This window comes from Paramormyrops kingsleyae, chromosome 1 (assembly GCF_048594095.1).
Source record: "Paramormyrops kingsleyae isolate MSU_618 chromosome 1, PKINGS_0.4, whole genome shotgun sequence".
Classification (NCBI taxonomy): Eukaryota; Metazoa; Chordata; class Actinopteri; order Osteoglossiformes; family Mormyridae; genus Paramormyrops; species Paramormyrops kingsleyae.
In genome coordinates this window covers 5758678-5830766 of record NC_132797.1, presented here as the reverse complement: position 1 = coordinate 5830766, position 72089 = coordinate 5758678, and the positions used below count along the sequence as shown (strand labels likewise).

At 43.7% G+C, this 72089-nt stretch overlaps 2 protein-coding genes and 1 long non-coding RNA gene across 3 annotated transcripts; 2 read left to right on the top strand and 1 right to left on the bottom strand.

Annotated features, from left to right (window-relative positions):
* The first annotated feature begins 15150 nt into the window (after positions 1–15150).
* On the top strand, positions 15151–22083 carry LOC140579042 (uncharacterized). The gene is made up of 2 exons (XR_011983286.1): positions 15151–15337; positions 16804–22083. It is a non-coding gene; the product is annotated as an uncharacterized lncRNA (long non-coding RNA).
* Positions 22084–29587: 7504 nt separating this feature from the next.
* lepa (leptin a) lies at positions 29588–38293 on the top strand. Its single transcript, XM_072700095.1, has 5 exons — positions 29588–29645; positions 29781–29826; positions 37211–37324; positions 37619–37781; positions 37943–38293. Exons 3-5 carry the CDS (start codon positions 37296–37298, stop codon positions 38291–38293), a joined length of 543 nt encoding a protein of 180 aa, XP_072556196.1. The 5' UTR covers positions 29588–29645; positions 29781–29826; positions 37211–37295.
* A 13986-nt stretch (positions 38294–52279) lies between these two features.
* rbm28 (RNA binding motif protein 28) lies at positions 52280–69653 on the bottom strand. The gene is made up of 19 exons (XM_023791467.2): positions 69284–69653; positions 69002–69148; positions 68718–68812; positions 68554–68629; positions 68281–68373; positions 67541–67609; positions 67217–67295; positions 65447–65649; positions 65084–65147; positions 64848–64957; positions 64495–64568; positions 64248–64386; positions 63710–63774; positions 63089–63247; positions 62039–62188; positions 61472–61546; positions 60657–61096; positions 60351–60468; positions 52280–54441 (listed from the first exon to the last, which is right to left on the bottom strand). The coding sequence occupies exons 1-19, from the start codon at positions 69399–69401 to the stop codon at positions 54319–54321; spliced, it is 2397 nt and encodes a 798-aa protein (XP_023647235.2). The 5' UTR covers positions 69402–69653; the 3' UTR covers positions 52280–54318.
* Positions 69654–72089: the final 2436 nt, after the last annotated feature.

Genomic DNA, 72089 nt, shown 5'->3' with positions numbered 1-72089 from the left:
GAAAAAAATGACAAGATACCCATTGGCAGCTATTTCTGATGTATATAAAACTATAAAAGATCTAAATTATTTCCATCCATCATCCAATTGTTTTCCCAGTCAGAAGGAGCCTGGGGTCTATCTGACATAGCAGAGGGCACAAGAACTGCATTTCAGTCCATTTCAGGGCCCGTACTCACAGCCAGCACAGGTGCTTCAGGGAGGCCATACAAGCTGATCATCTGTCTGTAGGAGGAAATGAGAGTTTACAAAGGAAAGCTGCATTACCCAATTACCCATGGGAAACATGCAAACATCATGCACACACACACACACACGTGCGTGCACCCACACACACACACACACACAGACGCATACGTACACACACACACACACACACACACACACACACACGCATGTGCGATTTGAACCCCACGCCCTGTAGCTGTCAGACATCAGTATTACCTACTGAGTTGTCCACTGACGGTATAGTTTTGCTTAATTTTTCTTAGTATTTTTTCTTCAGTTATTTAATTGTTCTGGATGATTAATAAATTACTGATTAATCAAAACAATGAACTCCATGATTTGTTTTAAAGTCAAATGTACTCTTAGCGTTCCATTTACTGTATTCCACACAATTATAAATATACGGCAGCCTCTAGCTATATAGTTATACAGCCGTCTTTCTTGCTGCAGTCCAGATCACGTGGTCTTGGTGGCGCTGTGGCTCTCAGCGCCAGCGTGTGACCACGTGCGAGTGTCGCTCTCCCATTCGCTGTGCTTGTGCTTCCCAGGCTCCCACCCTGCACTAGACACCTGTATATATGAAAAATAGATGGACCGATGAATAGACGGTGGTTTTGTATTATTTTGCCATTTATCATCATTTACATCACTCTTCGGTTTAGCTTCTCATGGCTCAGCGGATCACATATTTCTCTGGTTGGGGTGATTTGAATCTCACTCTGCTAAATAAACGTAATGTTCTGCGTGTGTTGTGTGGGTTTTTTTCCATGCTCTCAGTTCAAAAACATGTCCCTTAATAAACTGGTGTCTCCAAATCGCCCCTAGAGGGTGTGTGTGCCCCGCCACCTCCCCGCGCCGCCCGGGACAGGCTCCCCGCGACGCCGTCCGCCTAGGCAGCTGGAAGATGGATGAAGGGCTTGGTTTCATTTTCCCTTCCCCAGCCTGTAATTTTACGCGTCTTTACATTTTTGCAGTGCAATACAGCCGCCATAAAAGTGGCGTTAACCATGTGACCCCCACCAACTGGCAGCCCGATGATGGATGGTTCGGCTAGAGCCGTTGACGCCCCCCACCCCCGTCAGTGAGCTGTGATTTGAGGGACCGCCCGCCCCAACACAGACCACCCCCGGCACCATCATCTCCGATCGGCAGGACGCCCATCAGTGGCCCCTGCTACCTGGTTGCGGTGTTTATTCTGCTCGGGTGCATGTAGACCCGGAAAAAGCAATCGGCTGCCTAATGACCCCTCTTCTGCCCCCTGGTGTTTATTTCTTATTGTGCTTCTCCGCTGGAGCGGAGCTGATTTCGGCTCTGGCCGCCGGTCCCTTAAAGGCGGGTCCTGTTTGGTAGGCAGAGAACATTTCGGCTCCTGGGACTCGTATCATGACCAGAAACTCGAACGTGCCCCTCACACACCTTCGGTTTCCTATTTCTCTAGAGTCTTTTGAATTTAAAAAGGCATGCTCACTTTAATTACTTTACTTCCATTCAGTCGATCTATCCTAAAGCTGTCTTTTAGAGAAAAGAGAATATTATCATTTTGAAAGTGAAACATAATGGCACGCAGCGAAGGAAATTATCCTAATGACATGAATGACAGAGTTTCATAATACATAAAATGTACTTAAAATATTTATAAATATATGGAATTTGGATAAAGGACGGAGTGCTGCAGGGGACGCGGCAGAACGTATCCCTGTACTTCTTCTGATTCTCCATTAGATGGCGGCAAAGAGCAACGTTCCCAAATTCACGCTTAGATCCTTACTCGAGACCCGCAGAGATCCTCGCTGGTCCGCCGTTGCAAGAACTCGTCACCCGCTCCCCCCATTTCAGTGCCTGTGAAATGCAGACCAGGATGCCCCCCCCCCACCCACCCCGAGTGTTGTCAGCTGATCTGTCTGTTGCTATGACATGTACTAAGCAGAATCAGAAGGAGACAGGCTTGGCGAATCGATGACTGTCGTCATATCAGCGACATTGATTATTGGTACTGAAAAAAGGATATTGATTTAAATGTAAGAAAAATTACACATCACCCTCTACCCGGATATCATCCAAAGTGTACTCAATTAATTTTTCATAATACCTTAACTGCCCCTCTTCTGCAGATATGTGACGCTTGAGAGTAGTGACCCACCTGCTTGTTTGCAGAGTCTGAGGGGACCCTTCAGGTGAAGAGGTTATTTCAAACTGTTCCATGGACTACATGCCTTTTTTAACAGCATTGATGAAATGTTGGTATATCAGCAAAAGTGTAAACGAAGAAAGTCGGAGGGGGAAGTGGCAATTAAGAACATATAAGAAAAGGTGGCTGTTTCATATTGGAGAAAATTGTGCGAATATTAGTTAATCTGGGTGGCTCAGGTCGCTGTTGTCTTTGGGTGGGGTAAGCTTTCCCCGGATTTGTGGGGGGTTCTTTTGGGGCCCCAAAGTGATTTTTTTCAGTGGGGTCCCAGAGACATCCATCCATCCATTTTCTGAAACTGCTTGTCCTATTCAGGGTCACGGGGGATCTGGAGTCTATCCCAGAGGTCACAGGCACGGGGGGCAACCCAAGATGGGGCATCAACCCATTGCAGGCCCCAAAAACAACAAACCCATTATTTTTCTATTAGATAAGTAGTAGAAAGTGATGTGTGCTTTATAATGTTACACTGAATGTACATGAAACTTGAATCGCACCCATAGGTTCACATAGACAGCCTGTGCACTGCCTTTATTTCCCCTTTTTAAATAGTATTTCGGGTTGTTTCCCTCCAAAAGAATAACTAATCCTTACTCCATATGGCTGAAGAAAATCATCACAACCCAGCACGCGTCCACATCCCAGGTGTTTCTCAAACACAATTAAAATGAAGCATTTGTGAGTATGCAAAACTTATCAGGAAAATGATTTTCTTATTCAAATTAAACTTTAATTTTCCCCTCAGAGATAGCGCTAGATTGGCTGCAATTCATTCCAGCCACGTCGGTGCCGTATCTGGACTTCACAGGTGTTTGCGTTCGGGCTCTATATGCCTCTATAAGCACAAAGCCTCAGTGTGTAGCCACACGCTTACAGAGCCGGGGGTCTGAACGTTTTATTCAAAGATTTATTGCCACGCGTTCAGAGGAACGCAGTGTAATTCTTATACCACAGTTGTGGGGTGGAGGGGGGGGGGGACGACAGGTGCTGGGAGCGTAGTACTGAGAGAGGACAGTGCAATATAAGAATAAGTGAACAATGAATGAGATACAGCGGGGATAAGGATGTGCAAGGATGTGCAAATAGAGCACAGTATGTAAATAACTGATAAAGTGCAGAGGTGGCATACTAATAATGTGCAGTACAGTGCAGCAGGGACATGCAGGTCACTGGTTGTTTGGCGATCTGATGGCTTGCGGGTGGTGCAGGTGACTCGTGGAGTTTCTGTGGGTTTCCACCAGTTACTCTGGTTTTTCTCCTGCAGTCCAAAGGTACCACCTGCCCAGTTCATCCTGGGAAGTGATCCAGGCTCTGGCAGGTCTTCCAACTGCAGTAAAAGACCTAGGACCCATGACCAAACTAGACCAAAACAAGCATAGGTCACAATGCTACTCAAGGAACTCTTTATTCTTTACACTAATATGTTATTTTACATATAGAACAGACACTTTTGTCCAATGCAACATGCACACTGCAAACACACATTATGTCAATGAGTTAACTAGGCATAGGGGCAGCTAGGCTGAGCTTCCAGCGAATGCCCAGGTCTGAGTGTCAGCAGTAATGAAACAACTTCTAACAAAGCAAGAGCCTAATTAGACTAATCAAGAACCAGAAGTACAACATAAGAATATTCAGGGAACGTAAAGAGGTATCAGGTTAGTAGAGGTGTTCCTGGAACAGATGGGTCTTGAGGTGCTTCTTGAAGGTAGAGAGGGGGTCTGATGACGTGGTTCTGCAGCTCTTTCCACCATCAGGGAACCGCACGTGAGAACCCTCTGGAATGATGCTTCTCGTGTGGCGGAGGTGGTCCCAAGCAGCGTTGGTTTGCTGACCAAAGGACAGCATCAAACAGCACATGAAGATACTGCAGCACATCATTTATGTATCATATACATTTATAATTATTTAATACTGAAATGCATATCATGTGTTTTAATTTGTGCGCTTCTGGGATGAGCTCCAGGTTCCCCAGCTATGGATAATGGGTGGATTTAATGTGAACATGAACCTCAAACACCCCAAGTGGGGGCATTTTCTAATTTTTCATTAATCACTTTATTTCTGTTTTCGCAGGCAAGGTAAACAATAGATAAAGCTTTAAATACAATGTGCATGGCCAAGGATGAAAGTAATGCACTGATACTTAACAACAGGAGGATTGTTAAAGCAGCTATTCTACCGATGATCCACGACCCAAATTTGGGTTGCGGCAAGTTCTGATAGGGTCATGAGGCAGAGCTGGCAATGTAAGCATTTTAAAACCAGCAAGCTCCTATGCTGATCCATGATCAGATTTCCCAGCCCCAGTCCTAGAATTAACCTATATAAATGGGTCTTGGGTCTGCAAGTGCTTAGCGCAAAACTATTGAACACTCAACCAATCCAAGAAGCCAAACCACAGATGCTTAATTTAAAATTCACTGGCACATCCAATCAGATCTGGAGGCATTGATCTTGAAGGTGATGCATTGCAGAGTGCACCGTGTGATTGATCATAGTGTTCATTTAAATTTATACTTGATATAAGGTCGCGACTGAGCTGGCATGGTAAAAATTGGGTCGCGGTGCAAGAAAGGTTCAGAACCACTGAGTTAAAGGATATTTAGAGAGACACACATGCAGCTCCAGCATGTCTGACATTCCTGAGTCATTTTTCCTACGACAGCTGAGGCTGTGAATGCGGCCGTTTCCCGAGAGCCTCATCATCCATCCTTCCCGCCAGTTACCATTTCACTCCATTTTTGACATCCGACAGCTTCAGATGCATTTTTCAGCAAAAGCCCATTACAGCAGGACTCTGATACGTGTTACTATCTGGTCACAGTACTGAAGGCTAGCAGGATCTCGTCAGCATTGCTATTGGATAAGTGTTACTACAGAAACATTGAACCTCTACCAGATTTTTTTGTCGTCTAAATGTTCTGTGTGACAATGACAGAACCACACACCAGCTTACTAAAGCATCCAGCCGTTACCCAAGGCTGCATATCCAGTACTGTGTCACAGGGAAACTATCCCAGCAAACAGAGGTCAGGGAACACCTTGGGTGGGATCCCAGTTCATCACTGGAGACAGTGGAGAGGTTATACTGAATCACCAATTCACTGACATCTGTTTTTTTGGAGCATGAGGAAGCCCAGCCAAGGAGATGGAGAACTGAAGCTCTCCAGTGGTACAGATGGGCTATGCCGCCCTGCACTGGTCCTCCACATCACCTACAGGCCCACTGTGCATTCCTAAACCAGTGCAAATTAAATACAAATAAAATGTTGACTGTGTGCTATCTTTTAAGGCGATAAATTATCTACCATATGTGCATCCAATACAAAATATATTGGTTGATTTTTTTTTCCTGCCGTTTGTGTTAGGGGTCTGTGCCTGTTTTCCGGAATGTCACTGGTTCGAATGTCACGGCTGGTTAAGTATATATACTATTGCTCAACCCTTAAGCCCAGAAACTAAACTGCTTCAAGGGTGATGGGAAAATGGTCGACGCCGCACTCTAATCCCGTCTCGTGTATGTGTATGCGTATGGGAGTGTGTGTCTCGTAGGAAGATACGTGAAAACTAAAGAATTCCTGTTTTCCATCATATAAATAATGGTGAATTAAGCATCACCCAATAAAGGCTAGTAGTATTTGTAGGTTGACTAGTAACCTACACCATGCATCTTCGAAGCCTGCAGCACCATGGCTAATACTGTTAATTCACCTGGCGTCACGTTCGAGTAACATTTAGCGTGTTGGAATCAGTGACGCATACTGTCAGCCAATCATTGCATAGGAAGAAGCTTCCGGAAGACCATCACCACACACGAACGCTCCTGCTACAGCAAGGGATCGGCAGCATCCGGAGTGAAGCACGGCTCACTCTAGACGACGATCCTGTACTTAGGATGCAGGAGCCAAGAAAATAAGACATGGGGACTTGCTCCAAAAATAGAAGACAAGGAAAAATGTGATGAGCTGACAGTGCGCACCTTCAGCATCCAGCTGCACACACCCGCATGACCTGGAGCTTTCGTACAAAGCAACATACAGTTTTGAGAAAGCAAGGTCATCCATCCCAGGAGCAATGGGATTTGAACTGACAACCTTCCAAGCACGAGGACAGCGTCCAGACCCGCTGAACCGCACATCACCCCAACACTTTACCTTTTCGCTTTCATCCAATAAAATCACTGTAAAGTAAGATCAATTCCACTGGAGATTTTATATGTCTAATGAATTAGTAGGCTGTCTGAGCTGATCCTGGGCTGCATTTGGAAAATAGGGAGAATTCTTCAGCTGGGGGCCATTTTTCTGTCTTCTGGGGCCACAGCGATTGTGGACAGATGATAATTACGGATGGAAGTCACAGCAGCCAGTGGCTGTTATGGGAACTGCGATGGAAAAAAAAAAAAAAAGATCTCAAAGGACCGGGGCAGCAGCAACGCTGCGCCTAGCAACGTCACCGACAGCTGCGCGCGCCATCTGTGCCGCTCCTAGCAACGTCAGCAACCGTGCACCAAGACTGCGCCTAGCAACACCATCAGCAACCGTGCCCCCATCATGCCTTTCAGAAAACTGCTGGCAGCAGCGACGGGGAAAGCTAAGAGTTCACAGCATTTCCTGGAGAGTGTCCTGTATCCGTCAGGGTGTTCACCCTTTACAAACGTGGCAAATGCCGCAAAGACAATAGTGACGGCCAAACTTTAGAGGTATTTGCGCTTGTGATAACAAGCTGATGGAAGGTGTGGTCGGGCTGACAGGCTTCTGGGAAGCGGAGCTCATCACCTGCACGTTCTGCAGGTCCTGCTTCCCTGTAGGGTGTTACTTTATAGGCACATTAAACAAAACCGAAAAGACACTGTAAGACTCCCTTAATGTGCCTAATCCTACGATGGATTCCTGTGTCACTGCAGGGCAGGTTAGATCTGTGTGCGTTTATACACTGCACTTACGGAAGACGAGTCATTTTGATTATTTTAAATAATCTGTCTGCGTATTCCGTTTTTTTAGGATTATTCAGTCAATCTGATTAAGGTTCCTCAAAAGTAGCCGTGTTTTTGCTCTTAATCCCGACATTTAATCAGAGGCGCAGCCCATGCGGCGATGACCCAGTGAACGAGCGAATGAATGAACGCGCTGCTCACCGCGGCCACTGCAAAAATACATCGCAGCGCACCGCCGATTATGCTAGTTAATTATTCATTACGCATGTGATACGTTTTCAGAAAACTCGCAATTAAATGCCTCAGGAAGTATTTAGACTAGAAATCTTGTGAAAATGTTATAAAGACGAAAAGGTGGATGGCCCTGTTTGTGGTTTCCATTACATGGTAGGGATTCCGCGCACTGTGCTTTTCTGTTAGCCATTTACAGGATCCCCTTCTGACAGCTGACTGTTAGGCGCTTTCTATTTTTATCCCAGTGGCGCTGTTTCTCATTTTACCACCATTTTTGATTGCAGGCAGGAATAAAACAAACCAAGGGGCAATCTCTCCCCCCCCCCCCCCCTCTCTCTCCCTTTTTTTTCTAAACCATCGCACTTCTTAAAATAGCCGAGCGAGTCGTGATCAGCTCGTCCTTGATAGCAGTATATTGCAGAAATAAGGATGAGGGATTATAGATTGATTCAAATAGTCACTCGCACCAGCCCCGCTCGGGCTGAATTAATGTGTTACTATTTTGGGATGGCCAGTGTTTCCAGGGGAAACCTAATGACGCAATGACGTCAATGCAGGTCAATAGCAGACTGGAGGAATTGAGTGCTTCCATTAGATTTTGCAGTATTTTCAGTATCGAGGAAAGGATAAAATGGATGTGTTTAAAATGCGGGGGGAAATGAAAGCATAACAAAAAAGTCACCATCCGCGTTCAGTTGTTTATCCAAAACAACAGCAAACAATATGTCCAAAAGGATGCGTTGCTCATTTTCCCATGGATATTGTAAATACCTCTGTATCCCGGATCATTGGTTTCAGGGTGAGATATTTCTTATTTTCTTTCATTAACTTGCTGTAGATGGAGCGAGAAAGCAGAGTCTGCCCCGAGCAGCTCCTTCATACTGCTTTTTTTCCGAGGTGCTGGCGGTGTGGCATAGCTATTGAGAATTTCTCATATTAAACAGTATAGCGTTTGTGGGTGTTGGAGATTGTTTCCACGCATGGACAGCTTTTTTAACAGTGGGCTTTCCTGCAACATTTGCACAAACATTGAAAAAAGGTAACAAAATATTTTATTGTAAGGACGTGTTCGCGCGGGACGTAATATGTACGTGCACGTGTCTTCCTTTAATATTTAGTTTTTTATTGGAAAAAAATGTATTTAATTATGTATCGAATGTAATAACCGTACAATACAGCGGTTTAACGCCGTGGGTACAAGCGCGGGTCAGTTCTTGAATTGACCAAATAATGACATTTCGTCGCCTGATCTTCTGGCTTTTGTGGCAAAAACAATTTATGCAACAGTTATCTGCAACTAAAAGTATTATAATGCTGCGAGCGCCGTTGATTATTTATTAAGTTACGGGGATTACTGAATATGCAGACATATTTATCCATTATCTGTAAAAATTACACATTTCTTTATTTTTTGTTAATTTTTTAGGGAGGAAACGAAAAGATATGGTCGGGATTTGCAAGCGTCCAGGAAAAGAGTAAAATAATTATATAAATATATAAATATATTTATAAAAAGCTCCAATTTCGTTGTGAATACACTAGGTTTTGATTGACGCCTCCAGTAGTCAAAATTGCGTACACCTCATCACCACGCAGAATCCTATTAATAAACAGATGCATATACGTAAGTAAAAGACACGCACCGTCCACCTACACACATTCATACACACACGAGCATTTGTGTGTAAATGCTGCCAAGCTATTAAACGCAAAGGATGAACACATGTAACTAGATACACGAAAGATTAAGCGAAAATCAACATTAATGAACGTAAATGAACTGTTTTCATTCTCTCAGCCTTAATTTGCCGTCTAGGGCGTTTACCACCGCGTTTGAGTTTGGTTTCAGGACCAAGAACAGCTCCCATCAATTTGCCTCCCCAGTTTAAAAAGTTGCATTTCAAATAATTTGCGGAGAACACAAAGATGAAATATCTTAATGTCTGCTACAATTAATTGTTTGCGAATAAATAGCTTTTTGTCACATAACCAGAACAGAACATCTGAGACGTAGACTGACGAAGTGACGGTATAAGGAACCACAAACTAGGATCTTATTTTTATTAAACCTACCTGTATTATTTTATTGCTGAAAATGAAACCATTCATATTATTTTTTCGTAATTTGTACGATCTAGTAAAATAGGGCATGGCTTTCTGGTGCAAATAAAAAAGGGGGACGGATTGTGTCATAACTTAACGTATGACGCATTTGCTGAGGTGACTCTGTTGGGAGCACACATCTTAGAATGACCTAGTCTGCTTGTCTCTGGCTGTCATTTGGCTGGGAACACATGCTGTAGAAATTCAGGTTTAAGGTTATTGGATTAAAAGTTTTCTTTACAGTTTTTGTTAATTACAAGGCCTTAACTGAAGTGTGTAAACTTAACAATTTGTTTGAACAAATGAGGCTTTAGTTATATCCTTAAGGGTAACGTTATACACAAAAATTTGTACAAATTATTTTTTTATGCCAGTATAGTAGCATTTTTATTTGGCTCTTTATGAGGTAGCCTGTTCCGGAACCTGGTGGAAGAATCCAACGTGTCAAACTGAGGCTGAATATGGACAATTATCTCATTCTGACTGATGCAGATCACAGCTGCTAGTCTGCTGGTCAGCGGTGTGGCCGGCTACCCCCCCCCCCCCTTCCCGCCCTGCTTGGGGCCGCAGATTACAGCGTTTGTTCTGGCCTTTATCAGACCTGCCTCTGGACTGGAGGATGGCTCTGTTAGGCCCCCAACAAACAAAACAAATAATCAGGCAAATGCCTGAGATATGGGGGCAGACCGCTCCTCCGCCTGAGATATGGGGGCAGACAGCTCCTCTGCCTGAGATATGGGGGCAGACCGCTCCTCTGCCTGAGATATGGGGGCAGACCGCTCCTCCGCCTGAGATATGGGGGCAGACCACTCCTCCGCCTGAGATATGGGGGCAGACCACTCCTCCGCCTGAGATATGGGGGCAGACCGCTCCTCTGCCTGAGATATGGGGGCAGACCCTGAGATATGGGGGCAGACCGCTCCTCCGCCTGAGATATGGGGGCAGACCACTCCTCTGCCTGAGATATGGGGGCAGACCGCTCCTCTGCCTGAGATATGGGGGCAGACCCTGAGATATGGGGGCAGACCGCTCCTCCGCCTGAGATATGGGGGCAGACCACTCCTCCGCCTGAGATATGGGGGCAGACCGCTCCTCCGCCTGAGATATGGGGGCAGACCACTCCTCCGCCTGAGATATGGGGGCAGACCGCTCCTCTGCCTGAGATATGGGGGCAGACCCTGAGATATGGGGGCAGACCGCTCCTCCGCCTGAGATATGGGGGCAGACCACTCCTCTGCCTGAGATATGGGGGCAGACCGCTCCTCCGCCTGAGATATGGGGGCAGACCCTGAGATATGGGGGCAGACCGCTCCTCCGCCTGAGATATGGGGGCAGACCACTCCTCCGCCTGAGATATGGGGGCAGACCGCTCCTCTGCCTGAGATATGGGGGCAGACCCTGAGATATGGGGGCAGACCGCTCCTCCGCCTGAGATATGGGGGCAGACCACTCCTCTGCCTGAGATATGGGGGCAGACCGCTCCTCTGCCTGAGATATGGGGGCAGACCCTGAGATATGGGGGCAGACCGCTCCTCTGCCTGAGATATGGGGGCAGACCGCTCCTCCGCCTGAGATATGGGGGCAGACCCTGAGATATGGGGGCAGACCACTCCTCTGCCTGAGATATGGGGGCAGACCACTCCTCCGCCTGAGATATGGGGGCAGACCGCTCCTCCGCCTGAGATATGGGGGCAGACCACTCCTCCGCCTGAGATATGGGGGCAGACCGCTCCTCCGCCTGAGATATGGGGGCAGACCACTCCTCCGCCTGAGATATGGGGGCAGACGGCTCCTCCTGGGGCCACAAACACATCACCTATTACTTCTTATGCGTTTCTCCATCACTGCAGCACTGCTGCTTTCATTATACGCATTAGATAACGCACTAGATAACGCACTAGATAACGCACTAGATAACGCACTAGATAACGCACTAGATAACTCACCAGATAACCCGCAACAAAGTTAATGATGTTTATTTCCACTTGTGCAGATATGTGTAACACCACTACACTTATCATATATACATATATGATATATACATACATAAATTTGCATGCACAGCATTGTCGGCTAAAGAGTGTACAACATAATTAAATAGCCCTAATTTAAAAATAAAATGCATTTAAAAAAAGTCATTTACACATCAATATACTAATAACTGAATCATAATTTACATTTGTTAATCATAATTGAAAAGTGTGATGTTTTGACTGTAGCTCGCTTTGGTAATTTTAGGCAAAATGATATTTAATAATCCACTTGAGTTATCAGTCTGATACACTTGTAGGTGATCGTCATCTTAATTCTACATTGAGAGGAATTAAAGCTGTTTTTTCCCCCCAGAGGAGATGGAATACAGCATGTTAGTATAGTCTGTAGTCCAGACAAGCACGGAGAAGACGGGGATTCCCAAAGGTAAAACAGCCGCTATTTCTCTGATTTCCTTCTTTTAACTGTTACTATTTTGCACCAAAGCAGGTATATGTAACAACGTATATATAGATCAATTTGATCATTATCATATATGACAGGAAACAAATCCGTTAATATGTTTATACATTAGTGAGTAGATCATCCTCAACCTGCATGTTACGCTGGAGGGTGGTTTGGGATGTGAATCAATCGCTCGTGGTGAGACCCCATTTAAGAGGCTGCGGCCAGCCGGGAGTTTCTCAGATGAAAAGGGCTTCCCAGGATAGGTGATATGCACTGTCAGAAAAATAATACCAATTTGTACCATTGCTTGTCACTGAGGTTGTACCCTCAAGGGTAATTGTACCTTTTATGATACAGAAATGGACTCTGAGGAACATTTTTGTACCATTGGGGGTACATTAATGTTGTTTGTACCTTGGGGATGTTCCTCAGAGTTCAGTTCTGTACCTTAAATTAGACTGAAAGGTACATTTGCGTACAGCTAAGGGTACAATTGGCAGACCCTTGAGGGTACAGCCCCAGTGGCAAGCAAAGGTACAAACTGGTACTTTTTTCCGAGAGTGTGCGGGAGTGACCTGGAGGTCTGCTACGAGCATGGGGTGGGGGTGCTCAATAATAACATGACCCCCCTCAGAATGAAGGGCTATCTCCAAAAGTTACCTCTGCCTGGGTATTTTTTTGGACATTGTTAAGAATGCAGTGATGAACAATCATGAAAATATTACCGACAAATACACAAACTGGCAAAACTGCATTAATAAAAGCCTGGATCGTTCGTACTTCAGCAAAGTCTGTTTCAGTGAATATGCCCCCCCCCACCACAGCAGGAGTTTATTTAGCAATTACTTCACTGATCGTAAAGGCCCTTTTAAGGAAAAGAACTCAAACCTTTAACATTCAAAGCAACATAGGAAATTCTAAACCGAAGCAGCCTAGCTGTGAAGGAGCTTCTCTCCATACACCCTCTTCACTTCTTTCCTTCTCTCCATACACCCTCTTCGCTTCCTTCCATCTCTCCATACACCCTCTTCGCTTCCTTCCATCTCTCCATACACCCTCGTCGCTTCCTTCCATCTCTCCATACACCCTCATCTCTCCATACACCCTCTTCTCTCCATACACCCTCTTCGCTTCCTTCCATCTCTCCATTACACCCTCTTCACTTCTTTCCTTCTCTCCATACACCCTCTTCACTTCCTTCCATCTCTCCATACAGCCTCATCTCTCCATACACCCTCTTCGCTTCCTTCCATCTCTCCATACACCCTCATCTCTCCACACACCCTCTTCTCTCCATACACCCTCTTCACTTCTTTCCATCTCTCCATACACCCTCTTCACTTCTTTCCATCTCTCCATACACCCTCTTCACTTCTTTCCTTCTCTCCATACACCCTCTTCGCTTCCTTCCATCTCTCCATACACCCTCATCTCTCCATACACCCTCTTCACTTCTTTCCATCTCTCCATACACCCTCTTCACTTCTTTCCTTCTCTCCATACACCCTCTTCGCTTCTTTCCTTCTGTCCATACACCCTCTTCACTTCTTTCCATCTCTCCATACACCCTCTTCACTTCTTTCCTTCTCTCCATACACCCTCTTCTCTTCTGTCCTTCTCTCCATACACCCTCTTCACTTCTTTCCATCTCTCCATACACCCTCTTCACTTCTTTCCATCTCTCCATACACCCTCTTCACTTCTTTCCTTCTCTCCATACACCCTCTTCGCTTCTTTCCTTCTGTCCATACACCCTCTTCACTTCTTTCCATCTCTCCATACACCCTCTTCACTTCTTTCCTTCTCTCCATACACCCTCTTCTCTTCTGTCCTTCTCTCCATACACCCTCTTCACTTCTTTCCATCTCTCCATACACCCTCTTCACTTCATTCCATCTCTCCATACACCCTCTTCACTTCTTTCCTTCTCTCCATACACCCTCTTCACTTCTTTCCTTCTCTCCATACACCCTCTTCACTTCTTTCCTTCTCTCCATACACCCTCTTCTCTCCATACACCCTCTTCACTTCTTTCCATCTCTCCATACACCCTCTTCACTTCTTTCCATCTCTCCATACACCCTCTTCACTTCTTTCCTTCTCTCGATACACCCTCTTCACTTCTTTCCTTCTCTCCATACACCCTCTTCGCTTCCTTCCATCTCTCCATACACCCTCATCTCTCCATACACCCTCTTCACTTCTTTCCTTCTCTCCATACACCCTCATCTCTCCATACACCCTCTTCACTTCTTTCCTTCTCTCCATACACCCTCTTCTCTCCATACACCCTCTTCGCTTCTTTCCTTCTCTCCATACACCCTCTTCTCTCCATACACCCTCTTCGCTTCCTTCCATCTCTCCATACACCCTCATCTCTCCATACACCCTCTTCACTTCTTTCCTTCTCTCCATACACCCTCTTCACTTCTTTACTTCCCAGGTCTGCACCCCCACAAAAACGCCATGAAACCAGCATAATTCCCCGTTTGACCCGGTATGTTTCAACACTTGATCAGCATTTCCGGCAGAAACGCACGATTTAATAAACTTGACGCAATATTCATTTAACTTGGCACGTCTTAATTCCTTTACTTGTCACCATTAGGTCCATTTGGCAATATTTGTTACGGGTGATAAATATTTATGAAACACTATGTATGTATCACGGAAACTATACTGTATTTATTGCTGTTATTTATTATATACTGCAGTCACGTGTGCTCTCTTCCTGTCAGTGTAAAATTGAATGAACTGACTAGTCATTTCACACAGAGGACACTGGAATAAAACGAACACTGTCCGTGTTGAACGCTGGCATTTTCGAATGGATGGCTGATCACACTCACGATCTTTCGGACACTAATGAAAGGGGCAGTATGATGTTCACGTCTCTCCAGCATGGATCTCAGCGTGACTGTAAGCTTGTCTGCCAGGAGAGACCCCACTTCCTGACGTTAAAAGTTCTCATTTCATCACGCTTTTACCTTGGGTGTTTTAGATGTGCGGATGAACGCAGAGGACCCAAGACGCGTGTTTTGTCCTTTTCGGGTCTTTTTGCGGTCTGGGCTTGCTGTTCCTCGAACCTGTAGCCAGGAAGCCCTTACCCCAAAAAGTATCTGCGAAGGACCACTTCTCCAGAGACCTCCATCACTGCTGAGCCCAGAGTAAATGACAGTCTCCACCGATCCTGTGCTCACCCACAGACAGTAAGACTTTGATTATAGTCAAACTATTCAATCGTTTCATATTAACGTGGCTATCATTTCAGCAATAAAACTTCCCATGACTCAAATATTGAGATAATTTCTTTTAATTCTGCAATTTCTGTCCAGTTAACAGTCCTTGAATATGTAAATAAACACAAAAATCTGTGAGCATGGGAGAACAACAAAGCTTGCCTGTAGTAGGTTGTTGTTTGTATGTTTGTGATCCAACTTCTGAGAATGCTTTGAGAAGGTTGATGTGAGATGTTTCTCCAAACAGCATAACAACATGAGTGGTATTCACAAAGAGCATACTCAAAGCAGGAGCGTCACTAGAGATGTATGACCAGGAGGTCTAAACCTCTGCTATGCTGTAAATGGCCCACATTATTTAAACTAATTAATACACATTTATTTGGTGGGGGCAGAGCCAAAACAGCCCTAGCGACACCCCTGCCTCAGAGTACTGCAGTATCATGGCTAAAGCCCCCCTAAGACCACCCTAGCGACACCCCTGCCTCAGAGTACTGTAGTATCATGGCTAAAGCCCCCCTAAAACAGCCCTAGCGACACCCTTGCCTCAGAGTACTGTAGTATCATGGCTAAAGCCCCCCTAAAACAGCCCTAGCGACACCCTTGCCTCAGAGTACTGTAGTATCATGGCTAAAGCCCCCCTAAGACCGCCCTAGCGACACCCCTGCCTCAGAGTACTGTAGTATCATGGCTAAAGCCCCCCTAAAATAGCCCTAGCGACACCCTTGCCTCAGAGTACTGTAGTATCATGACTAAACCCCCCTAAAACAGCCGTAGCGACACCTCTGCCTCAGAGTACTGTAGTATCATGGCTAAAGCCCCCCTAAAACAGCCCTAGCGACACCCTTGCCTCAGAGTACTGTAGTATCATGACTAAACCCCCCTAAAACAGCCCTAGCGACACCCATGCCTCAGAGTACTGTAGTATCATGGCTAAAGCCCCCCTAAGACCGCCCTAGCGACACCCTTGCCTGAGTACTGTAGTATCATGGCTAAAGCCCCCCTAAAACAGCCCTAGTGCAGCCCCTGCCTCAGAGTATTGTAGTATTGTGGCTAGCGTTAATGCTCACCCAACAATGACAAGAACACTCTAAAAATAACTGTATTTATTCAATTTTCCCTTCTGTTAGAATTCAACTATTTGTGTACTGTTAAGCTACACAATTTACACTGTACATCAAGGCTAAAGTACCCAACGGGTACCCGCAGATAGTTGCTGAAACGGGCGGATTTTAATGTTCTGGAATTTTATGGGCGGGTAATTCATTACACACGGGCGGGTAGCAGGTCAATCAAAACAGTATTGTAGCCTGCAAAAAATAACATATAAGTGAAAATATATATGTATTAGACTATCATGTACAAATTGTCATCATCACAGTTGTGTTCAGTACGTCGGGGGTACCTTATTGTGCTTTCGATTATTTCTCTCCAAGTCGGCACTCGGATGGAAACGTCACGAAAAACGTCACTTCCCGTCGGAAACACGCCTCTTTTACGACGTTGATGTCGGACAAGATTTTGTTGTCCGAGTTTCCCCTGTGACATAATTTCAACATGGCGGCTTATACACTCAACAGTAATTCTATTTTATGAATCTTTAAAAATGTTTATTTTGTTAAATGTATTAATAGTTATAAATGTAACTGTAAGTGTTCGATTTAGAGAATACCATATCATGACCGTAAACAGTATCCTATCATGCAATATCAGATTTTTACCAGACTTGTTAGTGTCTTTGGTTTGTTTGTAGTTTGTTTGCCTCTCGAAAAAAAATGTATTGCTATGAATGTGCTAAAATATTTTATAAAGCTTTTAATATGGTCTGACTAGTTCGTGTTTGTTGTTTGTTTGTCTCTCGGAAAAACTAATCTCACTCCAAATCTGCTAAAATATAAAGCAACAACACACAGCAGCGTGTTCATGGAGGCAGCCATGTTTGTTCCGAGATGTGGTAGCTCGAACAGGAGATTGTCGGACGTGATGTCACTCAACTCGGAATTTCCGAGTTCCTAGAGAAAAACGAACGTACCATTAGATAACCGCCTCGACAAACATCACGTACACGTCTGAATCCTTGCTGAAGCATGTCGTCGTGTTCTCTCTTTCACGCTCGTCACAGTATGGATAGCTTAGATCTATCTGATTTGATTTTGTGTTAAACTGACTTTTTCGTTTCAATTCAAAATTTATGTAGGCCTAGCGCTTGTCACGTTGAGAGGTGCATAGAAAAAATAATTGTGTGTAATTTATCACGGTAACGGGCGGAATGTTAACGGGCCTGGGCGGGTGCGGATTTAACTGAAATAATCACGGGTGCACGGGCGGGTGTGGTGCTGTACTGCGCGGGTGCGGGTCTCCAAAAGTGGACCCGTGCAGGACTCTGCACTACAGTGTTAGAATTAGCATTTAGCTTCTGTTAGCCGAGTGCTGATAATGTCATGTCTTTGAAAGCACAAATCAAACAAATCCTCCTTATTATTAGCGACCCCTCTGCACAGCACTTATGCAGTGCAGGGTCATGGCTGTCTGCCCAGTCATCACGGGGCACACAGCTGGGAAATCCTCTGGACAGCAGGGCCAGTCCATCTCAACACAACAGACATTCTTGTAATACGGGAAATTTAGAGACGTGAATCTTTCGATTGGAGGAAAACCCACTGTACCTAGAGGAAATCTGTATGGCTGGGATTCGTACCCACAACCCTGGAGGTGTGAGGCCATGGTGCTGCACACCGCGTGAGCGTGTACGTTCACGTAATCACGTGAGCACGTGTTTGCGTGTTAGCGCTTGTGCCGAGGGTTAAACACGCGAGTGAAAATTTCCTTTATTTCAGGAATGTTTAAAAAATACATGATGCACCAGCATTGAAACACAAATATAAGTTTATTAAAATGTGAGTCTAACTTTTGAACACTTAACCAAATGTTGATGTATGTAACCTCTGTGTGAGTCTCTAAAAGGCAGCATTTTCAGTAGCCTTTAAAACGCTGTAACTGGCTCTCTTTGGAATAGTACTAGAGCATCAAATAACAGTTTTTCCATAACTTAACCATTTTTGTATAAATGATAGCCTTCCACCCCACAGTTGAGATGTCAGTTTATGGTAAAAGGCAGCTATTCGCAAATTGCTGTGTTTCTGGACATTTCTCCTGAAACAATCATTTTAATCTCTCTTTAGAACCTTAAAACAGTTTATCGCTTTCTTTTAACACTTGTGGGATTCAATAGAACTATAAAGAACATACAATGAATAGAGGAAAAGGAGAATATAGCTTAAAGCAGGGCATGATGAAAGGAGGGGGTTGATTCTAAAATAGTGCAGCTAACAGAAATCAGGAACTGACAGTGTGCGAGCAGGGCAGGGTGACCTCGTCCCAGACAGCTGGAAAACAGGAACACATCCTATAAGCGAGTTAGAGCTTCCTACTGTACATGCTGAATGTATGTCAGAGTGTGGCTCCCAGATCGATCTGAATAAACTGTTGACGTGCAACTATTCCTCGTCTCTGGTGTGGATCCCTTCTCATAACGGACCCGGAGGGTGGCTGAACCCAACAATTTGAGGGTTCGTCCGGGATGAGCAGGAGATTCGTAAGATTCGGCTAAGTGTGACGCTGCCTACTTGGACACAGAGAACTGCGGGCCCGACTAGAAGACGTGAGCAGAGATTGTTATATCGAAATCTGCATATTCGTTATGTCAAATTGAGCAGTTTGAAGTGTCCAGTGGGCATCAGTAAAATTAACACGAGGGAGGATTTGCACGTACCGTGTTCGTATCTCATATATGTGCTGTATCTATCTGTTGTGCATGTATTGTATCCAGGGATTGTGTGCAGGCATTGTGTGTGAGGAATTAGGATTTAAGGAACGGAGGGTACGGGACCCCCGTGGTAAGGTAGGACCTTCAGGAGTGGAGGGTACAGGACCCCCGCATTGTCCTTGGTGTGGCAACCCCACTACTTGCTGACGAGCGGTAGAAAAGCTGGGTTAGAGGCCCGGGGAATTCAGGACCCCCAAATTCTATTTTGGTAAGAGGGAAAAGGTCCCCCTCTCTAAAACGGGTTGGAGTCCCGAGGTGAATAGTCCTCAAAGTACCGGGTTGGAGGCCCAGGGTTAAAATCCCAAAAGTACCGGGTTGGAGTCCCTGGGTTAAGATCCCAAAAGTACCGGGTTGGAGTCCCTGGGTTAAAATCCCAAAAGTACCAGGTTAGAATCCCGAGACTAGGAGTCTCAAACTACTACTTTATTGTGCTGATTTGTGTGTGAACAACGCTGTGGGCTCTTTCTGTCCTGGGTGCTTATCCGGTTTGGCTGGGATTGAGCTGGTGGGACGTGCGCTTTTCAGGGGGAAACACAGTCGGGAGTTATGCCTGGATACAGTCATATTCTGTTTAAAGTTGTTGTTTTATGTTTTGGTGGTGTTTGTTAGTACACCTCTTAATTGTAGTGGAATGTCCTACTAAGTGTGGGTGGGTGAACCCACATCCGGAGGCAGGACCGTTGCTAGATAAGGGGTCAAAACAATTAGGGCAAACTAGAAATGGATCACGAATTTGATTGGGAAATAGATGACGGGGGATGGGCGCCCCCTAAAAATGCGGTATGGAAGCCGTTAGCCAAACAGATGCAGGTGGTAAAGGCAGCTGTAGAAAAAGCAGTCAAGGAGAAAAATAGGGACAAGGAGGTAGCCGACGCCTGGGAGCGCATGAGTAGAGTGGTCCGGTGCGCCGGACATCAAGTGGAAGACAGGCGGTCATTGGGAGAGTTACTGTGGAAGAAGGAGAGAGAACATGCTAGTCAGAGGGCGAGAGCCAACATAATGCAGAAAGGGAAGTGGAGGAAAGAGGACGATATGCATGAGGAGGAAAGGAGAGCCTAGGCATGTGTATTATGTGTGAACAGCGCTGACGGTTACAGGGTGAGGGGAAGTACAAGATAAGATTAGTACCACTGACCAAAGGGGGCCGGGAGTTAGGAATAGGAACTTAAGGTAGGGATAGTACCCATGGCCAAGGGGCCAGGAGCGGAGCATAGAGAAGGGCAGAATTAATCAGGTGCGGCTGTGCCGCGGAGGGCAGCCAGGGGAAGAAAAACCAGTAGTAGGAAAGACAATTACTAGGCAAAAGGAGAGGTTAAGGGACGGTAGGAGATAGCGATAGAAGGATCAGGGAAGTGAACGACAGAGTGCGGAAAGTAGGAACAAAAGGAGAAAAGGGAAGTGTGCTAGAGTAAAGAAAGGAGGAAGCGAGTGCTGGGCGATGCCCTAAATGCGAACTAGGGTCTGGAGCCTGGGCAGAGCAGATAAGCTGGGAAAGGAGATCGCGCCCCCTGCAACTAGGGAGGCGATTTCAAGATAGACCACAGCTGAGGGGGAGTTAGGGGCGCCTGATCAAGCGACCCTGATCCTCGGGGGCGGACTCATGTGTGGGGCTGGCACCGTTTGCAGAAGGCACAATAATATGTGAACGAGCAACCTCAAGGACTTGCAGACACAGCTGCTGTGGCTGCAGGTGGGGAAAGCGAGGAAAAAAGGTTCATGAAACCAAAAAGAGAGGGCAGGGAGGGCAGATGGTGGCAGGGATTTCCCCAAAGGGACTACCCCTGTGTTGGATGTCCGTCCGTCCGGCTTTTGGGGACGGGCCACCCAACTACCAATAGGGTGGGTGGGACTAAAACTGGAGAGAGGGCCGGGGCAACTCAGTACGGGGCAACGGGGCCGGGGCTGGAGAAGGGGTGCGCCGCAAGGGGGACCACCGTCAGGTGTCTGGTCTAGATGAGGGGTCCAAACGAGGAGCACGACAGGAGAGGCTGACTCCATGCTGTCCCCCGGGGTCATGGACAAAGATCTGCTGTTTTCAGCGGATGCAGGACCCACGCACTCCATCCATGATGTGGTCCTTGAATGACATCACCAGTCTGCCCCAGCTGGGACTGCTGCGGGCTTCGTGGGGCAGGCGCAGAGACTGCCTGTGACGTAGCTGGTGAAGGCTGCGGGGGAGGCAGACCTTCTTCCACCCTGTTGTGGTGATTTCTTCGGTTCCAGTGAACCCTCGGGGACGGAAGATGTGGGCGAAGTGGGGGGCTTCGACCCTGTGTGGCGCAGATGGACTGGAGAGACAATGACTGGTGCGGCCGGTCCAGAGTCAGGCCCTGGCTTCTACCTATTGGGGCCTGCTGTTTCTGGACGGCACCCTGGCGGCCTACTCGGCGTGGCGGCCCTGGATCTTGCCCCTAGACTCCTAGGTGCCCCTGTCTGACCCTCCTTACGTGACCCTTTTAACTGTTTGCTGAGCAACTACAAGGCCACGGTGGCAAGTTGCCTTTGAGATCTTGAATGTGGTTCCCGAAGGGGTGCCTTCGGCTGCACCGCTCACCCCAAAACAACTGCCCTGATTTGAACTCCAATTTCAGCTGTCTCAATTGCCCCTGCAGCATGTTCTATATTCAGCTTGAACAGATCACCGGAGACTAACTTTATAGGTGAAGGGGGCAGCCCAGGCATGGTGCCCGCTCATGCAGTGACCCCGCCCCGCGAGGGACTCTCCTCGAGTCTAGGTCGGTGTTACTCCGTGAAACCTACTTACAGGTTTCAAAAGGGGGAGTATGAGACATAGGGAAAATTAGGGAAAATTAAAAGCCAGAAAAAAAAAATAAAAAATTAAGAACCAAAAATAAAAATCATGGGAAATCGAAATAGGGAATCAGAAAAAGCACAGAGAAAAGGAAAGGGCAGAAGCCAGGAAGTGGAAGGGAAGGAATAAAAGTTACGGGAATAGGCAAGGCAACTGAGCAAGTGAAAAAGAAAGGAAAAGGAAGCAGGGAATGTGGAACGAATGAGTGGAATAAACGGGTGAAAAGGGATTGTGGAGAGACCGCAAGGTGCGATGAAGGTGTTTTAAGGGGAAATTAAGACTAATTGGACAAACCTGTGCACAGGACATGACGCTAATGGCTGGAACGAGATACAATATAGGGGAAAGCCATGAGGGACAGATTCAAAATAAAAAATGGTAACCGGTTACTAAAAGCATTAACAAAGATAAAAGTATTAATGAGCTGTGAGTTTTGTTCCAGAACACCGAGAGCCGGAGCAGGAGGAACCAGAGGTGACGGGAGAACCAGATGAAGAGGATCCGCAGAGCGCACCAGAGGGGCTGTGAGCCAGAGAGACACCTAGATCCACAGGAGGTCACCAGCCAGCGACGGCGGAGGAACCAGGCAGAACCACAAATGAGATCCGGAAGCCACTGGGAGAAGAAACACAGAGCGTCTGTGCGGCTGAACCAGACGTTCCTCGGGTCTCGACAGAGGGGCAGAATAATCCCCTGACCCGAGCAGCTCAGCAGGCTAGTCCACCCCTGACTGAGTGAAGTGAGACGACGCCTCATCCGTCGCGAGACAACAGACCAGGATGAAGACCAAGACAAAAAGGGGAACTTCGGGGGGAAGTGTACAGGGGTGTTGAATGTGATGATATATGTGCATACGCTATTGCTGCTTTCCACTGTCCAGATGGGTGAGGCTACAAAGTCCCGATGAAAGGGGTTAGAACTGCAATACACCAGGGGCACCAGCACCACCTTCTTATTCGATTTGTGCGATGTGATTAATTGCGGGGATCAGAACGCTTCGTACTGGGGTTATGATATTTAGCTGTGCTATGATCACCAGATGAGCACTATGTGTCAGGGTGGGAACTATACAACTACCGGATTCTGTAAAGGTTGGCCGACGGTAGTGAAATACACCGGTCCCTCGTGGACCCCTTACGGGCCACCTGGGAGTGAAAAGCACAAGGCCTGGTGGAAAAATATCACCTTCTCTAGAGAAGGGTATAGCGGAAAGTTTGGTCTGAACCCTCTGGCACTGTCACTCGGCCAGTACTCACAGGGTTCAGACGGTAAGGGCAACATCTTCCTGGTGGTAGGGCCCGATGTGTCTGGTACAGACCCCTGGGGAATAGTGCGCGTCCAGTTCATAGACGCTCCCACAAATAAAACCACCACCACGGCTGCTCCAGCAGCCGGGGGAACCCTTCCAGTCCACAAACGACACCAGAGTATTGCAGGTAGATTACACCAGGCTAAATTCCCCTCACGGACCCGGAGGGTGGCTGAACCCAACACACTCAATCAACATGTAAACGTCCCATCAGCTACAATGGCTAGATATACAAATCAGTATATATTGACATACTGCGTCATATGACATGTCTGACAACTCTGACCATGCTACCTTTTCCTCTGCTGCAGAAAAATGTGGTTTTTATCACTAAGAATGAGAACAATGAAAAGGTCTCAATACGTGTTTCTCCTTAGGCCACTTAAAATTAATAAATTGTTTTACATGACTCAAACTTCTAAAATATTGGTGAGTAGGGGATTTTATATTTTTAGCGAAAAGACGATCGGCAACAGAGATATACTAAAACTAGAAAATTAAACTTTAATTTGTCAGTATGTCAACATTTTAAACTCTCAACAGTTCAAACAATTACAAGAAAAGAGAAACCTTCAAAACAAATGCCTAGTCTAAGTGTTTAATGGTCTTGCCACAGAATGGCCCAATAAAAGCGTCCTCCTGACAATAGCAAAACAACAGCACTTCCATTGTTTCAAACAATAGAAGTGCTGTTGTTTGACCTCAATGAGGGTCACTATTATTGGACCACCCTACAAGAGACTACTTGCTCACAGTGCACAGGATATCAGGATTTGGCACATTGACGATCTCTGACAGTTTTTGAGGTGAAAAAAACGGATTTTTTGCAAAATATAAAATATAAAAAAAATTGAGGCGGGCGGCCATGTAAAACAATTTATTAATTTTAAGTGGCCTTAATTAACACACGCATACTAAAGTATATGCTGACAAATAATGTAGTAGGACATTATATTGTGTTTTAGTAATATAATGTAATTGCATTGTACTTTTCTGCTTTTTCCACTCAAACGTCTTCCTGCTTTACTAACAACTGACCTGCCTCATGGAAGTTCCAGCCCTTTAACAGCCTGTTATACACACACTTCAGGATGGTTTCCTTAAATTTTGGCACAACAGATTTTGAACATTTGCTGTTTACAGGGCTGCCAAATTTGCTCAGTTGGCTGGAGTGAGATTTTCAATTTGAGACAGTCCTGCACAAACGTGCACACTAAGGTTGCACGTACGATTCAGAAAATCTCACGATTCGATTTGATTCAAAACGGATTCTCGATTCATAAATGATTCACGATTCAATAAATAGATGAATTTCTTTCCAGAATGCTGTTTTGAGTTACTTTTCCATTTGACTGTGGTATATCAAAAAAAAAATCACACTGAATGAAATGCAGTTTACTGCTACTCAATCTCAACTTTGAGTAAGATTTATTTATGGTAAAATCATAATTCTTAATCGAAAAATAAAACTTTTACAAATTTAAACTGCAAAATCCAAAACTCTGGACTTAATGCATTACAACAATACATTAATTCAATAAGTAAAATTAAACAAGCTGCCACATTTAAAGTGCTTAAATTTTAAATAAACAAAAAAATGCTGCTACATTTATCTATGACTTTAACCTTCATCATATCATATAGCTGAGTGTGATATATTGAGCACCACTTATACAAAGACACGATTTCACTCTACGTCTTTAATACCGAACCAGGCTAGCTAACAACCATCATTGTCGGAGAAAACGTGTTCCCTTATATCCAAGTGCGCATGCCCCAAGGCGCCTAATACAGCAACACCATTAGGACATATTACTTGCAGCATTAACGAAACTGTTAACATAAGTTCAATACATCACATTTCCTCCACACTGGGATTACAACAACTCTTGACCATGTGGCATTTTAAACCATCTAACATTTTTTTTTTTAAACACTATCAACTGTGTAATCCTGGTGTCAAATAACAATCCACCTTAGACGTATTGTACATGCAACACTCAATAATTAATCTGGCTCAAAACGTGTAGGAGGTTTAACAACCCTCTGAGATCGTCTCAACACAATCTGTTGTGAACTCCCAGAATCATCTGATTCAGCTAAGGTACACGGTTCTTGTATGTCTTCATTTACAGGTTGCGTTCCTTTATTCAAACTGTCTGTATCTGAAACTGTAGGTTCCACTGATGCATTTTTGCCAAAACGAGATCTTAGCTGGTCACTGTGACGCCTGTGAACAGCATCAGCATTGATGTCCCGGACTTTATAGGACACCGGACCAGTCTGTTGTGTCACCACTCCTGGAATCCATCGTGGTCCACTTCCTGTCGTGTTCCGAAGATAGACCCTATCATCTGCCACAAAAGACCTATCAGCGGCATGGCGATCATGGTAGTCCTTTTGTAGATATTGTTTCCGTCGTACACCCTCCACGGAACTAGGCTTAAGCAAATCCAGCCTGGTACGAACATGTCTGTGCAGGAACAAGTCTGCTGGTGCCTGTCCTGTTGTGCAGTTGGGAGTAGTACGGTACTGCAGTAAGAACAAAGAAATCTTGTCCTCGATGTCCCATCCAGTATGGGCCAATTTCTTTATGCCAGCTTTAAAAGTTTGCACATATCTCTCCACTAGTCCATTAGTTGCAGGATGTCCTGGTGCACTGGTAGTGTGCAAAATCCCATTCAGTCTCATAAAGTTCTGAAATTCAGCTGATGTGAAGGCAGTGCCATTATCTGATACAACCTGTTCAGGTAATCCGTAAGAAGCAAACAATCTCCTCAACCTCGTAATGGTAGCTTGTGAGGTTACCTGTGGCATACGAAAAACCTCCAACCACTTGGAATAAGCATCAACCACCAACAAAAACATGCAATTCTGAAATGGACCTGCAAAGTCAATATGGATTCTCTTCCAACACTCCCCTGGAAATTCCCATGGATGCAACAGAACTTGTGGTGGTGCTTTCTGTTCAGCTTGGCATACTCCACATTCTCTACACAACTGTTCAATATCTGCATCCAAATTTGGCCACCAGACATAACGACGTGCCAATCCCTTCATTTTTACAATTCCCTGGTGTCCTGCATGAATTTCTTGCAGGACCGTCTGTCTCAATTTCCCTGGAACTATCACACGTGTCCCCCAAAGGACACAGCCCCTCTCTACTGATAATTCATTCCTTCTTTTGTGAAAAACCTTCAAAGATTCCTGAACCACCTCCGGCCAACCTTCCATAGTGTACTGAAAAACCCTAGCTAGTAAGGGATCTGTACGTGAGGCACAAGCCACTTGAGCTACTTTTAGAGGTGCCTCCTCCAAGTGCGTTGACAAGAGAGTATGGATGTGAGCAGCTAACGCATCCATTGTGTCATCAGCCGTTTCAGGTAAAGGACAACGGGACAACCCGTCTGCATTACTATGACATTCGGATTTACGGTATGCTATGCAATAGTCATAAGATGACAAAATTATTGCCCAGCGCTGAATACGCGCTGCTGCCATCGTAGGAAGGTGCTTATTTTCCCCAAACAAGGCTAAAAGTGGTCTGTGGTCTGTCAACAAATTAAATCGTCGTCCCCATAAATACTGATGGAACTTTTTGACTCCATACACCAATCCTAGGGCCTCTTTCTCTATTTGTGAATACTTCTGCTCAGCAATCGAGAGTGTGCGTGAAGCGTACGCAATGGGACGTTCCTCCCCATTGGGCATCGTATGCTGAATGACAGCACCAATTCCATAAGCACTCGCATCACATGCCAATGTTAGAGGTAAGGCAGGGTCATAATGAGCTAACACCCTGTCACTTGTCAGTAATTTTTTACAGTTATTAAAAGCTTTTTGTTCCATCTTAGTCCATCTCCAGACAGTCTGTTCCCTCAAAAGTCTATACAAAGGTGCCAAAAGCATGCTTTGATTCGGCAGAAAACGCCCATAATAGTTTACAAGACCAAGGAAAGCCCGGAGCTCCTTGCCATTTGTAGGTGCGCGAGCCTCCTGTATCGCTCTAACTTTGCCCTCTGATGGGTGCACCCCATTACCATCAAACACATAACCAAGATACTCTATTCGTGGTTTAGAAAATTCACACTTAGATTTTTTTACTCGAAGGCCACATTCTTGAAGACGTTGTAAGACTCCTTGTAGATTAAGCAGGTGAGCCTGCTCATTTTCTCCCATAATTAATAAGTCATCCAAATATACTACAACATTCAAATCCTTCATCAAATTTTCCATAATACGTTGGAAAATTGAAGGCGCAGAGCTAATGCCAAAAGCCAATCTATTGTACACATATAAGCCCCTATGTGTATTAATAGTTGTGTACTTTTTAGACTCCTCATCTAGCAGTACCTGCTGATAGGCAGCTGCAAGATCAATTTTGGAAAACAACTTCCCCCTACTCAGAGTAGCCATTATTTCCTCAATGCGAGGCAAGGGGTACGTCTCAGTACTTGCGACTTGATTAACAGTTACCTTGTAGTCCCCACAAAGGCGAATAGATTTATCCTTCTTAATTACGGGAACTACAGGTGCAGCCCATTCACTATGCTTAACAGGAGTAATAATGCCTACAGACTCCAGCCTTTCCAATTCCTTGTCTACCTGTTCTTTCATAGCAAAGGGCAATGGTCTAGACTTATGAAATTTAGGGGTAGCATCTGGCTTTACCAAGATAGTTGCCTCTATACCTTTTAAAGTGCCCAATTCCTCTTTGAACACATCCGTGTACAAATTCAGAACTTCCTGAACCGAGATAGGCTGCTTCCCATCTGTTTGACTGTGTATCTGTTTAATTTGCTTCCAATTTAATTTAAGTTTCTGTAGCCAATTACGTCCACATAAGGCAGGACCAGTCCCATCTACAACTACCAGTGGCAAGTCTGCCATCTGATCCTCATAAGTCACCACAGCACTAAACTGGCCCAATACTGGGATGTTTTCACCAGTATAAGTTTTTAATTTAACTGGGGCAGCCCTTAACTCCAATTGTGAAAAAAACTGTTCATACAACACTTTAGAAATGATACTAACGGCAGCTCCTGTGTCGATTTCCATATATACTTCAGTGTTGTTTATCAGAAATGGGGTTCTAAAAGACAATGTGTCCTTATCTTTTGCAGAGAAGACAGAAAACATTTCAAGCTCTGGTTCCTCTAACTTAACATACCTGTTATAACTGTTCCGTGGCCCTTTTTGCGTAGGCACACTATTAGTCTTAGCACTTGCTTTCATCCGACAAACTTTTTTTATATGACCAAACTTACTACAATTGTGGCATTTAGCATCTTTGAAATAACACTCATTTGCATGATGGTTCGATTTTCCGCATCTGTAGCATTTCTTTACATACTTTTGCGGTTTTCCTTGCACTTTATGTACATTAACGGCTGCCACTCCATCGTCCCTCTTCTGAAGCTGTTGAGCGTCCCGTTCTGCCGTCTCCATGCCGAGTGCCAGTTCTAGCGCTCTGGCAAACGTCAAGGCGTCTTCGGCTAGCAATCGCCGCTGGCAAGGCTCACTCCGTATGCCGCACACAAAACGATCACGCAGCGCCTGATCCAACGTAGCTCCGAAGTCGCAGTTAACTGCACACTGCTTCAATTCAGCGGCAAACTGATTAACAGTCTGATTAGGTTTCTGACTGCAGCGATGAAACCTAAAACGCTCAGCCACCAATAAGGGCTTTGGTTCGAAATACTCTTTCAAAATGGCCACAATCTGTGGAAAAGTTTTATCTTTAGGCTTTTCAGGCTGAACTAAGTTCCTCAAAAGTCCGTACGTTGCAGGACCCATAACACTAAGCAGGGTAGCCACGTACTTGTCTGCAGCAATATCATTAGCCACGAAAAACTGCTCCAAGCGCTCCACATATGCCGACCACGATTCGGCGTCGGGCTTAAACTCATCCACTTTCCCGATACCAGCCATTTCTTGGAGCAAAGAAAGAAAATAACAATAATCTGCGAAACACTCACCGCAGCTAAATCAAACCGGAATTATCCTCGTCGCCAATTGTGATATATTGAGCACCACTTATACAAAGACACGATTTCACTCTACGTCTTTAATACCGAACCAGGCTAGCTAACAACCATCATTGTCGGAGAAAACGTGTTCCCTTATATCCAAGTGCGCATGCCCCAAGGCGCCTAATACAGCAACACCATTAGGACATATTACTTGCAGCATTAACGAAACTGTTAACATAAGTTCAATACATCACACTGAGGTACCGCTATCTCGGCAAAAAAAAAAGCGGCGGGACAGTATATTACATCTAGGCTCAACTGTTCATCCTGAATCGGAAGCCATCGTTATCAACGATGCTGTAAGGGCGCAGATCTTTGGAAATACAATAGGCTATAGACTGAGTTATTTTATTCGCCCGTTCAGAGTTACCTGGGAGTTTAAAATATTGGTGCAGAGTGCGTTGGTTGGCTGGAATGTTTTTTTTTTACTTTAGGTGGATGTTCGCCCGCATCTTTAATCTCTGGATGATGGCGTGTCATGTGAGTCCGCATGTTTGTAGTGTTTCCAAAATACTTATAAATACTTATAGATGCATATCACACGCGTCTTATCGAGCTCCTTTTTCCCATCTAAATTGTAAAAGCCGAAATGTGCCCAAACACTTGCCTTAAATGAAAATGGGGCAGGCTGAATCGCCTTTTCCATACGCTATCCGTCGCTTGCACACAGTCCCTACATCACGCATATTGACTACATTTCCTTCATGCTCACCTGAAGGTCTGTCTGGGCAGATTTCGACATTGCGGCATCTGTAGGATCGACGAGCTGAATTTGTGTCGGGGAAAAAGTAAACTAGTGCCACTACGTTAGCTGAAAAATATGAATCGATTTTGAATCTACAGAGAAAGAATCGCGATTCGATAAAAATTCTTTGTGGACCCCTGATTCACGCGCATTTACATGCAACAGTTTTATTACCTTGTAAATAGTCTGTAGGGTTTGTCAACTGCCTCAATGCTATATTTGATGTGGCTAATTTTAGGTTTATAATGGAATAATAGGCCTATAGATTTGCCATTTATTACGTGAGCGTGAGAGTTTTAAAATGTGACTGTCACGCCAGATGAGTGAGAGTTGGCAACTCTGAATCATATTCCTATTATTCAAGTTCCCTTCTATCTGCTTTCTGTCCTAATCTTTGGGGAGTGAATCATGGTGATGCTATTCTGTCGTCAGAGTGAGGAAAGTTTGGGGAACTCCAGCCTCACATAGTTGTGTTGAAATAAGATATATACTTGATTAGGGGGGGGCAAACCAATCAGGATTTTTTCTCTTCTCACAAGCTTTTTTTCCACGGTCAAAGCCAGTCGCAATGTTTACAGCTACTAATTTTAAGGACAGAAGTTCAGTCGCATATTCTTCTGAAAGCCTACCGAAGGTGACTGTTTGATAACATTATCAGATGTGACCGTTCACAGCAGTGCGGAGTGAACTGTAGTTTTTTTTTTAAAACTTAAATTGTTACACACAATGTGCTCATTGCTGTATACAATCATATAGGCCCGGAAGTCGTAAGATCCTCAGATGTACACGCATTAGAGCGTTGTGTAGATTAAACGAGGCATACGTGATCTGCAAGACACATATTCCATATAAACAGATCATTTACAAATCCTGCGAGTAATTAAATAATTAAGTATGACTCATTTTATGGGAACTGAAACCCTTAACATTGCACTGAAAACGTAAATCGATATAACGTGCCTAATTTAAGAACATGCCTAATCTAAGAAGAACCGGGGATCAGTCCAAGCTTACGTGGAAATAATTATTATGACTCGAGCCCATTTTCAGTCCGTTTCGAAAATCGAAGCTATATTGCGAAATAAAGATTTCTGGCAATGACGGTTCTGGCACCCTGGTTGAAATCTGACTCCACCTCCTCCTGTCGGTAAAAGTTGTTGACCTTTGGCGGGGATGACGATAAAATGATCGGATTTCGCGACGGTAAAAGTTTTTGACTGGGGGGGGTTGGGGGAGTGTTTTGCTATGTCGGATCCCAGTCAGAATATGCCGCCTTGTGCTGCCAGTCATGGCCATGCCGGGATCCATCACTAATCACTGGAATTATTCAACGGAACAGCAAAAACAGCCTGACACGCTGTCATCCAGGGTCCCTTAAAGGGAAAAGGTACAATCAGAAAAAAAGGAGCTGATTTTGCAGGGATGGCCTGAGAAGGATAATGACATCAATAACATATATGTAGTTATCTGAATGTTTCACTTCCAAGATTTTACTGATAACAGTGATTAATACAGACCGATATAGAATAGTGATCTAAAGAAATACACTAGGAGGCTGTATAACGTTTTGAGACTTGATAGCTTATATCGATTAGCTACGGAAGATGTTACAAATAGATACGAACTACAACAGTTAGTCACGAGGTCTGGTATCATTTTAGGATAATCTGTGAGACGGAAGTCTTGACTTTCCTGCCTTCCAGGAAACTAATGCCCCAGGTGAAATTCCTGTGAAAAATACTCGGTGATGTCTGTGACTAAGGGCTTCCCTTGAGACATGAGTGCCACTTGTCGAAATGTTACAACCCCCCCCCCCCCCCCCGGCTGGAGCGATCACCGACTCGGTAAGCTACTGCTGTGACTACATTTAAAAAGCGATTGGGATCATTCTTCACCATTTTAGGAAGTAAACTGCCATTGCATAAGTAAAAAAGGAGCTTTGACAGTCAAATCAGCACCACAGAACGTAAAACATCACTTGGTTTACAGCGGGTTACAGCAGGCGATGGTACAGAGTCCTGTAGGTGGCAGTAATAAACCAGAACTAAAATTGCTCTACGTAATGGAAATGAATGACAATCAGAATCTGGATCAGAACTGCGATCGTAAAGCTTTGAGAGCAGCGATTTTATATGAAATACTGTAGGCCTATATATGGCGTTCAATATTGCAAAGGGGTTACTAATTAAAAAGCACACAACCAGACTGCTTGTCAATTAACTTTAACTGATAACAGCTCTTTTAGGATTATAATTTGGGTTTCAATTTATTACTACTTTAAATAATAACAAATAATAAATAACATTATGATTTTGTGATAAAACCAGTAAATGTGCAACATTTTTACTGAATTAAGCAAGTGTCCCAAGGCTTGGTGAGCATTTGTGAATGTGGAAAAAAAAACATTGCCTATACCTTAATTATACACGATTTGACTTACATTGAGCTTTTAAACTCTAAACAGTTTTATGTGTATAAATTATTTTTCACAATACATGGAAATTACACCAAACATGATATGATTTGTATTACCAAATACAGACTGTTAGCATGAAAATGAAATGTCATCTTTAAATTGTAGTTTGTGCCAAAAGTACATTTTATAGTATAATGTACTACAGTTGTTATACGATGCCAGCTGTCTAATAAACGATCTTAAATCCCAAAATTTGCAGGTTCCTGCTGCTTTGTTCTCCCTCCAGTTCACAAAGTTCTCGTTTAGGTGGCTGCGTTCTGCTTTGCTCTTTCACAAGGTTCTCGTTTAGGTGGCTGCGTTCTGCTTTGCTCTTTCACAAGGTTCTCGTTTAGGTGGCTGCGTTCTGCTTTGCTCTTTCTCTTGGAATAAATTGTGGTGGTTTAAAAATAACTGGTGCAAGGAAAACAATAAAACATTAAAAATGTAATTAAAACATTAAAACGGAGCATACATATCAGCAGTAGACAGGTCCATTACAGTCCCAATTTAAAACTGCAAAGGCAACATAACATTTTTCAAAATTAACTTTCAAAGCAATGAGATTTCAAGGTTAAATTTATCATACACAAGGATGGATGGATGGATGGATGAATACTGATGTTAAATATGAGAACACTGAGGATGCTTCCTGTTCCCTGGAAAACCATCACTGCCATAGACTAGGTGATTCAGTTTTGACATACTGGGGCCGGGGGGGGGGGGATAAGTCTGGCTAGTATGAAGGTGCTACAAGGCAGTAGACAGCATCTGAAGTTAGGTGGGGTAGCAGCAGAGCTGATAGGCCACTCCTATTGGCGGATTCAGCATTACATCATCCATTCTCCCTTGTACATTTCTGTCAGCAGCTGGCGAGGGCACTGGAACTTCCAGTCACAATATCTGGTAATTTGTCTTGCAACGGTGAGGGCTGGAATATAATGTAACCTGCACGCAAATCCTTCCTGCGGTTGTGTCACAGTCATTTATCCCGTGATGAGTTAATGCCCAGACGTCATACGGAGAACTGCCTCAACGCTCGGTGCCAGAGAGCACAACAGTAGCCTTCGGCAATGCAAGTTCATGCGACGATGACGTAATATGGAAATGCAAACATGGAAGGCCGCTGCCCAAATGGAATGAGCATCACACATTTTTTACAGTAAGAAAAATTCCATGACTGCAGCTAATGTGAGTTTATAAATTTCAACTGAAAAATCAAAACTGGAAAAGGATGCCCATCAGGCCAGTGAGTGACCTCAAAGCTTGCAAGGTAGCTAGAGTAGCACACCGTGGTACACAGCACATCACCTAGGTAGCTATTGTTTTGGTTATTATTATTATTCCACTGCCAAGCCACTGGTGAGCAACTTAAGTCGTACTGTAAATATCTCTGCAGCCTGGCACATTAAACATCATCCCAGCAATTCGGCAGCAGACCCCAAAGCTGAGCTGGGGCTGGAACTGCTGAGCAGTACATTCTAGTTGCTGCTAACATTTCTACGTTCCTTTTCACCTTGGGAAACAAATGGTCATACTTGGTTAGACATCCCACTCTTTCATATTTAGAAATACATACAGCAGTGTTGGCAAGGCTGTTACTTAGGCTTGGGGGTTCCACTCTGCATGAGTGAGAAGTTTCCTTTTGGTACTTTGGCTTCCTCCAGCAGTCCAGAGCATCTATAAATTGCCCCTATTGTGAGTATGTGCCTTGGAGGGGACTAATGCCAGTCAGCATGTACCATAGCCTGGTGAACAAAGGCCACCTTGGACGATGACGATGATTATTAGTACTACTATGAGTTCAGCGTTATGCCAACAACACAAAGGTTGTGGGCTCAAATCCCAGGGAGCACGCATAAATTGTAACCCTTACAATAAGTCACTTTGGGTAAAGGCACCTGATAAATGCGTAAAATATAGCATCTCCGACCTGATTTGCATTGGGAAGCTGGGATGCCACACCAAAGCATTCTTATTAACCTTCTGTTATAACTTCCCTTTACTGTTGGACACTGTCCTATCCAACTCCAGAGTTGGGAACTCCGCTGAGCTGCATCTCAATCACCGGTCCTCATTACCGCGGAGAACCACCTGATCATTCTCTCTCACTGTGGCACCATGACCACTGCCCAGGGTCGGTTTCATTCTTCTGGATCAGGTGAACATCCAGGTGTCCTGGGGTGCAAAGATGTCCAAGTTGGCTCATAATTGATGTACCCCCGGATCTCTCTCTTGGGCTGATAATCCAGTTGCATGGTTTCTCCTACTATCACCATGCAGATGACCTCCAACTCTACTTGACCTTCCCTCAGGCCACACCTGGCTCTTGCATGCCTCATTGACATTATAGCATGAATGAGGGGCTCTTCCTGTTCAACCTACCATTTCTCACAACTGTCCAGCTTGGAACACCTATACTGCTGATGCCAGGAACCAACAGGTAGTGTTGCTGTTCTTTACCGACCGCTGTGCAGCCGTCTTCCAGCCGTGCGGATTCACTGTACCCCATCAGAAAGTCCAAGTTTTAATCTTCTGAGTTTGTGCTGTTGAACTGCTGAAGATTATGCAAAACGTAACACATCCGACAAACGGAACCTACTTCCTGTGAGTTACTCGTCAAGACCTACACCTTGGCTCACCCTTTTCCGTCAGCAGGCCAGTGCCACATGGGGATCCCTCCACCATGTGAGAAGTCCCACTCTAGACATCATCCACGATTCATCAATGGTGGAACAAGCTACCCATCCATATGCAGTCAGCAGAATCCCTCTGACCCTGCACAAAAGGCCTATCTTTCCTAAGAATACTTCAATGACTTTCTCTGTCATAGACAAGGCTATGGTTTCTGGCAACATTAGATGATCGTGTATTTTGCACTTGTCTAGTAGTTATCCTGGTGTTTGCTTTTAATAGCTTAATAGTCAGCTAATCAGATTGCTGTCTGATGTATAGATCTTGCTCCAAAGGCCCTCAGGCAGTATATTTTCAAGCCGAAATGGTGTTCCTTAATTTCGTCTGAAATTATCATATTTTACTGCCCTAAAACGACAATTTTAGAGCAGCTTTTTATTTAAAAATACATAATAAAAATATAGTTATTTGTGGGCATGTGTGATTGTGAAAAGTTGACATTTTCCATGCAGCCTGGGACACCCATAAGTGACACTACAGTAGTAGAGACTGATGCATACCTAAGTCGACTGCATAAGAACTGTATGCTTATGACATTTTAGTTGCCTTACTGTTTATCACTTTTGATAAAAGTATACGCCAAATAAATGTACAATTCATACGAATGCACACAACATATAAACAAAGGCAACAAGGTAACTTCCTGTATGCACTGGTTACAGTAAAGACAAAAACATTACGTGGTATTATTCTCATTTATCGCTTTAATTTAATTATCTAATGTAAAATCCAGTGCGAATCTGCACTGGGCGAATGGCACAAAGTTGCAAAACTGAATGACTGAATGGGATAACAAACAGGAGCCAGCATTTCTGCACAAACATGGGAGCCCTGAGCTTTTTGTTAACCCATGTGTTAAATGAGCCATTTGTTGAAGAAAAACAGAAGACATACGTTAAGCCAAATTGTCTTTTATTAGTAGAAGGCTTACTCATCATAACTTAATTCTTGCTAGTAAAAATAACATTCTTGCTAGTAAACATGCAATTTTGAATTCAAGATATCCACAATTTTTACTAGTAAGAATTCATATTATAGAGCTCTATAATTCAGTCTTTACTAGTCATATACCCCCATTGACATCTATTGTATTGTTATATCCTAAATTCAAATCTCACTAGTAAAAAGTCATATTGTAGAGATCAATAATTCAATTTTTACTAGTGATCAGAATCAGAAGACTTTATTAATCCCAGAGGAAATTGCTCACATTGCGACTGCACAATCACACATAGGCACGAAGACAAAAACAATACAGTGTAAGTATAAAAATAAGAATGAAGTGCAAAACAAATTGGAGCATTCCAAATAAATAAAAATAAAATAAAATAGAAAATCTCTGTACAAGAGTCTAAAGTACCTTAGTCCAAAAGTTACAGGAAAAGTAAAAGTATATAGTAGTATATTGCACAGTAAAGTAAAGGTATACTGCATCAATATCATAAGTGGTTATATTCCTATTGTATTTGTTAAGAATTTCTGTTGTAGATATCTGTAAATATATTTTGAATTTCAGGTCCACATATCCATTACTGAGTTTTTAATAGCAAAACTGTCATTACAGCTCTATAGAATTACATTGTAAAAACTGAATATAGCGATCTAGAACATTTTTTACTAGTAAAAAATATTATTCTTACTAGTAAAAATGATCATTTTTACTAGAAAGAATGTTATTTAAATTATGATGAGTAAGCCTTATAATAAAAGACAATTTGGTTTACCATAGAAGACAAATTGTCTTCTGTTGTACCTTAAAATAACCATAGGCACCCGATTTATGCCAGACAAAAATACTTTTAAAAAAATAGCCAAGGTAAAATGGTCCAAACACAATTGTGCAGTAGAGTGATGCTTACAGAGCACATGCGAGTAATTAGCATGACGGAAGGGCAAGATGCTCATCGGTCTTCCTCACTCCATAACGCCCCATAACCCTCCATAACCCCCCCATAACCCCCCTATTTCTCAAGGAATCCAAGATGATTCACTCAGTTGATGAGTCAGGAAATGGCAACACGGCACAATATATAAGCAGTGATACAATGATGAAGCCCTATGTGGACGCAGACCTCAGGTCTCAAGAGGTAAGGTTCACACTCTCTACTGCACATCACTGCACACTACTGCCATTTCCTTAAATGAACGCATCCAGAATTTAACACATCCATCATTATTATCACCCTGAACACCACCTACATTCCTAGCCTGTCTGTCTATATTTCATGAGTAAACAAGCTTTTAAGGAAAGCAGAAAAACAGCATTCCTTAATTCCATTTGATCTGGATCATTCATGCAACCTGGGACACCACAACTGACACTAGTCGTGTGTAATTGTTTTTCATCTACTGTAAATAACTGCCTTTTCGTTTTACTCCAGGACAGACATAAGCATGAATCTCTCCACTGCTGTTCTCATTTCCCATTTACTCATGCTGTTGGGCAGTGGTTTGAGCAGATCTCTGTCAGCTGAGAACATTGCATCTTTTTTAAAAATGCAAATGAAAATCACCATAAACAGAATAAAGCACATTAATGTACAGGTACAGTATGCAATCGCGTCAAAGTATCTGCTTCTCCATTGTCACAAAAAGTAAATGACAGAAAGGTCACTTTATGGAAAATAAATGTGACATTTAACTGTGCAAAACAATTAAATGCAGGGACTCAGTACATCTCGTTGTGTTTTTCTTTACCCTCCCAGGTGTCAACTAACATTACTTTCGAAGGCCAGAACTTCATTCCAGATCCGGACCAGCCAGTCAAGGGATTAAAGTCCACAGAAGAGAAGCTCAGCGTTTTCCAGAAAATTTTAGAGCACCTACCCGACAGGCAAATTGAGAAGGATATAGTCGGTCTCAAAAGCAACATCCAACAGCTTGCAGCTTCCATGAGCTGCTCCACAGAGAAGAAAGAAAGTGACAAGGGCTTGGATGCTTTTTTGAGCAGAAACAAGACCAACCACCGGACCATCAGGAACATCACACTTGACAGGCTGAGCCAGTTCTTGACCAAGTTAGAGGAAACTTACACGCATCAACAATTAACCTGCTGAGTGGTAAATGGTCATAACCATACACAACTCCTGTTATTTATTTATTTTAGTTTTTTACAATTGCTAATATACTAATTAAGATATTTATTAAAATAAGTTCTTAGAATCTGTATTTTACTACTAATTTAACTAGATTTTCTGAGCTAGCCAAAGAACAACTTTTTAAATACTGTATTTGTGCATTATCCTATTTTATTGTAATTAAAATGGAAAATATTTCATACTGGCTATATTCTGTGATCCACTTCTGGATAAAGCAAAATGGAAATGCAGATACGCAAGAAGCTGCCGCATTAGCTGTGAAATTTCCAACTCCTCATCGCTTTTCTGTAACTTTCCACTTAGTCCACTCCCGCCTGCATGGAGCGTCCCGTCTAAAATAAACAAAAGTCTTTGCTGAGTGTTCAAACAGCCATTGAGGAGAACTAAACATCTGGAAATGAAAGCTGTCTGATCATTCTGCATTACACTTTTAAAAAAATGTTTTCAATAATTTTTTAAATAAAAATGCATTTGATCCCCCCCTCAAAGAATTCCATTTAAAATAAAGGTACTTCGGTAAAATGCTCATATTGGCAGAAGCATTAAGGAATGACTAAAAACTGCTATTCAACTTAAAAACGTAAATTTACTATTACAGTAAATGGTCCTGAGCATTCCCTGACTAATGCAAATAGCTAATGTGTCATGTAAGGTGAAAGGTAGGCATATTTATGTTATCTATGAAAGTCCACTATGTTACCAGTATTAATAGAGCATTTCCAAAGAACTTGCAACAAGTTACATTACTCACCCACATCGTAAAAATACTGTAACTTCAAACCAGGCACGAAGCCAGAAAATCACTGCAACAGCTCTCTCAGGCTTCACTACCTGCCAAAAGTTACTGCCCACACTTAGATTTTCTACATTTGCATATCACTCACTTAACATTTACTAAAACTGCACTCGATATTCTTTACTAACAAATAAACTTTCAATACGTTCACCATTTGAGTACCTTTATTAGCAAGAAAATGTCATATCTTCTATTCATTAAAGCAGTGGTTCCCAAACTGGGGGGCGCAGAGGTATTGCGGGGGGGCGCACCAATGGGATTGCCTCAGGGGCATGTGCCACCCTAAAATAATCTCTTCACAGACTGGACGATTAAACAAAATAAAGCAGCGCAACATTACAGTAACTAACAATAAATAAACCACTAACTTACATGTAGAGCATTTATGTAATTTATTTAAACTTTATTTTACCAGGTAAATTAACTGAAAACCATTTCTCACTGCTTTACGTGATATTCGGGAGGAATAGCAGATAACGCATCGGAACTTCCTGGGATACAAACGACACGTTCTTCAGCCAATAAGGGCAAAGTTGTGTCGTCACGGAGGCTGTTCCAGTTTGTTCAGCCGGCTGAGAGGTCCAGTACCATCTGTCTTAAGTCGTCTTGCTCTTGCAAGGTTCTTGTACCATGTGACATGGTGACGCGTGACGACGTTTTACAGCGCCGGACAAAAAAATCTAACCATGTCGTGAGACTCGTGAAAACGAGGTTTGAAATTTTGTACATGAAGTGCAGGGAGACTATCAATTAATGGGTATAATTTAGTGTTGTTTTGTGCTATAGTATAGGCTGTATGGAAGCCCGTTTCCGCCAGGTAGTAAAAAAAAAATAAGCCACGGAATCTCGCAATTGCGATTTAGTAAGTCACAATTCCGACTTTATATCTCGCAATTGCGACTTAGTAAGTCACAATTCCGACTTTATATCTCGCAGTTGCGACTTAGTAAGTCACAATTGCGACTTTATATCTCGCAATTGCGACTTTATATCTCGCAATAGCAACTTAGTATCTCGAAACAAGTTTCTAGCTTTAATAACTTTTCGCGGAAGTAAGGTGGGGCGTTTTTAATGACAGAATCGTGTTGTCCAGTACACAGACAACGATGCACACCGATTACGAAACACGTAATCAAGCAATTCAGCTGTGATACATTTACTTTGTCCCACGGTGCACTGCCTAAATCACACTTTACAACTTATGGATTAATTTGTGTTATCAATTAACTGTCAATATGTATGAAATGGAGCAATGGCATGTAATATGGATATGATGTAATAATTAAACTGTTAGACAGAAAGTGATCTTGAAAATCCAAGGGGTGTGCATTGCCCCCAGACTCCAATGATCAAGGCACACTTCATAGGACATGACTGTCTCGTTTTGTTTCAGAGCAATTAACCCTTTAGTGCATTACCCCTATGCCATGTAATATGGATACAATATATAATTAATAACTGATAGAGAGAAAGTTATTCTGAAAATCCAAGGGGTGTGCATTGTTCCCTGTAGGGCTGAAACGATTCCTCGAGTAACTCGATTACAAAAAATCATCGAGGCAAAATCCTCTGCCTCGAAGCCTCTATTAATTCATTTTAAAGTTCATGTCACGTTTTTTCGCAATGATTTTTGCATTACTGTGACAATGCACTTACGCTTACGTCACCCACGAAGCGGAAGGAGACGGCGGTGTTTTGATTTGAGGGCGCGAGCGCGGACTACTGTGGGCTGCGTAATGGAAGGGAGCAATGGCGATGAGCAAAGAGAAAACAGAAGAAAACGACAAAAAATGTCAAAAGTTTGGAATCATTTTAAATTAAAAAATAAAGAGAACGCTGTAGTATGTGTCCACTGTAAGGTCGAGCTAACTTACCACAATAGCACGTCGTCCATGCTGCAGCATCTCAACAGGAAACATCCGCTCTACTCAGAGACCGGAGGAGGACGCTCACCCGAGACCAGGTAAGTAAATTCAATGTAGCGTTAAATCAATGCGATTGTTAATCGAGATAGGGGCTGTTAAATAATGTACGTTAATTATGTAAGGGATAAACCACAACGGTCATTGCAATACTGCACGACGGATGTAGAGCTAGGATACTAGTAGCCTTGATAGCTAGCTAGCGATGCAAACTTGGGCTAACCTAGGTTACTTAAAACACAAATCCAATTACCCGATTACTCGATGGAATTTTCAGTAGAATACTCGATTACCAAAATATTCGATAGCTACAGCCCTAGTTCCCTGTAGTCCACTGATCAAAGCACACTTCACTAGAAGTGCCTGTCTTGTCTAGTTTTAAAGTTATTAACCCATTCATGTATTGTCCCATTGCACATTATACGGATACATTCAAACATTCAGAAATGACACCAAGGTGGGTGGTGTAGCAGATACTGAACTAGCGGCTCAGCAGCTACAGCGGGATCTAAATTTAATTAGTGACTGGGCTGACACCTGGCAGATGAAATTTAACATAGACAAATGTAAGGTACTCCATGTAGGGAGCAGAAATATAAAGTACAGGTATTTTATGGGACCTACTGAAATAAAGGTAGCTGACTATGAGAAAGACCTTGGTGTGTATGTTGATGCTTCCATGTCTCATTCTCGCCAGTGCGGGGAAGCAATAAAAAAAGGCCAATAGGATGTTGGGGTATATCTCCAGGTGTGTGGAGTTTAAGTCAAGGGAGGTAATGCTAAGATTATACAATTCCTTGGTGAGACCTCACCTAGAATATTGTGTACAGGTTTGGTCACCATATCTTAAAAAGGACATAGCGGCCTTAGAAAAGGTGCAGCGTAGGGCCACAAGAATGATTCCTGGTCTTAGAGGAATGTCATACGAGGAAAGGTTATTTGAGCTAAATCTGTTCAGCCTCAAGCAAAGGAGACTGAGGGGGGACATGATCCAGGTCTATAAGATTCTAACAGGTTTGGATGCTGTTCAACCGAATAGTTACTTCAGCATTAGTTCAAATACAAGAACTCGTGGCCATAGGTGGAAATTAGCGGGAGAACATTTCAAACTGGATTTAAAGAAGCACTTCTTTACACAGCGTGTAGTCAGAGTATGGAATAGTCTTCCTGATAACGTAGTGCAAGCTGAATCCTTGGGTTCCTTTAAATCAGAGCTAGATAAGATTTTAACAACTCTGAGCTATTAGTTAAGTTCTCCCCAAGCGAGCTCGATGTGCCGAATGGCCTCCTCTCGTTTGTATAGTTCTTATGTTCTTAAATTAATTAAAATTTGTACATAAAGCAATCTGGGAAACAAAGGAGTGTGCATCAGTCGCCATGAGCCCAAAATGCTAAACCACCATGTCATTACAGCTGACAGCACCTATAATATTAGCTATTAACACGATTTAATAGCGCAAAAATAATCGGTGTGCATCGCTGTCTGTATACTGGCAACACGATTCTGTCATTAAAAACGCACCACCTTACTTCCGTGAAAAGTTATTAAAACTAGAAACTTGTTTCGAGATACTAAGTCTCAATTGCGAGATATGAAGTTGCAATTGCGAGATATAAAGTCGGAATTGTGACTTACTAAGTCGCAATTGCAAGATTCCGTGGCTTATATTTTTTTTACTACCTGGCGGAAACGGGCTTCCATACTCTATGGGGAGTCTTTACGTGGCAGAAATGTAAAGCGCATTGAGACAATGTAATGTTGTGATAATGCGCTATATAAATAAAATTGCAAAAAAATTGCAATTGCAATAATTTGTGTACGCCAATGAATATTAGCAGGAATGTTAAATCTGCATTTGCATAATTTCAAACTTATGATTGATTGCTCTTTTTTCTCCCACAGAGGTGAAATTGCACCATTTGTATTTTGTAATTGCATTTGTTTCACTCAATTAGAAAAGGGAGTTGTATTTCAAATAGTTTGAATTTGAACCTGTGTAGTTTGAATGGGGGGGGCTCAATAATTTTCCTATATAGAAAAGGGGGGCCCTGCAGAGAAAGTTTGGGAACCACTGCATTAAAGTAACCTCCTCTAGCACTTATAACAGCAGAGCAAATTCGAGGCATTCTTTCCACAAGGGACATTAAACACTGCTCTGTTTCATGGGATGAAACAGGTAACTATATAGTGCATTTAAAGTTAAAGGACGGCCTAGAATTTGACTGTCATCACCACACAACGAGCTGATTGGATGTCAGACATGCACTGTTACATATGCTTTTGATGTTATAAGGGAAACTTGTTTTATTTGACGTATTTTAATTTATAATTATTCACTCAAATTTCCAATGCTTAAGAATATTTTTTTTTAAAAAACTACAGTTTATGAAATAAATGGAGGTGGTAAAGAGGTGTGGTTTGCAAAACCTTTTGACTGGTGGTTTATGTGCCTAACCGGTAACAAAAATTCAGGGCAAGGATTCCAACAGTGTTATTTTGCTACCTGCTTTGACTCCCACTGCTTCCTTCAAAAAGGGATATGTGTGTACATTACTTTAACACACAGTTACAGCAGTTAAATGTCTTACTGCAGTGTCTGAAAATCACCAAGGTTTCACATATTAATCTGAAGCGCAAAGGGTCTGTCCTGGTACGGCATTTGCGAAATCTTGTCCTTTACAGAACAATAATAAAGTGCCAAAGTGATTGGACACTTCAGAGTTTCCGTATTTAAGTTCAAAGTCATCTTTTACATGTAGCTTATCCTTGCAGATTTGACAGCTGCTAACCATTAATAGGATTATGGTCCACATGTGCGCTGTGCCATCGCCTGACTGTGTCGTGCCAGAACACGAGAGTCGATACCACTATTCCATCGCAGCCTACTCAACATAAAGGCCTATTATTATTGTCTGTGTTAATGGCCTCTTTATGTTTATTTTTTGCTAACGCATTGGGGTCAGGCAACCAATCATTTCATTGCACTGAGTATAACTGGGTACGTAATAAACAAAACCGTGATTTAGTCTCTCCAGCATGTCCTGGGTCTTCCCTGGGGCCTCTTCCCAGTGGGACATGCCTGGAACACCTCACCAGGGAGACGTCCAGGAGGCATCCTGACCAGATGCCTGAGTCACCTCATCTGGCTCCTCTTGATGCGGAGAAGCGGCGATTCTACTCTGAGTCCCTCCCGAATAACCAAGCTTCTCACCATATCTCTAAGGGAGAGCCCAGCCACCCTGCGGAGGAAACCCATTTCGGCCACTTGTATTCGCGACCTCGTTCTTTCGGTCACTACCCACAGCTCATGACCATAGGTGAGGGTAGGAACGTAGATCGACTGGTAAATTGAGAGCTTTGCCTTTTGGCTCAGCTCCTTCTTCACCACGACAGACCAATGCAGCGCCCGCATCACTGCTGACACTGCACCGATCCGCCTGTCGATCTCCCGCTCCATCCTTCCCTCACTCGTGAACAAGACCGCGAGATACTTAAACTCCTCCACTTGGGGAAGGACCCCATCCCAGACCCGGAGAGAGCACTCCACCCTTTTCCGGCTGAGGACCATGGTCTCGGATTTGGAGGTGCTGATTTTCATCCCAGCCATTTCACACTCTGCTGCGAACTGCTCCAGTGAGAGCCGAAGGTCACGGTCTGATGAGGTCAACAGAACCACATCATCTGCAAAAAGCAGAGACCTAGTCCTGAGGTCACCAAACCGGACACCCTCAACGCCCTGGCTGCGCCTAGAAATTCAGTCCATAAAAGTTATGAACAGAATTGGTGGCAAAAGGCAGCCCTGGTGGAGTCCAACCCTCAACGGAAACGAGTCCAACTTACAGCCGACAATGCGGACCAAGCTCTGACATGGTTGTACAGGGACCGAACAGCCCTTATAAGCCAGCCTGGCACCCCATACTCCCGGAGCACTCCCCACAGGACTCCCCGAGGGACGTGGTCGAATGCCTTCTCCAAGTCCACAAAGCACATGTAGACTGGTTGGGCAAACTCCCACGCAACCTCCAGGACCCCGCTGAGAGTATAGAGCTGGTCCACTGTTCCACAGCCAGGGCGAAAACCACACTGCTCCTGAATCCGAGGTTCGACTATCCGACAGACCCTCCACTCCAGTATCCCTGAATAGACCTTACCAGGGAGGCTGAGGAGTGTGATCCCCCTATAGTTGGAACACACCCTCCGGTCCCCCTTCTTAAAGAGGGGGACCACCACCCCAGTCTGCCAATCCAGAGGCACCGCCCCCGATGTCTATGTGATGCTGCAGATGCGTGTCAACTAAGACAGCCCTGCAACATCAAAAGCCTTGAGGAGCCTACAGGGACAGAGTGGAACAGCAACTGAACAATCCTCGGAGAATGTGGCAGGGACTTAACACAATTGTGGACTTCATAGGGAAAATCAGCACAGCGCAGACCAAGGCCTCTCTGTGTGAGGATCTGAACGTATTTTACGCTAGATTCGACACAGTAAACACCACGAGACAGGACAGCGCACGCATCGCGGGTGACGTCAGTGCGCACACCGTGTCTGAAGAGGATGTACGGAAGTGTTTCAGAAAGGTGAACGCACGCAAAGCTGCTGGTCCTGACGGAATCTCCGGCCGTGTCCTCAAATCATGCGCGGCTCAGCTGGCTGGAGTGTTCACGAGCATCTACAACCTCTCCCTCTCCACTTCTGGAGTCCCGGCCTGCTTCAAAACGGCCACCATCGTCCCTGTACCAAAATCCTCCACCATCACATCCCTGAACGACTGGCGACCAGTAGCCCTGACCCCCATCGTGAGCAAATGCTTTGAGAGGCTGGTCAGGAATTTCATCTGGTCTGCGCTACCGGACTCACTGGACCCTCTACAATTCGCATACCGTCACAACAGGTCCACTGGTGACGCCATTGCCCTGACACTACATACCGCCCTCTCCCACCTGGAGAAGAGAGATACGTATGTGAGAATGCTGTTCGTAGATTACAGCTCAGCATTCAATACCATCGTTCCCTCAAGGCTGGACAGGAAACTGCTAGATCTAGGATTGAGCAGCTCTCTTTGCAGCTGGATCCTCGATTTCCTGTCCAACAGACGCCAGATGGTTAGATTGGGAAACATCACGTCATCCACCGTCACAATGAACATTGGTGCTCCACAGGGGTGTGTACTGAGCCCTCTCCTGTACTCACTCTACACCTACGACTGCACGGCCACTAACAGCTCCAACATCATCGTGAAATATGCAGACGACACAACAGTGGTGGGTCTCATCACCAATGGGGATGAGACGGCATACAGAGAGGAGGTCAGCGCCCTGACACATTGGTGCCAGGAGAACCATCTCACCCTAAATGTGGCTAAGACCAAAGAGATGATAGTGGACTTCCGGAGATGTGGAGAAGCACATACCCCCATCACCATTAACGGCGTTGCTGTGGAGAGAGTGAGCAGTTTCCGTTTCCTGGGTGTACATTTAGCGGAGGATCTCACATGGTCAGTTCACATTGACAAAGCAGTGAAGAATGCGCAGCAGCGCCTCTTCTTTCTCAGGAGACTGAAGAGATTCGGCATGAGCCCCCGCATCCTCAGGACCTTCTACCACTGCGCCATTGAGAGCACCCTCACAGGATGCATCACCACCTGGTACGGCAACAGCCCCACCTACAACCACCTAGCTCTGCAGAGAGTAGTGCGGTGTTCGGAAAAGATAACTGGAGGTGTGCTCCCCTCCCTCCAGGACATCTACAAGAAGCGGTGTCTGAGGAAAGCGAGGAGGATCATCAAAGACTCCAGTCACCCTGGTCATTATCTGTTTACCCTGCTTCCGTCAGGCAGGAGGTATCGCAGTATTCAGTCCCGTACCAGCAGGCTAACGGACAGCTTTTTTCATCAGGCAATCAGAATAATGAACACTAACTACTGACACTTCGCAGAAGGAAATGGAAGAGAAAAAGGGAGGAGAAAGGAAAAAAGAGAGGGAAGGAAAGGAAGGGAAGAAAGAAGGAAAGGAAAAAAAAAAAACTGCCACTTTATCGACTCCATGTCAATTATGCACTTCATGTTGCACATAACTGCTCTTTGCACAACGTTCATGCGTTTAATATTATATTATATATGTATATCTTGTACTTATCTTTTTTTTTAATATATATATAGATTTTGCACACCACTACTGCTTGTGAAGCTAGCACACCAGAATTTCACTCATATGTACTGTACCAGTAACATGATGTGACAATAAAGATTTGAAACTTGAACTCCGGGTGGATCTCATCCACCCCTGGGGCCCGGCCACCGAGGAGCTTTTTAACCACCTCGGCGACCTCCGCCCCAGAGATAGGGGAGTCCACCCCCAAGTCTCCAGACTCTGCTTCCTCAATGGAAGGCGTGTCGGTGGGATTGAGGAGGTCTTCGAAGTACTCCCCCCACCAGTGGAGCCAACCCACCACCAGGTGGTGATCGATTGACAGTTCCGCCCCTCTCCTCACCCGAGTGTCCAATACATGCGGCCGCAAGTCCGACGACACGACCACAAAGTCGATCATCGAACTGTGGCCTAGGGTGTCCTGGTGCCAAGTCCACATATGGACACCCTTATGCTTGAACATGGTGTTCATTATGGACAATCCGTGATGAGCACAGAAGTCCAATAACAAAACACCACTCGGGTTCAGATCAGGGGGGCCGGTCCTCCCAATCACGCCCCTCCAGGTCTCACTGTCATTGCCCATGTGAGCATTGTAGGCCCCACAGCAGAACAATAGAGTCCCCAGGAGGAGCGCTCTTCAACACCCCTTCCAATGACTCCAAAAAGGGTGGGTATTCTGGACTGCCGTTTGGCGCATAAGTGCAAACAACAGTCAGGACCCGTTCCCCAACCCGAAGGTGAAGGGAGGCTACCCTCTCGTCCACTGTGGTAAACCCCAATGTGCAGGCGCCCAGCCAGGGGGCAATAAGTATGCCCACCCCTGCTCGGCGCCTCTCCCCGTGAGCAACTCCAGAGTGGAAGAGGGTCCAACCCCCCTCAAGGAGACTGGTTCCAGAGCCCAAGCCGTGCATCGAGGTGAGTCCAACTATATCTAGTCGGAACCTCACAACCTCGCGCACCAGCTCAGGCTCCTTCCCCACCAGAGAGGTAACATTCCATGTTCCTAGAGCTAACTTCTATAGCCGAGGACCGGACCGCCAAGGTCCCCGCCTTTGGCCACTGCCCAACTCACAACGCACCCGACCCCTATGACCCCTCCTACAGGTGGTGAGCCCATTGGAGGGGAGACCCACGTGCCTTCTTCGGGCTGTGCCCGACCAGGCCCCATGGGTGCAGGCCTGGCCACCAGGCGCTCGCCATCGAGCCCCACCCCCAGACCTGGCTCCTGGGGGGGGGGGGGCCCGGTGACCCACGTCCTGGCAAGGGAAAACGTGAATCTATGTTTGTATTCATCATAAGGGGTCTGATGAGCCACACTTTGTCTGGTTCCTCACCCAGGACCTGTTTGCCTTGGGTGACCCTACCAGGGGCATAAAGCCCCGGGCAACTTAGCTCCTGGGATCATTGGAACACGCAAAGCCCTCCACCATGATAAGGTGTCGGCTCCAGGAGAGGTCTAAGAGCACATCTGTAGATAAAAATTGCCAGTAATGAAAACATTCCCACCCATCCCCCTGCAGGTTGGCAACACAAAACAAGCTACTGATAACTCAGTTGAAAGAAAATAAAAAGCCTGATTAAAATGTAATCCCCTCTGAAGTAATTCCGATCATAATCTAAAGCAGTTGCCGATTGATTGTTTTGACGTCAGCACAATTGCACTGGTGGGGAAGGCATGACTGTATAATCTCACCACAGAGCCAAAATATTGCTATGGACATGGCTAGATGAGTGTGGCTTTTTAAAAAGCCAAAACAACTCTTGCGCAACAATAAATTGATGTCTTACATCTCAAGGATCCGCCCCAGAGTTGCCCTGCATGTTTTCCCCCTCTTCTAATTCAGTAGGAAACAAAAAGAGACTGAAATGCTATAACTAAGATCTTTCCAGTCTAGCCAAACATAATAATTCTGTTGGGACAGGAGGTCACATAAAGCAGCAGCAGCATCTTCGTCATCATTCCTAGAAAGCATGAATGCCACTTATGTTGCATAAGATCTTACAGCTGGTCGTTAAAGTGGTCCAGTCATTTTTCTCAAGAGTACCAGGAACATTTCTTGCATACTGGCATCTCTCACAATGTACTGGCAGTTTACAGGCCCGTCATGTATCTTACTCGAACCTGTGAAGATGATGATCTCCAGCCCCCCACCACACACACAAACACACACACTTCCCAACTGAGTGCAGGTCGCTGACTAGCTATGATGCACACACAGCGCATGTTCCATCTGCACACGGCAAACAAGCTCTCACTAAAAAATACAGGTTAGCTAAAAGGGAAGCCCCACCACCAAAACTAAAATTTTATCATTAGAAGTTGTATATTGGAATATTTATAACAAACTTGTTCTCTCTACGTCAAATTTACATGGGGACAAGCAATATATTCTGTGACCTTAAACAGCCCAGACATGGGCCTATACAGAAACTATCAGAGGTATTATAAACCAATTTATTCATTAATGTTAATAACCCACCACTGTTTTTCCAGACACCTCTGCTGTCATTTTCTATTTTTATTCATCTATCCTTTTCTGAGTACCAGACCTTTGACGACTTGCCACCATTTTTACCTCAATTCCACCAGTTGTGGGACAGGTGCTAGTGCTGGGCTGGTTCTCGCTTGGTGCCTTTTGAGAACCAGCCTGCGTTTCCACCGGTTTCAAAAAAGAAAGGAACAGAAATTTTACATAGGCAGAAGTGAAAGTAAAGTGAAGTTTAATCTGTATTTTGTTTTTTGGATTTATTTTGCCGAACCGAAAAGAAGTTTCCATATTATGACTCGTTGCTCCCGGTCTCTATTGCCTGCATCCACTGTTGTCTCCGTAAAGGCTCCCCGTCTGTGTGTGCGAGTTTATTCGCGCTTGCCGTTTTACCGCTGTCATTTTGAAGTCTGCTAAAAACTAAACTTTGCAATCCACTTCATGATCTCTTCGCCACTCAAATCGCACAATATTGTATCTATTCAACATCTGATATATATACTTTATACTTTATCATTAAATCTAGACAGCAGATTGATCTTTTGTTTTTCACAGAATAAAAAACGATGTAACGTTGCACCATTTATGTGAATTATACAAGCGTTTTCGTGCAAGTTAATATTTTACGTAAAATATTTTATTTTCAGCAAATACAGTTGATACTATTTTAAGCTATTTTACGACATTTTGCCTCCGTAAAGACTGTGTGTCTTGGTTTGTTATAGTTTTGACACCTTTCTGGAGGGGGAGGCTCTGGCTCAGCTTTACACTTTTGACTTAGCCATGGTGTGATAGACCAAACACTTTTTTACATTATAAGGAGTGAAATTAAGATTGTTTTCAACCACTACGTCAAGGACAATTAGGAAGATAAAAATATCAAGCTTTTATGTGATTCACAAATACTATAGGCCTATACATTTTTCAGAAATTTTGTATTGTTGACAACTTATTCCACCAGGGGCCTGTACTACGAAGCGGGGTTACTGGCTTATCGGGGTAACTTGCGTCATCACCACCCAATTGGTCAAAATGCACAGTTATCAGTGACCTGAGAATGGATTATCTCCAGGAAATATATATATTATTGGTTATTAGTAGTATAACACATCGCAATGTATTGATGCATTCCCAATAACTTGGAACTTGAAAATTGCCATCCTTTTACTTATGAAAGTACTATGGAACAATCGAATGGAGTGGATCTGTTAGCGAATGCTAATTGCGCTAGCATTTGTTACATGGATTACACGGCAATTCTCACAGACATGCTAGCGGAAATTAGCACACAGTAAAAATAAATAAATTAATTTTTTTAATAAATAAAATAATAATAATTGCTCATAGTAAATCACGATGCACCATGTGAACAATAATTAAGCGTCTCTTTGGTTTTACATTACTGTCGCTCTCCAAACCCAGCAGCGCTTTTACTGTACTGACTCTGCAGTGGAAATCCGATGAGGGCTGGAACCGAGCCCTATGCAGTCTCCTCGTGGAATGGCTTGGGTATCGCTCAGTTCCTTTTTGCCAGTGGAAAATCACCAAAGGGGAGTACTAGCACATCTGACTTCTTTACTGCGCTCTTATTAGTTGGTAATAATAGCTACATAACAACACTGATGCACAATATGCATAGCCTTTAAAAGAAGAAACATGCACGTGTAAACTTATGTTTGGGACTTTATGTGATCGGTTGCTGACATTCCTGTAAAGATCGCCAGGCACAATTTCAGTAAGCAGTCCTGCTATTACCCCCCAGGCATATACATGCTGTACAGTGGGAACCTGAACCAACTCCACTGGGTTTACAGGTCGGACAGACAGGAATCTCCTCTTCAAAACAAATATTATTAAAAATGGCAAAACGTTCAGTGAAAATGTCACATTAGCATAACAGATGGCGTCCTCAGATAGCTGGAGCTACAGTGGCCACTGATTACACTGATATAGTGTTAATTTTCCATACTGGATTAACCAGCCTGTCGCTGTGTCACTGTGGTAACGACAGAAGACAACCTAGCCAGGGGTTTGTGGGGTCATAACCTTCCACCTCCATCTGTTGAAAGACATCCCCTGTTACCCCTATGAGAAGCAAACCACCAAATATTTGTGGGGAAAGACAATGCCTGTGGGTATTTTGACTAAGGTTGCCACCATCATCCTGTATAATACGGGACGCAAGCATGCTGTAGTGCGGGATCGTTCCATCTAATAAGGGTTTGGATGGCAACTCTAATTTTGACTGCTGCTACAAGTGTCTGTCCATCTCACAGCTGGGTAGCAAACCCCTTGCCCTCCCAGAAAAGGAACCAGTGAATCAGTTTCATGTCCAGATGATAAATTACAGAAAGCATGCCTCTGAATTTCAAAAAGCTGGTCTTGTTTAACCCCAACAATCTAATCAAGAGCACACAGAGGCCAGCTAGGATTTCATTACTTGCAGCAGGTGATCAATCACCATGGTAACCAAGAGTTTGCCTAAATTCAGTGCTATTGTTCTACCATCTGATAGCGAAAACACTTGCTCTGTCTAAAAGCTGAGCCCACTGTGTGTAGAGAAATACCCAAAAGAAAGCACATAAGACAATTTAACTGAACAATGTGTTTGTGGATTTAATCAGGTTCATTATTACTTCTAGAGATCATAATTCAGTAAAAACGGTTGTAGTCTGTGCCGCTGACTCGAGATATAATTACATAACTATTGAAACACTTTTCCCTTCGTCTTGGTTTCTAGCTCATACCCGGAAAAGTACAGTCTAGGTATCGTGACCTAATTCTACCCTGAGTCAAAGACATTCACACATTAATTATAGAGGGACGAGTAAAATCATGCTCATTTGACCCTGCAAATATAAATGTATAACAATTTTAATTAAGGGTGAACAGACAAAATGAGATTAGGAAATTCAAAAAATTTGTTACTGCTGACAAATGACTAAATTATAACCCTTTGACTTATAATTTACATCACATAATCAAGTTACTATGAAATCTTGAGTTTGCACGTCAGACTATTCTAAGAGCCCATTAAACATTTCTGAACCGAAGTAAAACTGGCTTTGTGTGCCCAACAGTGATATGATTACTGTACCGACCACTTGATTCAAACCCACAAACCTTATGGACACAGATTACTAACCCACTGAACTACAGACAGACCACTCTGCCCTCCTTACATCTCCTGAGCTGAAGTCTCCGCAGCCTTCAGAATGTGCCCTCTTTCCATGGCTCGAGTTAAAGATGAGGAACATCTCCAAGGTGGAGATAGCTGCTGCAAGGCGTCTTACACACAAAGACTGCCTGCCTCAGCAGGGTAGATCTGACACTATAGCCCCACCCTGGGTAATACCAGTTTTCCTACAGGGGGCTATGGATTAACAGAGCAGATAAGGGCTATTAAAAATCCAACCTTGAGAGCTAGCCAATAAAATTGCAACATACACTATATGCACAAAGTCCTGGGACACTTGAGCTTTGCACCCACAGGAATGATACACATACCAAGACATTTTGGAAAATTCTATGCTTCCAGCTTAATGGGAACAGTTTGGGGAAGTTCCTTTTCTGTTCCAGCAGGACTGTGCCCCAATGCACAAAGGACATGGCTGGATGAGTTTGGTGTGGAAGAACTTGACAGACCACACAGAGCCCTGACCTCAACCATACCAAATACTTTTGGGATGAACTAGAACAGTGATCATGAGTCAGGCCTTCATGTCCAACATCACAAATGCTTTTATGGATGAAACGACAAAAATCCCCACAGGTACACTCCACTCTTGTGGAAAGCCTCCCCAGAAGAGTGGCAGCTGTTACAGCTGCAAAGGGGGGACCAGCTCCATAATGATGGCTATGGAGTTAGAATGGGACGTCATGAAAGTTCCTGTAGGTGTAATGGCCAAGTGTCCCAATACATTTGTCCATATAGCACATTAACACAGTCCTTTCTGTTACTGAAGGGGAAGAGTTCACATTGCAGCAAATGCAAATATGGAATACTTTTATTCATTTCTGTGAGAGAGGGAGCCCAAAATGACCTGGCGTCCCGCTGCAGGGTGTGAGATCAAAAAGCAACAACAAAAAAACATTTTTTTGAATGTGAAACACTACGGAGATTCTGAATATTCATTTTCATGGTTTTTGATGTATACTGTACAATAAATGTTAGTCAACTTAAGATACTTCAAATATGACACAAAAACTTTCAAAACAATCAAAAATCTAAAACTGTCACACCTACATTGGAAATAGAACCATACATTTTTTCTGTAGTCAAATTAACGAGCCCAGCAATTGGTTAAAACATATGTATATACTTTTTTGTCAAATGCAATAAAAAGCTCAGACATCAGTTTGTAAAAGGATTCGCATACAGCACACAGTACACACCATGCAGAGAAAAGATAATGATCAAAAACTCCTTGAATAAGAAAGATGTGAGCCGCCCCAACTGTCAACTCTCCCGAATGTTCTTCCTTCTCCCGGAGTGATTCCAGGCTGCCTAGTGTAGCTGAACATTTCCACGAACAGGTGTACTTTCGCTATCCTTTCATCGTAGATCTTAACGTCCCGTGTACCTGATACCAGGTCGTGGCGGGGGGGGGGGGGGGGGGGTAGGGCACTTCACCCACTGAACCATTTGGTTTTCTTAGTTGGAAACACTGTGGAATTTCCCAACAGCTTCTTCTTGTACTGCTCCACCAGGCTCTCGAAACCGTCATGGTCTCTATCCCTCCGCTTTGTAGCCTGCAAATGAACAACACAGTGGAAATTCCTCAGACACCATGTGAAGATTCATCAGAAGAGAAGAAGCCTCTCGGAACCGCAGATGATCCTAGCGCAGCTCAGTAAACCATCACATTCATTTGTACTGGTTCAAGCCCTTCTTGATCTGGTTTTCTGTAATAACCAGGATAGGATTGGAAAATTAGAGGTTTTAGACCCATTGTACGGTAGTGATCATAACATGGTTAAATTTGAGGTTAATTTTAGTGTCCGAAGAGCAAAGTCGAAATTAAAAGTATACAATGTTAGGAAGGCTAACTTTAATGGTATGAGACGGAAATTAGAAACTGTAAACTGGACAGAGTTAAATAGCAAAACAGTAGAAGAGGCATGGGAATTTTTCAAAAGCACATTGTTGCAAGTGCAAGAGGACGTCATACCTGTTTCCAGCAAAACTAAATCTAGGAAACGACAACCAAGGTGGTTTACTAAGGAAATTAAGAATAAAGTCAGGAGGAAAAGGGCTCTGTTCCAAAAATGGAAAATAACTAATGATTTCAAAATTAAGCAGGAGTATCTAAGTCTACAGGCAGAGTTAAAAAATGACATTAGGCTATCCAAGAGGGATGTAGAAAGAAAAATTGCATTGGAGGCTAAGCATGACAGTAAAGGTTTCTTCCAATATTTTAACTCCAAGAGAGCACTAAAAGCTGAAATCACTAATTTGCAGGATAGTAAGGGACTTATAATTGATAATGACATTGATATGGTAAATGAGTTTAATGATTATTTTTCAAGGGTGTTCACAATAGAGAACACAAGTAACTTACCACCAATTAATACGAATACAGCATCGTCTATGACCAATATATGTATAACTGAGGTTGATGTGATACTAAGCCTAGCTAAACTCAAAATAAATAAATCGCAGGGGCCTGGTGGCATCTTACCTTTAGTCTTAAAAGAGATGAGGGATATTATTAGCCAACCTTTGACTTTAATATTCCAGAAATTGTTATCTGCGGGTGTGGTACCATCAGATTGGAAACATGCTAATATAACTCCCATATTCAAAAAAGGGGATAGAAGTAATCCAGCAAACTATAGGCCAATCAGTTTAACTAGCATTACTGGAAAAATAATGGAAGCTATAATTCAAGTGAAAATGGTAGATTACCTAGATGCAAATAACATTATAAAGGATAGCCAACATGGATTTAGGAGAGGTAGATCCTGCTTAATGAATCTGCTTGAGTTCTTTTAGGAAGCTACAAGTGAAATTGATCACAAAAAGGCCTATGATGTGATTTACTTAGATTTCCAGAAGGCCTTTGATGTTGTCCCCCACAAACGTCTCTTGCTAAAGCTTAAAGCTGCAGGGATTTTAGGAACTGTGGCAACTTGGATCAAAAACTGGCTAACTGACAGGAAGCAGCGAGTAGTTATTAGAGGCACAATGTCACAGTGGGCCTCCGTTCATAGTGGGGTACCGCAGGGTTCAATTTTAGGACCTCTATTGTTCCTAATTTACATTAATGATATTGACACAAATACATACAGTAAACTGGTTAAATTTGCAGACGACACCAAGGTGGGCGGGGTAGCAGATACTAATCTAGCAGCAGAGAGGCTTCAACGGGATCTGGATTTAATTAGCGAATGGGCTGATACATGGCAGATGAAATTTAACACAGATAAATGCAAGGTAATCCATGCAGGGAGCAGAAATATAAAGTACAGATATTTTATGGGTTCCACTGAAATAAAGGTAGCTGATTACGAGAAAGATCTCGGTATGTATGTTGATGCTTCCATGTCCCCCTCTCGCCAGTGTGGGGAAGCAATAAAAAAGGCGAACAGAATGTTGGGTTATATCTCTAGATGTGTGGAGTTTAAGTCAAGGGAGGTGATGTTACACTTATATAATTCCTTGGTAAGACCCCACCTAGAATACTGTGTGCAGGTTTGGTCACCATACCTCAAGAAGGACATTGCTGCCTTGGAAAAGGTGCAACAAAGAGCTACGAGAATGATTCCTGGTCTTAGAGGAATGTCTTATGAGGAGAGGTTAGCGGAACTGAATCTGTTTAGCCTTGAGCAAAGGAGACTAAGGAGGGATATGATCCAGGTCTATAAGATTCTAACGGGTCTGGATGCTGTTCAGCCAAATGAATATTTCAATATTAGTCTAAATACTAGAACTCGTGGCCATAAGTGGAAATTAGCGGGAGAACATTTTAAAACAAATTTGAGGAAGCACTTCTTTACACAGCGTGTAGTCAGAGTATGGAATAGTCTTCCTGCTAGTGTAGTGGAAGCTAAAACCCTGGGTTCCTTTAAATCAGAGCTAGATAAGATTTTAACAACTCTGAGCTATTAGTTAAGTTCTCCCCAAACGAGCTTGATGGGCCGAATGGCCTCCTCTCGTTTGTAAATTTCTTATGTTCTTATGTAATCCTTAGCTAGGTCATCTCCATTCATTATCCAAATTTTGATCTTCTCAACTATCTGCTACCAGATTATACACATGAACGCATCTTGGCGAGACGGACAATCCCCAGAGTGGCATCTGAGAGACACAGGTTTAGCAAACCAGTAGCACCATCTCTGGTAAGGTGCTGCATGAACCTCCAGAATAAAGTATGAAGTCCCATAAGGATCAGTATCAGGCCTCTCACTGGTTATTTGGCATGAACTGCCGTTTGGTGATGTCAGAGGACAAAGGTGTTTTTTATGATTGGGCAATTAATTGATTAAATATTGTATCTTGATTATGAACATTCATATCATCATCTATTTGAATATTGTATTATGATATAGCCTGAACACTTGTTTTTTTGAATAATTAACAGTAATAATGCACAATTATCACACAATTTCCAACGTGGTATGAGCTTGTGGACATAATTTATCATTATCCCAGACGAATGCTCCATAACTATTAGTAAAACGATTTGGTCGTCATTCCATGTATGAATTTTAAAATATTACGATAAACAACGATATTGGGAAAATCTCTGAAAATACTGTGATTTCATCTTTAGCACATATTGCCTAGCCCTCGTCAAACCTGGTTCCCTGGAATGAACTAAGTCAGAGAAAAAGAACCAAACAACAAAACATACTGCTGGAGTTCTTTGGGTTGGGCTCCATGACAAAAAACAGAGGAAACAGGGCTGCTGTTTTTACAGTGTGCGACGAATATGGTAAATTTGCAGTGAACAAAGTTATCTATGGAGAAACTACCCAAAACATTTGGAATGACCATTTTAATCCCAGTTTTTTATTTGAAAAGGTTATTTAAAATAAGTCTATTTTTAAAAATATTAAACGTCTAGTATGCTAATTACACAGGTTAACAGGTTCTTTTCATCAGAGGTAATTTTATGTGGGTTTTGTAGTATTTTTCATACTGATTTCAAATCTTTGAATGTTTAGTTTTCCTCTAGCACATCAAGTTTTTCTGATGAAGCTATATGTAGTATGATATTATGTACATGCAGTCTGCCTAAGTGTATTACAAGAGTTGTCTGTGTTTTTTATCTTATAGACAGCATCACCGTTCTCTAGGTGACTAGATATTGATTTATGTTTTATTGACACTTGTCTAGTTGTGATTTGAGAATAATTAATTTGACCTAGTGCGCATGTGCATGTCTTGTGTAAACAAGTTATTTTGGCGGGAAACACAGGTAGTGGTGCCTCAGGTTTTGTTTTGTTGACGTAAGCTTCTCGGCAATTTTTTTTCTCTCAAATTGTTGCAAAACAAATACTAAATGTAACTCTCGAGTTTGAATTCTGGGTCATCGACCTGGAAATCAAGGGTGGAGGTGACAGACAGCATCAACTGTGTTGGCTTTCAGTTGTTATCATGCCTAGACATAGTATTAATCATCCAGACAGTTTCTGTTATGTGTGTGGTTCATTCACAACGAAAGTACAACGTCGCCCAATCACTGCAGATCTTAAGAAGATATTATACTTTGGCTGTCTACCTGGAGACCAGGATAAATCTTGGGCTCCACGTGTCATCTGTATCAGTTGTTCAAATGGTCTGCGTGACTGGTTAAATCGGCGAAAGGCAACAATGCCATTTGGAATTTCGATGGTGTGGAGGGAACTGCAAGACCATCTCGACTACTACTTTTGCCACACGAACACAAGTGGATTCTCAGCTAAAACTAAGCACAAAATTGTATATCCCAGCCTAGATTCTGCAAACAGGCCTGTTCCTCATGACAATTCATTGCCTGTTTCTGTACCACATGATGGTCTTGATTCTGTAGAAGGTGATGAGGAGTATGGAGAAGGTCCAGCTGGTTACATTGAAAGCATGATGGCCAACTACTGCTGGATGCTGTACCGCGACAATCCAGACAAGGTGTACACAAGAAAATCAAACAAAGCGTTTTTGAAGAAACAATGGTGGTTAACGAACACTTTTCAATTTCCTTTTGCCCACTGTCTGTTTATTTGATTTTGCTCTAAAGATATGTTACCCTATACTATAGTGATGCTTTTGTTTTAGTACACAATACTTGCAATTACGGTATTAACTAGCATCTCATAAATCAAAAAGTTGACATGACAGAAAAAAAAACTGAAAACAGATATGTAATCAGTGTGAAAAACTGATTTGGAAAAATGTATTTTGGTCTCTGATGATTAAAAAAAAAAATGTTTTTTGTTGTCCTGTGTGATTATTAAACTCAGAAAACTGTAATCAGCTAGGATCGGTATTGGCAGGACAGGCTTAACAAAAATTATAATTCAGCAATCAGTATTGGCAATTCGGTGCATCCCTGTTAGCTAGGGTAATATGGGTGCGGTGTGGGGATTAGTGTCACCCTTTTTTGCATGCACCCAGCATGCTTGGGACATCCAAGTGGCACCCTCTACAGTCAAGTCTTAGGAATTGCGGGCTGCGCACCTCTGCTGGCCTGGTTAATGAAGATGCATACACACCCCCAGCCGCAATAAAGTTTCGCAGCGCTGACTAGGTAGTCTTCCTTAAGGACTGTCTCAATAAAACAAGGAGCAAACCAATATCCCTCAAAGTACATTATTAGCAGAAGTACGGCTCTCAGGAGACCAGTACTTAAAAGCAGTTTATCAGTCCAGTATTAAACCAAAGCACTAAAAACCTCATTTAAAAAGGCTGACATACAGAAGCCATATAAAGAGAAACGGAACAAGCCAGACGCAGCCAAGCTTAAGTAAACAGTTTCCTTTTAACCCTGTAGTAGACCCTGTAATATCTGACAGTCCCCATACTACACAAATGCAGCGATACACATCCCACACTCACTATGAAGACTATTTTAACATGATGAGTCACCTGTGTCATTCAACGGCCTCTCCCTCAAATAGACTCATGCCACAGGAGATAAGATGGATGAGTACCTCTCAATTCCCTTTGGCTTCTACGCTGCCCCTGTGGGACTCCTCTGCAACAACCAGCGCGGGGGGACGTGCCAAAACGTTATGCCCCAGCCGGCCCAGTTAACGTCCACCTCCGCCCCCTGTCTGCATGCATGACTGAAAGAGTCTTGATGTCTCTTCTCCAGGCACAAAGTCTCATCCTCTCCTTATCCAGAAGCCCCATATGAAAGTATAACAGTAGTGCTTATGTCTGTTTCGATCCAGCATCGCCCTGCTTGCTCCAATTTAAAACGTTCATTGAAGCGGTTGGGTTATGAAAGCTGCCAAAGTGCTTCTAGATCCCAGGACTATCAAGATCTAGCATTAAATGGAGACGTTGACCGACCTACACGCCAATGGATGCTGGGCCAACCCCCAAAACGGGAACGCAAAAATCAGCCATCCCCTGCCGACATGCGCACATATGGTGGCAGTTTAGCAAATCCAACCATACTTCAGTAGAGCATCTGGCGACGGCAAACGGACCCCTCTGATGTCAGAACACTGACCTGACTCCTGGACTGACTCTCCTTCTCCATGCGGAGGAAAGGTGCTCGCTCATTCCGCTTGGGGTGATTCTTCAGCTTCTTGGGCTCCGCCATCGGCCGTTTGCCCTTATCCCGTTTCCTACAGTGACAAGGACAAAAACCTGAGGGATCAACTCCACCCTGTGTCAGAGTTCAGAAGAACGACATCATATGCACCCTTTATTTCTGATGGACATGGAATACAAAACTACAACCTAAAGAATGCATTCATATGAACCCCTGCCCCCCTAGACCCAGGGGGAACCAGCCCCAGCCTTCTTCCTCTACCTGATCTTGGGCCCCCGGTGTGAGGGCATGGCTAGGACCTTCCTTCTTTTCTTCCCGTCCTCAAGCTCCACCTCCTCCACTACAGGTGTGGTCTTGAAGCCTGAGTAGTTCTTGGGCGTGCCTGAGATGTCCCGGGCCACCTGAAGGGGTGCCACTACGTTACCACCTGACACATGGGGGCGATGCTGCTCGTTCTGCCGTTTCCCTTGCTGCTGCTGCGGCTGGTCCTGCCGTTTCCCTCGCTGCTGCGGCTGGTCCTGCCGTTTCCCTCGCTGCTGCGGCTGGTCCTGCCGTTTCCCTCGCTGCTGCGGCTGGTCCTGCCGTTTCCCTCGCTCCTGTGGCTGGTCCTGCAGTTTCCCTCGCTGCTGCGGCTGGTCCTGCCGTTTCCCTCGCTCCTGCGGCTGGTCCTGCCGCTTCATCATGTTTTGTTTGGCACGGAGCTGGAGGTTCATTCACAAATCACTTAATCATAAAGAGGTCTGCCAATAACCTGATAATGACAATAATGACTACACTTTATATTGCCATTTGTATCGGTAGAGGCACATAATGATTCCTTAGCTTTGTTTCTCCTGTGAGACACACACACACACACACACACACACACACACAAAGAGGTGATAGTGAAGCTATTTATCCAGCATCCCTGGGGCAGTTCTCAGCATTAAGGGCCTTGCACAGAGGCCCAAAAGCGATATAATCACACGATCAGCCACGGGATTCATACAAACCAAAGCAAGGCACCAGATGGTCCAACCGGCATCTGCGCGCTCACTAAACACGAGGTTCTTTAAAGTCAGCGGGGGGGTGAATACCTTATTCTGCTGAGCTCGCATCTCCTTCAGCTTCAGCTTCCTGCTGTCTTCAAGAGAGAACTCCACGATGGGCCTCTTAATGGACAAGGAGCAACGCGACATCAGACCCTTTGTGCTAGTTATGTCTAACCTTTCAGTTTGATTGCAAAGACAATTCCTGAACAAATTATAATCAAATATGGTCAGTCATTCAATCAAAGAATATCCATTTGTCTAATACTGCCTCACCGCACCTTGAAATATAAGCATGCTTGTGAGGTAGATTTAGAACCTCAAACGGCGCCCTCTACTGATACAAAAGAAAGGGACTGCAGCTCAGTTTCTTTCTGCTTTAGCTAACAGGTTAAATAAATAAACTGAAGCAGCACCTCGGGATGATTAATGTGGGTCAATAGTCAGGCCGCAGAAGAACTTCAGCATGAAAGACGAATTATTAAAAAGTACAGGCTGAGAGTGTAAAGTGAACTGGTCGGGAATCCTAAAGGCTTCAGAGATGCACGCGGAAACGTTGGCGGTTCTGGGCTCCTTCTGGCCGGAGCCAAGATGCGGGCCGCACCTCAGCCTCACCTTGTTCGGCCCGAAGATCTCGGGGTTGTTGTTGAGGTGCCGGAGGGCGGCCAGGGCATGTTCGTGCTGCTGGAACTGGACGAAGGCGTAGCCCAGGGAGCGGCCGACCACCTTCCCGGCCTGCGGCTTCCTGTCGTACATCACACGACACTGGGGAGAGAGAGGGGGCCCCCGGGACGGCTCTTAATCACGTACCGTGAAAAATAATAATACTGCCGCCGACATTTTCATAAGCTGCTATCGTAGTTATGCAAAGCCTAATAATAATGAAAATTAATTTTTAACCGAATCCGCTTGCTACAAAAGCAGCAACCGATTCTACATTAATACTACAGCTGTCATACTAAAAATTTCACTATTAATGTGTGCAATCAAAACTTAATATCAGCAGTATTACGCCACACATTAAAAACTCATTTAAACAAAATTATGTGAAGATTTCATCTTGTTTCACTGCCCGATATTGTTGAGCTGGGCTAATTGTAAGAAAACAAGGAAACTCTGTCCCTACCACAAACAAACTATTGCTGACAATCAGATTAAACAAGCCGATTCTGCAGTCAGTCTCCAGGGAACATAGGCCATCGTGACAGAAAAACTGGGCGTGGCTGCTGAGAACCTGGATGACTCACAACTTGTGTCCGTGACTCCGTAGAGCTGAAGCCCCCGCTGAATAAGTGGATTAACAGGCATGATAAAACGGAGCGACAGAGCCCCCTAATGGTTGATGCTTGTAACAGCACTTGTGGGCTAGTTTCAATCTAGTAACAATTCCTTCACCAAAAATCAAAAATACAGATAGATTTGAAGCAATTGTTTAAATTTACTAATATACTTAAGAAAAATACAGATTTTATAAAATGTTGACAAACTGCCAATGCTGGTACTGAAAGATTCAAAATGTCTGAAGAGATCCTTTTCTTATAAAGACGGTTAGGACAATGAAATGGCAACACTGACCCCTAGTGGCGAGAGCAGGTACAGCATTAGCATGGCAGCGATTTCACTACGCGTTACACTTCCATGAGTGCTCAGACTGCAGGGCCTCACCTCGGTGACGCGTACGTCCTTCCCGCCGCCCGCTGCCTTGGCACACAGCTGCCGCAGCTGCCTCACGTCCACCGACTTGGGCAGGTTGTGTACACACAGACGTTTCTTTGACACAAAGACGTTGATGTCCCGCAGCTTTATCCGCTTCAGCTCTTCAAACTGGTATTTTTAATGAAATAGTTCAAATAAATGGGGAAAAAAGTATTGCGAACCATGAGCACCAGCAGAAATATCAACCCCAGAAAATTCAGCAGGAGACATTTAAGGGCAAACAAACACAGAATAACGAAACGGAATGTTACAAGAATTGTTACAATATTACCTTCTCCTCAGAGCTGTATTCAAGGCATTTCCATTGACATTTCCATGTATATATTTATATACTGTTTAGACCAAAGCAATGTAAAGCAAACCAATGATACAACACAGACATCCAGCTGTCAGTCAGCAAACTCGGTTACAAGCTCTACCTGGCTGAGCCTCCAGTGAGTGACCAGTAAGTGCCACACAACACGTTACAAAGCAGTGGGAGAAGCTAACAGGAGGATTAATCAAATCAAATGCAATGAGAACCAGGTTCCATGTCCAAAATACAAAACCATCCCCCCCGCCAGGACTTACCCTCCCCCTCTTGGCCATGTCTGCGGCAGGGACGCCCTCAGCGGCTTTTGTCCCGGCCCGGATCACTGTGGGGGATGGAGGGGTGCAGAGCCAGCATCAGCCACGGGCCAGAGGAGATGTTTCCAAAAGAGTAATAATAATAATAAAATAAGATGAAGAGAAAGAAGAATCAATATTTATAAGGCACTGTTCACACATGGAATGCAGCTCAAAGTGCTTCACATATGAGATTAAAATAAATCTAAAGGCAGAAAAGCAACTAATGTACAGGTCAATGAAATTATAGAGGGATGGAATAAATTGAAATACAATAAGCCAAAATAAATAAGCTGAACAAACAAGCAAAATATAAAGGAATAAAAAAATGAAAGTTATAAAAATATAAGCTAGAGAAAAAAAAAAGCTGTATGACACCTCTTCACGCGCTTACAGGCTGCCCTGCCTGCCTAGTTGCCCTCAAAAGGCATCTTCCATGCCGTTCAGCGGTGGGAAGCTCACGCGCCCCCTGCACACTTCCGCCCGCGTTCCAGTCACTCACGTCCTTCCCTGGCCAGGTACAGGTTCCGGGTCCCCGTCTGCGTCTTCACCGCCGCCTTGTCCTTCAGTTTGGTGGCGTCGTCACGGCTGACCGCCAGCACGATGATCAGCCGTCGCCCATCCACTCGGATGCCACCGTTCTGGGGACAGCCAATTGAGGGACAAAGTTGGGAACGGCAGGCTTGAAAAGCGGCGGCTGCTAGGTTCCGGAAGCCGGCGTCCATCACCGTAGCGACGCCCCGCCTTACCTCCGAGCTGTCCTGCGCTGCGCCGATGCATTTCTCCGCCCCCTCTTTGGTCTTAAATTGTGCAAAGGCACAACCTGCCCGCAGGGAACAGTGATCGTGATGTTGCGTAACGTACCACCAGCTATACGGTATCAAGACGACAGGCTACAGCCACGGACCTCAACTAACCCAACTCACACAACAAATGATCACAGCAAGAGGCTACACACCCAGAAAATAAGGTCATAAGATTTCCCTCCAAAAACTATGATGTGCCATGTTATCGAAGGCCCAGAGAGGGGGGGTACCAAGGTACAGTCAGAGGGTGGAGGGAGGGGCCAGATGCTTTAGGATTTAAAAAAAAAAAAGAGAACCTCTTGAATGGTCAGTGTCCGGATGAAGCACAATGCGAATGTACTTCATCTCTCCAAACTCAAGCAGAGCTTTTTCAATCTCTTCCTCTCCTGTGTCAAAGGACAGATTTCTGAAAGGTGACAAAAAAAAAAATACACCAGGAGCTGACTCGCCAACACAAAAAGCTGTTATAGCCATCAGCGAAAGCTGTTTTTAGTAATTATTTTTAAGCAGTGATCATGCCCCCTCTGCTGACCTGATGAAGACCGTTCTCCCTTCATTGACGTCGGAGGGTAGAGGCTTCTTCTCGGCTGGACATTCTAAAAGGAATTTAAAAAATGCATGAGAGAAGAACTGGTACCAAATATTACATCTAAATATTACTTTCATTAATAAACCAAAAAAAAACTTGCTCAGAAAATCAGTAAGAAAAGTCAAGGACGAAATGAGGCTTCATGAACCATTTGCAGTATTTTTGTCCCCACTAGACGGTGCTCTTGGTCTGCGCTGGGGCATGCTGTGCCCTTTTTTGAAAATACAGCTCCATCTAGTGGGCTCAAAAAATACAGCAAATGGTTCATGAAGCATCATTTCGTCCATCACTAGTAAGAATGCTTACCATCATCATCATCCTCCTCCTCATCATCCTCCTCATCATCCTCCTCATCATCATCATCATCATCAGATCCATGGTCACTGTTATCAGAGTCCTCCTCAGATGTTGATTCCTTTTCTTCTTGATCCATCTCCTCCTCCTCATCACCACCACCTTCGGCACTCCCGCTCTCTGATTCATCATCAGCCTTCTCTGCAGTGCCAATTCTGAGGACCAGAAAAGCCAAAATATGTCCACCCTACCTGAAAATGGGCCATCCTGTCAGATCACTACAGCACAGAACTAACTGTGCTGTACACAAAGTTCACGGTTCAGTAAAGCAAGAAAAGCAGATTTTGTTTTGAAATTAATTACTAAATATGCAAAAACAAAGACAATTAAGAACAGTTCTAAATCAAAGGCAATTAATCTAACAACATTTCCATAACAAATCCAAACAGATGTTTATTTGCAAATCGTAAACATAAATAGGCCTATGTAAATGAATCAAAAATATAACATCATAATCATAATGAACTACATTGCATATCTGTAGCAATAAATACCCATATAGTCATAGTTTTTGTTTTTTTTTTTTGCCTGGTTTGAATTTCCTGGACAAAGCCCCTTAAATGCCACCAGGAGACTTGCAGAGGTTTTTTTCCATCTTGCTCTGCTCATACACACACAGTTCACTCGGATGATCATCTCAGATGAGTTAGCACACTGGATGCGTTTCCAGCTACATAATGACTGTTACCAGCATGAGCTGTAACCAACTCACAGCATTAATTAGCATAATGTGTCCATGCTGAACATCCACCTGTGAATTTAGGTTCCACCCGTATCAATAAATGTATTCAGTTGTTTCTTTGTATGTATCAAACAAAAAATGATGCACCAAATGGTATACGACAAACTCATATATTGTTTCTGCCCTATAAACTGTACATTAAATAATAATATTGTTATTATTAATAATAATGACACTTTACTGATACTTTTCTATTTTCGCCAACCCCATCTTGCTCTCCATGACACACATGTAGGTGAGAGCGAGTTTGGCAGTGAAGGGCAGCCGCCCACAGCGGTGCCCATGGAGCTGGGGGGGGGGGGGGGGGGGGTGGTTAAGGGCCTCACTCAAGGGCCCACAGACGTGTGACTGTTGTGTCGAGGCTTGAACCAGCAACCTTCTGATCACAGGCAGAGAGGCTTAGCCCACCAAGCCACACTGCCCTCTCGTAGCACCACCAACTGCCAGTCTCATACCACAGAGGCAACATAAGAGATAGCACAGGGCTTCGATATGGACAAAGGATACATAATCTCAGGATTACAATGCAGGAAAAAGAGAAGTAACAGCAGACACTCTACAGTTACTCAAACGGTCAATACATACACACTAAACTCCATTTTTATCATTTCGACTGAACCCAGGTTCAGCAAATGGAGGCCCAGGGATAGTCTGCTTTACATGACCAGAAGAGATCTCCACCTGGTGAGAGCGCTTAACCAGCTATGTTCATGGTTAAGGTATCCTGAGAGTAAGGAAATGCTAGCGGTGCAGGCTGGGTAACCGCAGCACATCAGAGCGTTCAGGGCCCTAATCTGCTGCATCCAAACTGCATTTATTTAATTACTGCACCCCATTAAGTGCAATAAGGGCCGCTGGTGCATTTTAATGACACATTAAGTTCCAGCAGATTTTTTTTAGGCATTTAGGAATCTGCAGGAAGCCAGGAGTGCGTCCGGTGAGACGCGAAAGACCCGCTGTGTTCCGGAGCAGACACGTACGCGCTCAGAGCCGGCGGGTCGGTTTCCTCTTCAGACTCCGGTTCCGGATCCTTGGCTTCGTCCCCACTCTTTTTGGACCCTGCATTAGAATTTCAGGAGAACCATCAACCACCACAACGCGTTACATGTAATTAGCAAAAACATTAAAAGAATTACCCACTGCTCTCCCCACTGGCCATCTACACAGCAGTAATTAGCTAATTACCACTGCACCATAAAGTCGCTAAACCACACAGAAAATGACTTTCTCCAAAAATCCTCATTTATCCATCCACTGTTTAATGAAACTAGTTGCTTGCAAAATGAATCTGTGAACTTAATCACCTGCAGGCCCATTAACTGTAGTCATGTACTTGTCCTTCGCAACTGCCCAGTCCACAGCGACCTGCCTTCCTGTGGAAGAGCAGAAAGGGTGTTAATCAGGGTCGCCAACTCTTTCGCATCTGGTGTGACACTCACGTTTTCAGACTCTCGTGCAAGACAGCTTACAGAAAGTCTATATTATTCCATTATAAACCTAAAATTAGCTATCATACAGTGGGGTGATTCACAAACTCTACAAGCTATTCACAGGGTAATAAAACTGTTGAATGTAAACGCGTGTGTGTGTGTGTGTGCAGACTTCTGTCGAATTGAAAATCTCACTCCAGCCAGCTAACCAAAGTTGGCAACTGTGGTTAATTCACGTTGTATGTTTGTGACTTCAGTCTTGGTGTAGGCTTTGCTATTACCACAAGTTAATCAATAGTGACTCATCAATGTTATTTTGAAAGAAAATATAGTACACAGAACAGGATCCTTCATGATGAGATGTGCAAGTTTATTTCTGAGCAAACATGAACCAGTCAGGAACAAGCAGTAATTTGTCATTTATAAGAAAAGGCATCGTGTTGCCATTTTATAGATTTTCAACTTCTGGGCCATTTTAAGAAATTAGTTAGGTTAATAAATGAGTAATGTATTTTGAAATAATCACTGGCACTGATTACAGCATACGGTTTAAAAATTTAAATTTCAGACACATGATGCAAAATGATCATTTAATGGGATTTGTTCATAAATACCTTTAATTTCCTTTAGATTTGTAGCACTCAGGGCTCTTCCGGCTTCCAGCATGTTTTTAAACTGGATGAATGCAAATCCACGCATTTTCCCATCTACAGAAAACATTTATTCAAACATCCATTATGAAACTTTAGCAACCACTTTCAGAAATCGTGATGATGTCCCTAGATTGTTCCAGGATTCATCATGGTGCGTAAAACAATGACACTCTGAAGACCTGTGTAGAAAAGCTACATTTACTTTGAAGTATGTCATCACAGATGTGTCATTACCTGGCTTTAGGGGAATTTTCACTTCCAGCACTGTCCCATACTTCGAAAAGACCTCTTTGAGGTCACCCTCAGTACACTGCAAGAAAATACCGTTACATATTTACTAAGCAAAAACAATAGTTTCTTTCCTATTCCTTCATAACCCCAAGCATATGATCACGTACCTTGAAACTGAGATTTCTTATGATCAGCCTCGCTTTCCTTCTGTTCTTTTTCAGACCTTTTGATTTCTGTTCTTTTGGAGCAGACTCCTTGGTCGCTTAAGGAAACATATATGGCACTTTAACCGTATGCAAGACAGTAAGGCGCAGACCTCACCGCTCATATCGCCAGTTTAGGTTCCTTTTCCGAAAATGTTATGACTTTAGAAGCCCAATCAGAAACGTCACAGAAAATCTCGTTACTTTGCAAAGTACAGAATCTGTAACTAACGAAAGCGCTGTCATACCTCCTTTTTTCTTGTTATCCAGTTTCTTCTTGGCTACCGACACCGAGATTTTCTGTCCATCGTATTCCTTGATTTCCTTTAAAGCTCTTTGAGAGTCTTCCTCCATAGAGAAAGTAACATATCCAAACCCCCGGCATTTGTCTGTTCCTAAACAATAAACAATTTAAGTGGCAAAGTGAAACGATGACAGTCTATCGCTGCTCTTTAAATTTGCATTAAGCATGAGCTGAATTCATGATTCACATTCAAGAAATATCGAGTAACTCAATTATATTGGCTTACCCTTCTCTTTCACAACGAAACAACTTTTCACGGGTCCTATTTCGGCAAATATTTCTTCCATGCATCCATTAGAGGCAGACGCCGGCAAATTTCGAACAAATAAAGTTGGAACAGACATTTTGAGCTTTATGGTAAAGACTGAACACAACGAATCACCTAATCCGCCCTTTGCGCTTTAACTCAAGTATTTTGTTACCCGAATAACATCAATTCAGTTTCTCATTTAACTGAAAATGCATCAACACGGACACACTTGGATCTCTTTTCAAATATCACATATATTTAAAACCACCATGCAACGCTCACGTTTAACGCTGGCGGCAGCCATTTTTGGCACGAAACGGAAGTTGTCCACCCAAAATAATTCCGACTCGAAATTCCGGGGACTGATTTATTCAATTCCGGATTTATGTTTTTTTGTATAGGCCTATAAAAATAAAAAGATATTTTTAAAAAACTAACAAAAAACATTACTCGTTTATTAACAGCCAGTAATCGAAAAATTTTAACTAGTTTCTGGTAAAAAAAAATAATTACAATTTATACAGATATTTTGTTTGCAGTAATATAAAATTAATTTTATTTCTAGAATTGCAAAATTCCCGAAAGTAAAATAATTATTTAAGTTAAACATAAATCTCTTCATCCTTCATATCCCTTATACAGTACAATTTTGCTGTGGAATTAAAACGTCACTTTGTTTTTAGCTACTCAGTAACGTGACCTGAAAAATGGTGCAAACTGTAGGCTAATATTTATTGAATTTTGAGTTTCGTAGCCATGTGACATCTGATTAATCGTCATAAGAACATAAGAAATTCACAAACGAGAGGAGGCCATTCTGTCCATCAAGCTCGTTTGGGGAGAACCAAACTAATAGCTCAGAGTTGTTTAAATCTTATCTGGCTCTGATTTAAAGGAACCCAGGGTTTTAGCTTGCGCTACACTAACAGCTCATTTTAGTACATCAGTTTTGTGATCAATTTTGCGTTAACATCATATGCACGTAGACCCTATGCTTATAATAATTTTTAGTTGTTTTGTATTTTATAAATATTCACCCTTGAGCACTTCAACTGACAGTAGGCGGCGCCCGCTTCAACCATTTCAGTTTCTGAAAATTTATTTTACCGGCCTTTTAAATCTTGACGGCATTTTCCTGTCAACTCTTCATAGCTAAATGTGTTTTACAAGTTGGTACAAGCTTTGCTTGACTGCTTGCCTGTAACTAATTGTTCCTACAGCCTGAACGAAATATGTATCTGAATGCCCTTGTGACCGCCTTGTTTTACTGGCACTGTTACAAAGCGTTCTACTTACATAATATTCTGCTGCTATGTTTTAAACATGACTGGACATTTTAATTAAATAAATTGACTCAAAGTTCCATTTAAAATATATTAGAATGTATTTTGTGTTTATTCTTTCGTCTATTGCTGAAAAGCTTGCGCATTGAAAAGCGGCCCTGTGCCTCCCAAAGGAGCCCAGGGCGGCGGAACGCCTGGTATTTTTAATAACTCGTCCCAGTTTTTGGATAAGTCGAAGGCACCCCAGGAAAGGATCACTTTCAGAAGCAGTGATGCGAGTAAATGCCCGTTGTGGTGTGGGGGGGGCGACATAGCATGTCACGGAGAGATTTACCAGCCTCCCCCTGCCCACCCCCGGAGTGATGTCATCTGTTTGGCCAGCACATGGACGCCTTTATCCCACGGTGGCCCCCATTGTCTCTGCCCTTCCCATTTACAGATTGCTTTCAGCGGGGGCCCGTCGACTCGCACAGCGCTCCTCCGCTTCTCGGAAGCGGGTCCAACCTGTATAACGGGACGGATAATTTCAGATTCACGCTGCTGTGTAAAGCGAAGCGTTTAAACGACACTGGGTGCTGTTAGACCCCACAGATTTTCCCACAAGTGCCCCCGATGAGCATATGCATGGTTCATTACCAAGGCTGTTTCCCAGGATTCGATACCCCGATATACGAGAAAAAGCAGAAGCAGGTCGTTCACTATATTCATGTGTATACGGACACATTAATAAATTCATTTCTTCTTTTAAGCTTGAAGAAAAGAAACTTCCCGCAGTTGATCTTACTGCATAATTTAATATCTCATCTTTTAAAAAAACCTGCCGTCGTCTTTTGAAGTATTTTATACAGACATCATCCTGGTTATTATTATGTGCCAGTGCAATAGCCGCCGCTTAAGACGTCTCAGTGCTATTCCACGGAGCTGAAGCGCGCTACAGAGCTCATCCAGCATCCATCAGCCTGGGATTTTCATCGCTCTGTGCCGGTGTGGGGAAACTATTAATAAGTATGTACAGTGTGCGAAGTTAAGATGTAATCCCTTTACAATTTTCCGACGCTGTATGAGAAATATTAATAAGCAGTTTCTCCGGGAGCTGTGAAAGTGCAAAAGCGGTGTTATTGCATTGCTGAATCCCAGAAGACCACCTCGGCCACCCTGATTGCTTTGTTCGTCTGTTTAAAAGCGTGTTACGCAGTTTTTCTGTTATGGTGGCAGCTGAAACAGACCCGAAGAATGGGCATTTTTATATGAAGTCAAAGATTGTCTGGCAGGGCGTGATTTTTCCGTCATTTGTAGACTATGTGAGTGGTTTGTATATCAGACAGACAAGGCTACAAACCGAGAGCCCATTGACCGCAGGCCTCGTTTAATCCCAGTCAACACTCAATTCACCCATTTATAAAACACTCCACCACAAGTCCTTCCAGATCAGGTGTCTGACTGCTTCTTACAGTAAATAAAATAGGTGCTAAAACAGAGAGTGTGCCAGTTAGTTTGCT

Excerpts from the sequence above, each read along its gene's own strand:
- lepa (XM_072700095.1), top strand. The coding sequence starts at position 37,296 with ATGTGGACGCAGACCTCAGGTCTCAAGAG. Across the intron at positions 37,325-37,618 it reads CAGACCTCAGGTCTCAAGAG|GACAGACATAAGCATGAATC; the intron begins GTAAGGTTCACA and ends GTTTTACTCCAG. Across the intron at positions 37,782-37,942 it reads TAAAGCACATTAATGTACAG|GTGTCAACTAACATTACTTT; the intron begins GTACAGTATGCA and ends TTACCCTCCCAG.
- rbm28 (XM_023791467.2), bottom strand. The coding sequence starts at position 69,401 with ATGTCTGTTCCAACTTTATTTGTTCGAAATTTGCCGGCGTCTGCCTCT. Across the intron at positions 64,958-65,083 it reads GGGAGAACGGTCTTCATCAG|AAATCTGTCCTTTGACACAG; the intron begins GTCAGCAGAGGG and ends GTCACCTTTCAG. Across the intron at positions 54,442-60,350 it reads AGAGTCAGTCCAGGAGTCAG|GCTACAAAGCGGAGGGATAG; the intron begins GTCAGTGTTCTG and ends GTTCATTTGCAG.